Source organism: Spea bombifrons, chromosome 11 (genome assembly GCF_027358695.1).
Source record: "Spea bombifrons isolate aSpeBom1 chromosome 11, aSpeBom1.2.pri, whole genome shotgun sequence".
NCBI lineage: Eukaryota > Metazoa > Chordata > Amphibia > Anura > Pelobatidae > Spea > Spea bombifrons.
This window is the reverse complement of record NC_071097.1, coordinates 7,388,375-7,460,463: the sequence shown is the minus strand read 5'-3', so window position 1 is coordinate 7,460,463 and position 72,089 is coordinate 7,388,375. Positions and strand designations below refer to the sequence as shown.

The window sequence follows — 72,089 nt, the reverse complement described above, 5'->3', positions numbered from 1 at the left end:
TACCACCATATTAACCCCCTTCATACCTGGCAAGCTGCCGCCTAACACAGACTGTGACAAATACCCCAAACTCAATGCTAGAATACAAACAAGGGAAGGAAGGGTGGGACCACGTAATCAGTAAAAAGGGGGCCCCTGAGCCCACTTCCCCAAGAACAGAACCCCTTCTAATGTCAGGGCCCATTGTCAGCAGGCTAGCCAGAAGTCACCTCCAAAAGCTCCAGTGACAGAAGGTTCCGTCATACTGCTTCCTCGGGATCACCCCAAAATAGTGACTCTTTGTCGGTCGGGCATTGCTGGCCATAGAACCTGTACCAGGTTGTCTGGTAATCGATGGGATTTAACCCCTAATCCTACCATGTGTGCTTATTGAAGACAGCACTGATATTCTTACACCAGAGTTCTGTTTTACACCTACACTAAATCTCAGCTAGGGCTTGGGGGAATATGAAGGGTTAATCCCTTGAGCAATTGAGCTTTCAGCGGCAAGGAAGATCTCTAAGGCGGAACTACTCAGTCCGAGTACTTGTCTCCGTCACAAAGCTAATTTGGGAAACTTGTTTTTATTAGACTTGTGCATTCGTCTTGGGGCGAACATGAAAACGAACACGAAGAAGCAAAGATAGCAGCGGTAAAACGTACACGAAGACGAAGACACGCAACACAAATAATCTTCGTGTTTGTCTACTAATCTCCCTGGTCCCTTCCCCATCTGGCCTACCTTATCTCCACAGCATCGCAGGGGTCGATGGAAGCAGAAATCCGTAGGTTCCGCGTGAGGGGTTAACTTGGCCAGCAGAGACCACTGATCTCCCTGCTATAACTTTATTGGTCGTTCTTACAGACATTTAACTGTTGTAGCAGGGAGACTCGTGGTCTCTGCCGGCCAAGTTACTGGGCCAGGATTTTAAAAGTCTGTACTAGTGATGTCCGGATCATGAACGAATCGTTCTTTTGATCCGATTCTTTTCAGTGATCCGGATGAATTGGTTCAGTAGACTGAACGATTAATTTGTAACAGTTCAGTCTATAAATCATGCAGTTGTAACCTGATCCTAGAGTGAGTCTGTGACGGGACCGACCTGTATCTCGTCTGGGTATGCCCGCCAAACATTGCTTCCTCTGCCCCCATTGCCACCGGGACACCAGCGATTAACCCCTTCATATAGCAATACAGCACTCTACTGCCCTGATAAGGGCAGCACCGAGGCTTACCTCAATAACAAGACAGGACTCATAGTGAGGTAAAACAGGGACTCTGTTTATTTGGAAACACAGGGGTATTTAAACAGTACAAGGGGTTGAATTACATCCAATAGACAGTACAAGGGGTTGAATTACATTCAATAGTCACACACAGTTATTCATCCAGCCCTCCTTTGCACATGACTCAGTATTTGCACTCAGCCCACTTCAGCCCATTAGGGGGTCTCTATTGTAGTCTGTGGGGGGAGAGGATGGTAAATACGGGTGGCTCCAGGAAACCAGCTGGATATCAGATCCAGGTGCAAATACTGGTCATAGAGGTCTCTTATGATTGAGTTAATGTGGCACTCCTTACCAGGGCCCATAGTCTGTAGGGAGGAGGCTAGCACTCAGGCCCCTCCAGCAGCCCATGGCACACAGGCTTCCATGACAGTTCTCTCCCCAGACCACCCCTGGTCAGCACCCCCACCACCCGTGGGAAAATACTGGGAAATGCAGGTAGTCTAGTCGGTCCGTCACAGCCCCTTTGACCAATCACGTCGCTTTGTGGACTAGATGTTCCTGGACCCCGAGCGCCCCCTCGATTGCCGCCGCTCCTTCGGGACCACCCCAAGAATGACGACCAAAGTATACGGACATTGCGGGGCTCGGTGGCCTAAGCGTGGCGCCAGACTGTCTGGGCAGGGCGGGAAGATGTGTCCTGATTTATGACCTTTTTATCACCTAACCTGTATATAAGCCTGTGTGTTTCCCAATAAAGTGTGTTATTTCCCTGGACATTAGTCTTGTCTAATGCTTCAGGGGCTTGCTGGATCACTCACTGTCCTTCTCAGGACAGTAACAGCACCGGATCCGGCTACGCTTCGGCAAGCTATGGTGCTATTTCATCAAAGCATCCAAGCCAGATTCCTGGTTCCTTCCCCCCTTGTATAATCTAGCTCTAGAAGTGGTTAACCCTTTTGGTTCCGGGAGGAAGCAACAAAGAATCGACGGGTGTACCCAGCCGGGGTACCTGAGGCCCGTCACAGAGATCCAGCTTCTTTCTCATTTACAGGGATCTAAAAAGTTTTTTGCTCCCCGCGTGGGGGTTGTATAACTACCCATCTCATTCAAATGGAAGTGTAATGCATATTTCGGCTGGGCACTCGCATTCCTCATGGCCTCAATTCACAATATGAGGCCTCTTGCTCCGTGGATTAATTCCTACAGAGTAAAATAGTGTTATGTTTTTATTTTAAATGACATCTACTGCCACCTAGTGGTTGCATTGGTCCTTTTCTACCGGTAATTTTGCAGTGATTTGGAGACTGTCTCACTGGATGTGGTAGTGTTACATTCATCCCAACTCAAATGTTCTGTTTTGTGTAACATTTTGCTACAGATATGCTCCCTGTGTAATATTATTTATTTTTTCTCATGCTTCTATTCATATTACATCAGATTTGTGGTGTAGTTTCTCCATTTGTGTGTGTATAGACATATTAACACTTGAGTTGCTTCTGCATTGAGATAGTCTCTTTTCAAGTAGGCTATTTTAAGTAGGAGTTAAAAAGAAACAGGAGTTCCCTTGGAGGCGTACAACTGGTGGAAAAAGCTTTATTTGGTTGCATCTGTTTTGGGTGCTTTATTTTTGGTGTGTTTTTTTTTTCGTCTGTGTGCTGCAGCTCAGTTAATTGAGGGGAGTGGTTACCTAGTTTCACCTGTGTGGGTTTATCTATATAAAGCCCCAAGTAACTCACAGAGCTTGCTCACTTGAGTTGCTTCTGCATTGAGAAGTAGGTGTTAAAAAGAGAAAAAGGGGTTCCACAAGGTACTATACAAGGTACTATACATACATACATACATACATACATATACACACATACATATACACACATACATACATACACATATACATACACTGCTATATATTTATTGGACTGTTTTTTGTTGAACTATAGTTCTGTACTTTTAACTGTTTATTTTGGACAGGTGTTCTTGCTTAACTGTTATTTTGTAGATTCTCATGTATTTCTTTTTTTCTTATACTTGATTATGAGTATGGTTATGGGAGTTAGCAAGATTGATGATCTGACTCAATGCACATCTTGCTTTAGGTATTCATGCCTGGATGAATCCGTCCAGGGTCCATACCTCTGTGGCAGGTGTGAGCAAGTGGCTTCTCTGGAAGCTCGTATTAGAGATCTGGAAAAGCATGTTGCAACTTTGAGAGAGATAAACAATCTTGAAAGGAGTCTGCTGCTCACTGAGCAGAGTGTAGCGGGGGCAGGTAGTGAAGAGGGAGGGGATAAGTCAGCTGGGGAACAGGCATGTAGTTGGGTAACAGTTATGTGTGGTGGTAGAGGGGGAGGAAAGAGGAAAGGTTAAGCTAGTCCTGACCTTGTGCAGATTTGCCCGCTTGAGTGAAGATGTTGGGTGCATCAGCTCAGGAGTATCTGTACAGGAGGAAGCTGTTCCTTCTTACAGCCATGGGAACAGCCCCTCTAGTATGAGTGGGGTTGAGAGCGTAAGAAAGGCTAGACAGGATGTGGTGGTAGGGGACTCTATTATTAAGAGAGTAGATGGGGTAATCTGCCCCTCTGATAGGCTCAACCGGACAGTTTGCTGTCTCCCGGGTGCTCGGGTCTGGCATGTTGCTGACAGAGTGGATGGATTATTGGGAGGGGCTGGGGAAGACCCGGCTGTCATGGTCCATATTGGTACCAATGTGGAAAATGGAAAATTGAAGCTCCTAAAGAACAGTGGCGACTCTAGAAACAATATATAGGGGGGGCACACAAGATACCACAGTCAAACTGGGGGGGCATTAATAATTTCCACCATTAAATCATACCACTGAAAAAAACACACACACACACATATATATAGCCAAAAGTAATGTGCTATGGAATGATACTTTTGTTATTGGACAATACAATACTTGATCATTCAACATGGGAAGCCTGAAGCCACAATTTAGTATGACTAATCCTTGAAATCCTTTAAACACAATACCTTAACTTTTGCACTAAATGATTTCAGGGCCTAATATTAGATCCTACTGCTTATATATATATATTAGCCCCTGCTGCCCATATATATTAATATTAGCCCCAGTTGCCGATATAAAAATATATATATAAATATTAGACCCTGCTGCCGATAGCAGGTATAGATCAACACATTAACACACAAATCCAGCTTTGCATGTATAGATCAATTGAAATTCACTTGTGATCTCAGCACTGAAAGGATATATCAAATAAACAGAATCAGACATACAAATCCTGTATTTGCAGGTATACAATAATAATATATGAAACGTAGCATCGCAGGTATAGATCAAATAAATACATGGAAACAGCATTGCAGGTATTAATCAACTGAACAAGGCATATTAACCCTGTATTTGCAGGTATACATAAATAATGTATGGAAACATAGCATAGCAGATATGGATCTACAGAATAACACAGAAACCCAGCTTTGCAGGTACAGATCAATTGGAATTCACATAAAAACACAGGTATATTTTAAACCCCCTAAATTACAGGCATAGATCACAGGTTGTACACCCCAAAGCAAGCCCTGGCGTCCACACTGCCCACATAGAACCTGACCAGCACCCAGATAACACACATAAGATTTGCCATCTTTGTCCCATATACACCCGGCCTGTGCCATCTCGATCCCCAAGGCTCAAACATCCTGCTAGTGCCATATTTGCCCTTCCACAATTATACATCTATGATACACACAAACACATTAACTCATGCTCTCCCTCATTCAGACAATTCATCCACACATTAACTCATGCTCTCCCTCATTCAGACAATTCATCCATTTTAAGAAACTACGCCCCTTGGAGCTTCAAATGAGGGGCTACATGTATTTCTAGGACAAAAGTTGAGTGCACAAATAATGATGGAATATGTAACTTTGGCTAGAAAATATGTTTTTTCTATCCATAGCAACATGTTCATTTGCGTCTAGCGCACTCCAGGTTTGTACTAGAAACACATACAGGCCCTCATTTGATGCGCCAAGGGGTGTAGTTCTTGCAAATGTGTACTTTTTGTGCCATAATTTAACTTCCTACATGAGCAGTAATGTCACGTCAAGGCTTCAACCCTAATTACTGATCATTCACACGCCTTTCATATCTCCATTCACTCGCAGAAGCACACACCATACTTTCCATACATTCACTCACAGAAGCACACACACCATTCTTTCCCCTTACAATCCCAAAGAAATGATGGTAAAGGGAGAAAAAAAAATCACTTTTACAGCAAAAATAAGTTTTGCAGTAAAAATGCAAGGCGCTCCAGGGATGAGATGGTTACTCACATACCACACAGGCTAAATGGCTGATTTTAATAATATTTGCAGTTCATCAGGATTTCAAAAATTGCCTCCCTCTACCGTTGGCTAAATTTAACCCCATGATCAAAGGGATCATGGGATTAAAAATTAGTATCGGCCATTTTTTAAAAAGGGAATGTGACTTTTTATACCTATATGATCGCTGTGGTAACATTGGCTACCACAGTGATCATTTAGCTAGAATACTTTTTAAAAAAAAGTTTAACTACTTTGGGGGCGTGGCTTGCCTAGCTGGAAGATGGCTGCTTGATCCCTTAGCTCCGCAGCCTGCTCACTACAATCTGCACCCATCCGGCGATACGGACCAACATGGGCAAACCCAAACGTTCTTCCCAGCGCCAGGAACCACCTGAGCTGCGACCGAGCTCGTCGGGGCTCTCGCTCCGCAATTATTTCCAGACTCCTGCGGTCTTAGACACGCAGCCCCCGTCGCCCTACATGGCGTCCTCACCGGCCAGTACCACGTTGTCTGAGGAGCCTTCGCGTTCGCCGCCATCCGCCGGAGCGTCCCCATCGGCTGAGGCATTGCAGGAGTTGGTTCGGTCCCTACCTACTAAGGCCGATTTCAGCAACCTGATTGCGGAGGTCAAGCGCACCTTACATGAAGAGGTTGCGGCCCTCCGCGCGGATATGGCTGGCGTGGAGCGGCAAACTACTCACCTCGAGGATTCGCATACTCGTACCGCGCAACAGGTGTTGGAACTGCAGGAGACGACCTCTCATCTGACCGGCCTGGCGACAGAACTGCGGCGATCGGTAGAGGACCTCGAAAACAGAGGTAGGCGCAACAACGTGCGGGTGCGGGGCCTGCGTGAAGCTGACGGTCCTGAAGACCTCCGGGCGCTGCTGCAACGGCTCTTTAACACGGTGTTGGGCCGCGACCTGGACTCTCCCATACGCCTGGATAGAGCGCATCGCGCTTTGCGGCCCCGCGGTAGGCCCACAGATCCACCCAGAGACGTAATTTGTTGTTTTCAGGACTTTATTGTGAAAGAAGAAGTCATGAATACGGCGCGTAATTTGCGTTCACTTACATTCGAAGGCCAAGAATTGGCGCTGTTCCAGGATCTCTCCGCGATCACTTTGCGCAACCGACGACTGCTGCGGCCGCTTACGTTTTTGCTCCGGGACCGGGGCATTCGATACCGCTGGGGGTTCCCCTTCCAGCTCTCTATTCTACATGAGGGCTCCACTTTCCACGTGAAGACACACTGTGATGTAGCGGAGGTGACCCTCGCATTAGGAATACCTACTCCACACGTTGACGACTGGGCCCTTGCAGGGTTTTCCTCAGTTCCTGCTTCTCGTGATGTTCCGGCGCGGAGGCGATCCAGGCCGAGGCGGGGAGGAGACGTGGATGATGGGAGACGTTATCCCACGGCGCCTGAGGAGTAAACTGTGACGTAACTGTTCATACTCGTCTCTATGCAATTCCCTTGGGGGTGTGAGGTTTTTTTTTTTTTTTTTTTTTTGTGTTCGCTCCTGCTCTCACCAGAACTTGAAATGTGAGCCTCTGACTCTTGCACTGCCGGACTTAATTGTCTGATGCTGCGCTGCTTTGCCGCAATTCCGATTGCTGTTCTGCTCCCCTGTTATTGTTCAGCACGTCACTGACCAAATGTACTGCCTTAGTACGCCAGGGATCATTAGGTGCTCTGCGCCGTTATTGCAGGTTTACCTCTGGGGCTTTGGTCTGTAATTGGGGGATATATATATATATATATATATATATATATATATATATATATATATATATATATATATATATATATATATATATATATATATATATATATATTTTTTTTTTTTTTTTCTCCTGCACCATGTACTACACATCTGTTATACATTTTTACCTTCCGCTGCTCCCGTGCGCCGTCCTCTTCTACGCATCTGCCCTGCAGGCTCCCTGTAGCGGTGTTACTGGGGCCTCTCTCGCCCGCTTGGAGATACTGTGCAGCCGCTGACTATGCCTGATTATATTTGATACATGTCACTGTGCGTCTTATCCATTTGCTCTGCTGTTACTATAGCCTTTTTGCTTTATGCATGTCTGCGAATTGGTTGCAGTGCTGGGCGTCCTATGTGTACTCTGGCGCGCTGTACGGTCACACTCTCTGGTCATGGTGGTTTTTTGTTTTTTTTTTAATTTTTTTTTTATTTATTTTTTATTTTTTTTATCTATATATGTACGCCTTGCACTACATAAATGCACTACACTTGACCTTCTGCTGGGTGGCTACTGTATATACCTGATTATATTTGATAACCAGATGTTTTCTTCATTTGCTCTGTTGTTCCTATAACTAATATGATTTGTACACATTTTTTTTTGTTCTCTTTCCTCTACCTCCGAGGGGGCCTGACTCCGTCCGCACCTGGTCCCCATTTTGGGGTCCCTGCTAGTCTTGCTCCTTACGTTTCGACACCTGTTATCTGTACTACTCCCACATGCGCTTCGCCTCTGGGGAGTTTGGTCCGAATGTTCGATGATATGTTTTGGGCCTTTTTTTTTTTTTTTTTTTAGTTCTGTTCCGGATGGTTCTGGTTCCTTTCACTGTCTATGTGAGCTATGGCTGCGAAGTACTGCGGAGTTATTACTTCACGTTTTTCAGTTTTCTGCCTTGCTGCCACTTGCAGTAGTGCTTCCATTTACCCCTTGCAGATCGGTATCCCGTACTTTGAGAGATTGGCTGCAACGCCTTTGCTCTCACCGATTCCTGCTGTTGCGCACTACTAGCGCTTGCTTACGTTTTTGTGTTTAGTGTTCCCCCTCTCGTGTTGTGCTCCCCTCCTTCTCCTATTGTGCTCCCTTCCTACCTCCCCTCTTTTACCTTACCCTCCCCCCCTTTTTTTTTTTTTCTTCTCTTTCTCTCTCTTTCTTTCTCTTCTCCCCTCCTCCTCTTTTACCCCTGCTTCCCCCCTTGACTTTTCTCTCCTTTCCTTCTCTGACTCCTCGCTATGCCCTCCCCTGCCCCCGCCTTTCGCCAGTCAAACCTTGAGGTTTTGAGTCTCAACGTGAGAGGTCTCGGGTTTTCCTACAAGAGACCCATCTTCGTGGGGCGGATGCTCCTTCCCTCCGTCACCCGGCCTACCCGCAGGTATACTGCAGTAACTATTCTGGCTCTAAGTCACGTGGGACGGCGGTCCTTTTTTCCCGCCGGACCCCCTTCCTCCTGTCTGCTTCCCAGATTGACCCTGATGGTAGATACACATTTGTCAAGGGCACGATCCTGGACCAAGTATTCACGTTCGCTTCCGTGTACCTGCCCAACCAGAGACAATGCTCTACCCTGTCGCGCATACTCCGTAAGCTCATGGCCTTTAAGGAGGGCATCCTGTTGGTGGGGGGGGACTTTAATGTGACGCCTGACCCTCGCTTTGACTCTACTTCGCGTGCCGCTGGTGCCCCTCCGTCCCATATCAAACAGTTTAACTCACTCTTGGGGAAGTATCGCCTGGTTGATTGTTGGCAGGCGTTCCACTCAGGGGAGCGGGACTACACCTGCTATTCCACCCCTCATCGTACTTATTCTAGGATAGACCTTATCCTTATGGAATACTATCACTTGGGCCTTGCTGAGCAATGCTCTATTGCGGTGTCTACAATTTCGGATCACTCCCCGGTGACTCTGCGTCTCCGGGCTTGCCTTTATCGGCCCACTGTCACCTCTTGGCATCTGAATGATTCCCAACTTTCTGAAGCTGCCTTTGTTCAGGAGGTGCCCGACCAATTAGCGTTGTATTTCCGGGATCATGTTGACTCGGAGGTGGCTTTGCCCACGGTGTGGGAAGCTCACAAATGCACCGTTAGGGGCCTATTTATTGGTAAGGCTTCAGCCCGCAAGAAACTTCGAACCCGTGAGATCGCGGACCTCACTCAGAGGATTGCCGCCCTGGAGACGCTTCACAAGCGCTCTTGTGATGAACACACCTACCTGGAATTGAACGACCTGCGACGACGTTTAACCTCGCTGCTTAACCAGGATATTCAGCGGACGTTCCTTCGTACCCGTTCCCTTTTTTATGAGCACGGTAATAAGAGCAGGCTGCTACTGGCCCCGGCCATGCGTGCCAAACAGCAGTCGTTGTTCATTAGTAGGATTAAAACACCCGAGGGCCTTACGTCCTGCTTACCCTCTGACATCGCCGACTCCTTCTCCGTCGATGCGGAGGGTGCTAGTCGGATGCCTCTCATACGCGCTTACTTGGAGGAACACGTGCGCCGTAAATTAACGGCAGACCAGTCCGCAGCATTGGAGGAGGAGATTGGGGAGGAGGAGGTGTGGGCGGCGGTGAAGTCGATGGCAGCCGGGAAGGCTCCGGGTCCGGATGGCCTCCCCCTCCGCTACTACCGCACGTTTTGGGGGCAGTTGGGGGTTCCTTTCACGAAACTCCTTAACGCGTTGCGGCTGGGGGAGCTCCTGCACCCCCACTCTCTGATGGCCACAATCACTGTCTTGCCGAAGGAGGGTAAAGATCCGCTGCTCTGCCAAAGTTATAGGCCCATTTCCCTCTTGAACTCCGACTTGAAAATCTTCGCAAAAGTGCTGGCCACTAGGCTGCAAGGGGTGCTGGGCTCTCTGATCCATCCTGACCAGTCGGGATTCATGACGGGGAGGGAGGGACGAGATGGGACCTATCGAGCTCTTAACACGATTCACCTGGCTCGCTCGACCGGACAGAAAATTCTCCTCTTGTCTACTGACGCGGAGAAGGCGTTCGATAGGGTCGCTTGGGACTTTATGTTCCAGACCCTACGCGCCATGGGATTCGGGCAGGCCTGGCTCCACTGGATACTGGCGCTGTACTCATCCCCTTCGGCGTGTCTACGACTGAATGGGGCCCTCACGGCCTCTTTCCCCATCCACAATGGGACACGGCAGGGCTGCCCCCTGTCTCCGCTTCTCTTCGCTGTCTCTCTTGAACCTTTTTTGGAGGCAATCAGGAACAATCCTAGCATCCGCGGTCTGATCTGTTCTGGCCGCGAGTACAAGGTCTCTGCCTACGCGGATGATTTGTTATTCACGATCTCCCAGCCTGTCGTTTCCCTTCCCCACATACACGCTGCACTGCGGACCTATGGATCCCTCTCCCATTTTAAGATTAATACCGATAAATCGGAGGTTCTGGACGTGTCTCTGTCGGCGGCTGAATCACGCGCTGTATGCGCTTCATTTCCCTACAGGTGGTGTCCGGACCATCTTAAGTATCTAGGGGTGCAACTTCCCAGGGATCTTGCGTCAATCTACAGGGTGAACTTTCCCCGACTTCTCCAACAGTTACGCGCCGATCTTGCTCGATGGAACTTCCCTCATTTCTCTTGGCACGGGCGAGTCAGTGTGATCAAAATGAATGTCCTCCCGAGAGTCCTGTATCTTTTTCAGACCCTGCCGATTGTCGTCCCAAAGTCTTTTTTCTTGGACTTACGTGCGCTAGTGACGCAATATGTTTGGAGGGGCAGTCGTCCTAGGCTCAGTTACATGCTGCTAACATGCCTGAAAGATAGAGGGGGGTCTTTCTCTGCCCGACTTCATTGGCTACTATCGTGCTACCCATTTATTGCGTTTCCTTGAGTGGAGATTCCGTCCGGCCTCCAAGCTTTGGGTGGCAATGGAACAGTCTGATACGCGTATACCCCTCGGGGGCAGCTTGGGGATCCGCCCCGAGGCGCTTCAGTCCTCCCTCAGTCTGAACCCCTTTGTGCAGGCGACCTGGGGGGTGTGGCGGAGGCGGTGTGTTGGTGGCGCTCTCTCCTCCTTTCCGTCGCCGCTTACTCCACTTGCTGGCAACCCGGACTTTGCCCCGGGTCTGGAGGTCGGTTATCTTCAAACGTTGGGACTGCCCCCTGACGCCACAGTTTCGACCGTCTGGGATGCTGATGCCCCTGTGCCTTTTGACCACGTGAGTCCTACCATTCAGGGCACCCTGCTACAACGCTTTTGTTACGCCCAGATGGCGAGATATGTACGGTCTCTCCCGGGCAAACATCATGTTACTCGGCCCCTCACCCCGTTCGAACAGCTTGCTGGCCGGGATCGCCTCCTTAGAGGTGGGATCTCTGCAATTTACCGCCTTCTTCTGGACGTGGACTCTTTGGTTCCTCCGGTGTTTATGGGGAAGTGGGAGGCTGAGCTTGGTGCGGTGCTTACAGCTCAGGAGTGGGAGAAGATTTGCGTCTTGACGCACAAATGTTCTATTGCGTCGCGGTACCAAGAAACCGCTTATAAACTGATGTCTCGTTGGTATAGGACTCCGGATAATCAGTAGGGTTATCCCGGGGAGTGATCCACTTTGTTGGAGGTGTGGGGTGGAGAGGGGCACTTACCTGCACATCTGGTGGAGCTGCTCTCGACTTCAGCCCTACTGGACTGGGATATTTCGCTGTCTGGAGGAGGTGACGGGTGAGCCGCTTCGGCCTTCTCCGGGATTGGGCCTCCTTCTTCACTCGGAGCGCTCCTTGGGGCTGATGAAGCGTTCTGTCCTTCGCCACCTTCTCAATGCGGCTCGCAGCCTCATCCCCCTTTATTGGAAACGTTCTGAGGTTCCCTCGTTGCGCCAATGGGTCACTCGTGTGGAGGAGATTCGGGGCTTGGAGGAGATGGTGCTTCTGGCTTCGGACAGGATGGAGTCATATACTGCGGTGTGGGCTAGCTGGTTGTCTTTCCAATCTTCTCCCGTTTTGGCCTCCCTGCTTCGGGAGTGATCGCCCACTGGGCTTTTGGGTGTCTTTCCCTCCCCTCTGCCATGCTGCTCTCACTTCTTGCTATTGCACTTCTTCCCTCCCGGTGTTTACTGTTCCTTCTCCCCTTGCCGTTCCTTCCCCCCTTCCCCCCCCTCCTTCTTGTTCGTGTCGGTCTGTTCCTGTTCTTGTTTTCATGTGGGTCTCTCACGGAGGCACGCGGCACCTTGCCGACGCGGTCTGACTGACCTTGCCCTCACTCCGCATTGCTTCTCAACCGAGTGCTACTCAGACTTGTGTAAAAATGCTGTGATAGAATATTGCCGCTGCTCTTTAGATCTCGAATTTTTATCTGCCCCATTACCCCACCCTCATTATTATGTCTTTCCCCCTATTGTCTTGATGTATTATGTTTATCCATGTTTTCAAAAATTATCAATAAAACTTTAATTCACCTAAAAGTTTAACTACTTTATGTTTAAATCATTTTTTTTACATAATTTTTTTTAATTCTTTTTTTTACATAAAAATATACTATATACTATATTGTTGGAAAGGTGAGATAATTACCTTTCCAACGGTATATGTTGGAGGTCTGTAGCTGCTTAGACGCCTGAGATACAGGCATCTAAGCAGCATGCCCCCATACCGCTTTAACTGACAATTGTCAGTTATTAATAAAGGCAATTGCCCCCCCTTGCCCCCTGTAGCGACGCCACTGCTAAAGAATGATTTCAGGGAATTAGGAGATAAACTGAAGAAAAGGACCTCCAAGGTAGTATTTTCAGAAATATTACCTGTGCCATGCGCAACAGTATAAAGGCAGCGGGAGATCAGGGAGGTAAATGCGTGGCTAAAGTCATGATGTAGGAAGGAGGGTTTTGGCTTTCTAGAGCACTGGGCTGATTTTGAGCTTGGGTACAATCTTTATAGCGGTGATGGATTGCACCTAAAAGAAAGGGGGTCTGCTGTGTTAGGGGAGAGGATGGCTAGAAGGCTGGAGGGGATTTTAAACTAGTGGTAGGGGGGAGGGACACAGAGATCTTGAAAATGGAGATAGCACAGAAAGGAGAGGGGCTTCAGATCAGAAAAAGGGGGGTGGAGATGGGGGAGGGGCAAGATCAGAACAGAGGAGGTATGTATTAATAAAAATTCTCATGAAATTCAAGAGACTCAGGGTAATATTAAATGTATGCTTGCTAATGCAAGGAGCCTAAATAACAAAATGGGGGGGGGGACTAGAGGCAATAGCATACACTAAGCAATATGATATAATAGGCATAACAGAAGCATGGTGGGATGAGACCCATCACTAGGCAGTTATCTTAAAAGGTTACATGTTATATAGGAAGGACAGAAAAAGCAGGAAGGGAGGAGGAGTATGCTTGTATGTTAACAACGAGCTAAAGTCAAATATTAAGCATCTTGAAGGCAACAAGGGAAATGTGGAAGCTTTATGGGTAGAAATCAACTTGGGGCAAAAAAAGGAAATGAACTACTGGTTGGGATATGTTATAAACCACCTAATGTTAATAATGATGAGGAAGAGCAGCTGTTAGAGCAAATTGAGAAAGCTGCACATCTGGGTAACATGTTAATTATTGGAGTTAGCATTTTAATTACCCGGACATAAATTGGGATAGAGGGACTAGTAGTTCTGCAAGGGGATTGAGGTTTTTGAACCTGTTAAATTACACCTTCATGTCACAACTGGTACCAGCACCAACTAGAAAGGATACTTGTCTGGATCTGGTGATAACAATGTTGATCTTGTGTCTAACATTCAAGTGGGGGAGCACTTGGGTAATAGTGATCACAATATGGTCTCTTGAAATAAACTCAAAAAAGAAACTGCCCATGGGGAATACTAAAACATATAATTTTAAAAAGGCCAATTTCAATAAGATAAGGGCAGCTTTACAACTAATTGACTGGCATAAACTCTTCAGGAAAAATGGAGTATTTTCAAACAAATATTAGCAGGGTACACGTCTCAGTATGTACCACTAGGAAACAAATATAAAAGAAACAAATTGAAACCGATGTGGCTTAGTGGGGACGTTAAGCAGAAAATTAAAAATAAGAAACTGGCTTTTACAGCATTTAAATCAGACGAATCAGAGGCATCCTATATAAGATATAAGGAAGCCAATAAAGCATGCAAAAAGGTGATTAGATGGGCTAAACTAGAAAATGAGAGAGTGATAGCCAAAGAGAGCAAAACTCTGGCTGGGGGGTCTAGGAGGTCTTTCTTTTTTTTTTGTTCGTGACGTTCGCTATCACTGCTCATTTGCAACAGCTCCTTTGTTTGTGCCATGTCGTGTATCACATTATATAGCCTATGCATGTATATATTATGTATTTCTGCTCGTGTCATGCATCATATCGTATATACTACTGCTCACTTCCAGTGGATGCTTGCTTGTGTCATGTATCATACTGATTATTACCGCTCGTTTGCTGTGGATCCGTGCTCGTTTCCCGTACCATATTGTATATTACTGCTCATTTGCTTTGGATCCTTGCTCGTGTCACATCTCATATTATATATTACCGCTCCTCTGCGGTGGATCCTTCCTCGTGTCAGGTATCAGGTTGTCTGTTCCTGCTCCCTGGCTGTGGATCCTTGCCCGTGTCATGTATCATACTGTATGTTGCTGCTCATTAACGGTGGATCCCTGCTGGTGTCATGTATCATATTGTGTATTACCGCTCATCTGCGGTGGATCCTTACTCGTGTCAGGTATCATGTTGTCTGTTCCTGCTCCCTGGCTGTGGATCCTTGCCCGTGTCATGTATCACACTGTATGTTGCTGCTCATTAACGGTAGATCCCCGCTGGTGTCATGTATCATATTGTGTATCACTGTTCCTCAGATGTGGAACATTGCTTATGCCTTAGTATATTTTATTTATTTTTTTAATCATCTTGGATGGTTTCTGGTATGCTCCTGGGCTCCCCGGCGTGGGCTCTGGACCTATTCTGTCCGCCTTTGCGGCTATTTTCCGCTGTTTCATATGCCCTTTTTTGCGGAGTGTGGCGGCCCGCATTTGGTTCTCTCGTTTTCTTTTTCGTTCTTGGTGCCAGTTCTGGTTTGTTTCTCCTTTGGCCTCTCTGTCGCGGTTGACTCTTCCCCTACACGGTGACGCCTCAATATTGTCGGGTCTGTATTGCCCGTCTGGCGTAGTGTGTTTTCCCTACCCTATCCCCCCTCTTCTCATTGCTCTCCGCCCTTCCTGTTCCCCCTCTGTTCCTTCCTTCCTCCACCCCCTCAGTCCTTCGTCCTTTTCTCCATCCCCCCCTCCACTCCTTCCCCCTTTTTATCCCCCCGTTTTTTTTTTTTCTTCTCTCTCTTTCCCTCCTCTTGCTCTCCCCCCGGCGCTTTCTCTTACCCCCTTTGCTCCACTCTCCTCTACTTCATGTCTTCACCGGCGCAAAGTCAGTCCGCTCCTTCTGTTCTCCATCAATGCCCCCACGGCCTTAACACCCCCGAGAAGCGATCCTCCCTATTCCGAGACCTGAGGAGGGAACGTGTGGACGTTGCCTTCGTCCAGGAGACCCACTTTCACTGACCACGGGCCCCTAAGCTTTCGTGCCGCTCGTATCCCTCTGGCTTCTTCAGCAATAATCCGGCAGCCAAGACCAAGGGTATGGCGATTCTTTTTTCCGCCCGTGTTCCTTTCCAGGTTTTGGACACGAGGGCCGATCCGGAGGGTCGATTCTTGCTTGTCGAGGGAACGATTCTCGACCGCACTTACACGTTTGCTAATGTCTATCTCCCCAACCGGGGACAACATACTTTTTTGCGTGCCGCCTTCCGGGAGCTCTCTGGCTTTCAGTCTGGGATCTTTGTACTGGGTGGGGATTTTAATGTTGCTTTATATCCCTCATTTGATACTTCTACGGGCACCGCGCGGACTCCCCGCCACGTTTTGCGGAGGATCATCTCTCTCCTCACGGTACATAAGCTGGTGGACTGCTGGAGGGCTCTTCACCCCACCGACAGGGACTATAGCTTCTATTCCACTCCTCATGGTTCCTATTCCCGCATCAATTATTTTTTCCTTCCTTGCCATTTTACCCTTCTGCGACGCTCCTCTATTGGACCGGTGACCTGGTCGGATCATGCCCCTGTCTCTATCTCACTAGACTCCTCCCTTTCCCGGCCCCCTGCGTGCTCCTGGTGGTTAAATGAGTCCCTCCTGTCGGACGACTTGTCTCGTGCCGAGGCTTCCCAGGTCTTACAACGCCATTTTGAGGAAAACCTCCCAACGGAGACTCCTTTGCTGACTGTTTGGGAAGCCCACAAATGTGTCCTTCGGGGACATTTTATCAGTGTTTGCTCTCGGCGCCTTGAGACGGAGAGGATTGATCAGCTTTATGCCCAGATCACCGTGGCCGAACAGGCTCATAAAGCCTCCTTATCAGGAAGTGACCTGCAGCATCTCTTGACTCTCCGGGGAGAACTTGCCTCTATCCTCAACAGTAGGATACACCGTTCCCTTTTGAAAACCAGGGTGTTGTTTTACGAGCACGGGGATAAACCCGGCAAGTAATTAGCCAGGGCCCTACGCGCAGTCCGGAAGCCTACATATATCGCCAGGGTGTGCTCCTCCGATAACCGCACCCTCTTTCATCCTTCGGATATATCCCGCTGCTTCCAGAGCTATTATGAAGGCCTCTACAACCTTCGTCCAGGTCCCACTCACCCACCCTCCGCTACTGACTCGGCGGCCATTAAATCGTATCTGGATTCGACGTTGCGGAAGAAGATCACCGCAGACGAGGCAGCTCTTCTTGACTATCCAATCACTGTGTCTGAACTCGAGTTGGCACTCAAGTCCTCCCCCTCTGGCAAATGCCCTGGTCCCGATGGGCTTCCACTGCATTATTACTCTGTGTTCAGAGACATTTTAGGCCCCCGCTTTGTGGCTGCCTTTAACTCTATCTTACAGGGGGGTCGCGATCATGACCATACCCTATCTGCCTCAATCGCTCTGATCCCTAAAGAGGGCAAGGATCTCGAACTATGCAGCAGTTATCGTCCCATATCACTGCTGAACACGGATTTGAAACTGTTCGCTAAAATCCTTGCTAACAGGATCAAACCTTTCATGTCCTCGTTAGTGCATCCTGGCCAGACTGGTTTTACCCCTGGTCGTGAGGCCAGGGATAGCACTATCTGTGCTCTCACGCTTATACATTCTGCTAAACACGGCTCTACCCCAAGTATTCTGCTTTCCACTGATGCCGAGAAGGCCTTTGACAGGGTGCACTGGCCCGCATGGGTTTCGGCCCTGGTCTTCTGACATAGATTCGGTCTTTGTACTCCACTCCTACGGCTCGTGTCCGGGTCAACGGCTTTTTCTCTGACCCCTTTGCTATTCGCAATGGCACCCGTCAGGGTTGCCCATTGTCCCCGCTACTCTTCGTGCTCTCCCTTGAGCCCTTCCTCCAGGCCGTCAGGATGCATTCAGACATCTGTGGTCTCCGGCTGGGGTCCACACACCACAAGGTTTTGGGATACGCCGATGACCTTCTGTTTGTCATCACCCGTCCACGACTCACCCTCCCCGTTCTCCTTTGGGAGTTCTCGACATATGGCGCTCTCGCTAATTTCAAACTCAACGCCTCTAAATCGGAAATTCTAAATGTTAATCTGCCCCAGGAGGAGGCTCTCTCCTTGAGGGCTTCCTTCCCCTTTGCCTGGCGTAGCCCCAAAATAAATTATCTTGGGACCTGGATATCTCCTGCTTTCTCCCAGCTTTTTCATTACAACTTTTCGCCTTTACTGGTGACTCTCCAGGCTGATTTGCTCTCCTGGAAGAAATTGGCGATCTCCTGGACTGGCCGGATTAACACAATCAAAATGAACATTATGCCTCGTCTTCTGTATCTCTTCCAGACCCTTCCCAGTGCGATACCTCCCTCCTTTTTGATGCGCTACGGACTGTCTTCCTGCAATTTGTGTGGGGTTCGTGGAACCCCCGAGTTTGCTTTGCCACCCGGATCCTCCCTAAGGCTGTGGGGGGCCTAGCTCTGCCCTGCCCCCGCTCTTACTACACGGCTTGCCACTTGCTCCGGGTCTTGGAGTGGTCTCACAGCCCCGCCCAAAAGCAGTGGGCTTCTGCCGAGGTGACCTTGCTGGGCCTCCCCATGAAGGGCTTACCCTGGCTCTCGATTCCATCGGCTCGTAGGTTATCCCTGCCGCATCCTTTCATCCGAGCCACCCTCGACGTTTGACACCAGATCGTGCGGAAGACAAGGCTCTCTTCTGTCCCCTCTCCATTGACCCCAGTTCGGGACAACCCTGATTTTCCCCCCGGGATGGGCGTCGACCTCTTCCCGGCTCCCAGCTCTACTGAGGGCTCGATGATCCGCTCCTTCCTGTCCGTAGGCGGTCTTAAGCCCTTAATGCAATTTTCTGTCCGCTCGCCTCCTTCCCTAATGGATAGGTTCCGCTACGCTCAGCTGTGCAGTTTTTTCCGGTCTCAGCCTCGGAAGCATGCTATGTTGCGAAGCTACACACGATTTGAGGACCTCTGCCTGGCTTCTTCACTCCTGCCTGGCTTCTTCACTCCTTGAGGCCTTTCATACGCTTCCACCTTCATTCTAGGGAGCTGGGAATTGGAGCTTCAGACCGCCTTCTCAGCTGACCAATGGGAGAAAATGTGCCTCCTCACGCATGGGAAATGTCCTACAAACTGTTAGCCCGTTGGTATAGGCCCCCGAGCATCACTTCCACTTACCGTCCTGATGTTCCCGACAGGTGTTGGAGATGCGATGCCACCCCAGGCTCCCTCCTTCATTTGTGGTAGTACTGTCTGCGCATTATCCCGTACTGGACCTCTATCCATTCGCAGATACAGCACTTGACGGACAGGTCCATCCCGTTCACCCCGGAATTCTTTCTCCTTCTCCATATGCCTTACTCTGAGCGTTGGTTCCGGAAGTCTGTGATACGTCACCTCCTGACTGCAGCAAAGGCACTTGTCCCCCTGCATTGGGGTAGCCCTGCTCCACCTTCTTTCCAGGAATGGGTACTCTGCGTAGAGCGGATACAAATTTTTGAGGAATTGCATCTATTGGCAACTGGGGCGACTGAGCGCTACAGGTCCACCTGGTTCTATTGGCTGGAGTTCGTGTCTGGTCCTCTTATCCTACCCCTCTTGGCTTAGACTCCCCCCCCCCTGAGCGCTCCTATCTCTTCTCTTCTGTGTTTCTTTGCCCATCGCCCTTTTTTTTCCTCTTCTTCCTCCTTCTCTTTCCCTCCCCCCCCTGCTCCCTGTCACCTTCCCTCCGTCCTCTTCCCCTTAGCGTCCTTTGTCCTTTCCTTTTGTGTGTCTGGTGCCCCCTGTGCGCTAGGTCTCCACTCATGCCCGTGTTCTGAGGCGCATTCATATCGACACGCGTTCTCTGCTGCCCCTGCCCCGCCGCGTCCTCTCTGGCCGCTTCCTTGTTGCGCTGGGTCACTATTGTTAGTTTGGAATGCGCATTGTGTTGCGCGCTCAAGATATCAGCTGCTCGCCATTACTACTGCTGCTATCTGTTTTATGCATTGTATGGAGATGCCTCCTAGATATTGTGTATTTTTGCCTTGTCCCCCCCTCCCTCCTTTTTTTCTTCTGTTCCCCCTCTTTAAAATACCAAAAATAGGAATAAAAAACTGTGATTTACCCTAAAAACAGAGAGGGGAGTGTTGGTCAAAGAGGACCAGGAAAAAGCAGAAACTTTAAATAACTATTTTTCCTCAGTATATATAAAGGAGGAACCTATGGCAATGGATATACATAGGACTACTGAAAAAAATTGCAGTCAAACTGTGATTGGATGACTCAGGACAAGGTGCTGCAGCAACTAAAGAAAGTTAATGTTAACAAAGCTCCGGGGCCTGACGATATTCACCCACGAGTACTTAAGGAGCTGAGTCAGGAAATAAGTGAACCTCTGTTTCTAATCTTTTGGGATTCTTTTCTTTTAGGAATTGTACTAGAGGATTGGAGGAAGGCAGATGTGGTTCCTATTTTCAAAAAGGGTTCAAACTCTGTGCCCGGACATTAGACCTGTGAGCTTAACTTCTGTGGTTGGGAAAAGTATTTGAAGGGCTGTGTAGGCATAATACTCAAGAATTCATTCGGAAGAACAGTATTAGCAAAAATCAGCATGGTTTTATGAAACATAGGTCCTGTCAAACTAATTTAATTGCGTTCTATGAAGAAGTAAGTAGAAGTGTAGATCAAGGTGTTGCAGTGGATGTAATCTACTTGGATTTTGCCAAGTGTTTGACACGTTTCCACACCATAGGTTAGTATTAAAACTGAAGGAAATTGGGCTAGATGCAAATTCTTGTGCTTGGGTAGAACATTGGCTTAGGGATAGAGAACCGAGAGTTGTTATAAATGGTACATTTTCAAGCTGGTCAAAAGTGGTAAGTGGTGTCCCTCAGGGTTCTGTTCTGGGACCAATTTTATTCAACATATTTATGAATGACCTGGCAATAGGTGTTGAAAGTCATGTTTCTGTGTTTGCAGACACTAAACTAGGTAAAGTTATACAGGGCGAGCAGCATATTACTGTGCTGCAGAGGGATCTAGATAGACTGGGGGACTGGGCACACAAATGGCAGATGAAATTCAATGTAGATAAATGTAAAGTTATGCACTTCGGGGTACGGAACGCACAAGCAACCTACACCCTAAACTGTAGTGAATTAGGGGTAACGACAAATGAGAAGGATTTGGGAATAGTTATAGACAACAAACTAGGCAACAATGTGCAATGTCAGTAAGGCCAGTAAGGTGTTGTCGTGTATAAAAAGGGGCATCAAGTCGCGGGATAAAAATGTTGCCTCTGTATAAATCAATGGTAAGGCCGCACCTTGAATATGCTATGCAATTTTGGGCACCTATTCTAAAGAAGGATATCATAGCACTAGAAAGGGTGCAGAGGCAGGCTACAAAATTAATAAAAGGAATGGAGCACTATAGTTATAGTTAAATTAACTAATTTAAATCTGTTTAGTTTAGAAAAACGTCGCCTCAGAGGGGATATGATAGCATTATATAAATATATTCGGGGCCAATACAAAGCATAGGACACGTGGTCACGCGTTTAGAGTGGAAGAAAGGAGATTTAGTCTAAAGCAGAGGAAAGGTTTTTTTTTTTTTACAGTAAGGACAATAAGGATGTGGAATTCTCTGCCAGCAGAGGTAGTTTTATCGGAGTCTGTACAGACGTTTAAACAGCAACTGGATGGAAACGTGTGAAGCGGTTTAGCCTTTTTGTTCGTGTTTTTGTTCTGTTTCCCTCCTTGATTTTATTGGCAACAAATAATTTAATAATTTTATAAATTACTTTTATACATTCATGGATATCCTTGTGTGATGCTGGTGTCGGCTGGCGCAACTATTTCCCTAGAAATAATAAGAATCTGCTCAGATAACAAAACTGTGGTAGCATAGTGTATGTAAACAGGCAAGGGGTTAGCCAGAAATACTCAAAGGTCTTTGTCCTCATGCTGTCTATGATGTCTTTAATCTCACCTTTTCCTCTGCCTGTGCACCTAGGGCTTCTGGTCTAAGGCTGGCTGTTTTCATTCCAATCTACAGTGCCTTCTATCCCTGCATTGTTTGTTGAGATATTTAGGAATTTGGATACGGTTCTAGTCATGGTGTTCTTCAAGACAGATCACAATGAGTAGCCCATCTTTTGCTCAGCTAGGAAGTATAGAGGTAGATTTACATAAAGGGTATCAGCCTTGTCTGTATTTTTAAATAGGAGGATTGCTGTATCTCTATTTTATTAGGACCATCTATGCCAGGGGTGTCCAAGTTTTTTCTGCAGTGGGCCACGTCATCAGAATTGTATACGCGCGAGGGCCGCACTCATTTTTCACTGTGAGAAAATATGGCCTTTAATAAAATATGCAGATTAAAATAAAGTAAATTACACAAAACCTTTACCTTTCCTCTAACTGATTTCTGGGCCTAGAAAGTTAAAACGAAATAGTCCTATTTATTCTAGGGATGCACCAAAATGAAAATTCTGCACCAAAACCGAAAATTCAGGGTTCACTTATCCGAAACCGAAAATGACCCCAAGTGTGAGTACTTTCGTTTTTTTGGTGTTGGAGAGGAGGGCATGCTCCTAAGCGCTTGGGGTCAAGTAAATTGTACAGGGTCAAATCAATATTAAAGGTGCCCTCAACCTGCTCTTTCAATTAGCTCTAATTTTCCGTCACTATCTACATACTCTTTTCGATTGTCTCATCTTTTATAGTGTTACCTCCTGTTGCCATGGGCAATAAATTGCTTCCTACTTTCTACCTTAGTCACCACTAACAATCCGATTTGGAAAATTAGTCAAGTTCAGACCCAAATCATAGAAAATAACTCATGGCAGCAGTCAACTATAAATGCCTACGTTAGCTGCTCATGTGCTGCGCGCTCTGGGTGGGTTTTTGGTTTTGCTAAATGCCTCGATATTGAGGCATTTCAGCAACACAGATTGAGCGATTGTTGATCACTTATTTAGCTCTTTTAAGCAGGTGGTCACTGACATATTGAATATGGCGAATGAGACCGCTCCGGAGAGATAACACACAGCCCCTGCAACTGCACTGATATAAAGGCATTGCAGCATTGAGGGAAGAAACCGATCTTTGATCTCTTTCTAAGCTCATTTAATGCTATGATGTACCTTCATCTGTCATTTGAGCTGTTAGCTGAAATACTGTATAGCAAAATATAAAAAAACAGCCTGGCCTCCCTAGAGCAAAAAATTACCAGGACCTCTGGCACTAAAAGGGTTAAAATTGCCTTATGAGGTGAGGCAAGTTTTTGTTTAGCATTTTTTTTTTAATTTTCTGGAACTCATGTAAAAGATGTCTCTGCAGGTAACAGTTTGCTTTTGCCCCTGCAGTAGTAGGTTATATTTTAATGTAAAATAAGCCAGCCCCAAACCGAGTATTTTTGGGCTCCGTTGACTTTAAGTATGGTTTAACATGTGTCTTTCTTGACAATTTCGGGGCTGCATTACTTGTGGGTATTTTGTCTTTGCAGTTTACTTGCAGTAAGTGAAAAATAATCAGTAACAGTTTAAACACAAAGATGATATATACGTCTAACAATTCAAAAATATCTATTGTTTACAACATGAGGAACAGATCACAACAGAACATACAAAAATCGGAGAAAAAACTTTGCCCAACTCAAATTTGTGTGTACAAAATATACAAGATAATGAACAGCAACCTTAAAAAGACACACATACTCCTAGACCCGAACTGCTAGAACTGGATTCTTTTTTTTCCCTTTAGCCTCTATTGCCTCACTTCCAGGTTTATGAATAGTTGCCCGGCAGACTTTTTCTTGCTTTCCTCATCACTGCTAGAGTCTAAATAAAATGAAAACATATAAATCCATGGTGGTATAAGGGATAGTGGGTTCAGAAATGCCCTCTCCAAACCCATTCACCACAGAAAAAGAAAATATAAATAACTCATAAGATATCTTAATAGATGTATTTCATAAATTAAAAAATAGGCTGATCAGTTTTGTTCACTTCAAAATGATTCTCAGGCAAAATATCAATGACAGCAAGCGCTGTAGTCCTCCAAAGCAAAGGTGTTTGCATTTGTATTTTCTACTGGAGTATGTGTCTTTAGCATTACATTATTTAACCCCTTCGTTCCACTATGGACGTCCCGGTACGTCCAGCCCTTCGTGTAGCGTCAGGGACACATCCCTGTCGCTGCACGGGAGACCACGCTGTCGTTTGACAGCCTGGACTCCCCACTGACAGCAGAAGCCGGCTTTGCCGGCTTTCTGCTGTCCGCTCGCCTGTAACAGCTTCCGGCATGAAAGCCTGTAAGCTGTTACACTGTAAACTGCACGATCGCGCAGTTGCAAACGCGCGATCGGGCATTCCCTTCCGGGTTGCGTCACTGCTGACGTAACCCGGAAGGTCATCGGAGGACAGGATATCCCCTGCGGGGATATCCTGCGCTACGATCTCTATGCAGGTCTGTGAGGACCTGCATAGAGATCACAGTGTGATCGGTGCAGGGGGATCGCGGGGAGGGGAGTGAGAAACCGTATCTCTCACTCCCCCTCCTGTCCTGTAACAGAAAAGCTGGAAAAAAAAACGGTTAGTGATTTAAAAATAATAAAAAATAAATCATTAAAATAATAATATAAATAATACTAAAAAAAATTATAATGTGAGCTGTTATGTCACTGTGACATCACTGGCATGTTCAGGAGATCCCTAGGAGGACCTCTTACCATTACTGTGTAAAAAAAAAAAATGTATAAAAAATACAAAAAAATGTAAAAAAAAAATTAAATAAAAAAAATGAAAAAAAATATATAAAAAAAGATAATAAAAAAAATTCTTAAAAAAACCTTACATCCCATTGCCCTAACTCCCTTCTTATGTGCCTACCCAGTGCCATATTTGTTATTGTGACCTCCATGGACTGCCTGTTCAATTTACATACCTCTACTACTACAACTGGATAAAGGTTTAAGAAAATTCTGCTTCACCATTAGAATAAATAGGTTTCCCTAAACTGTGTATAGGATTGCCCCCCAAACCTGATCGTGCCCCGAAACCTGAAACCAAAGGGAATGTCCATTAAAAAAATGTTTTCGCTTTGAGCATGCAACACAGTGCATACAATATAGTAATGGATGACTTAAAATAATGGATATTCTCATTCTTTTCCAATTTACTTGCTTTATCTGCAGGCATGGAGTCTGCAAGTGTTGGCAATCATGATTTTTATGAGTTTCTGCATAATCAACTCATTGAGATGATTTTTTTAGGGCAATGCTAACAAAGCCTATTTATCCATAACGCCCTCCCATATTCCTTTAGCTCACCTTTCCTAGTCCCTCTCCTGCAATACTTTTAATAGTGTGGCTGGTCTATCCCTAAAACGTCACTTTTACCTATTGTGTAATACACCCTAAATCCCTCTAGATTGGAAATGCGTTTGAGCAGGGCCCTCCTCACCTGTTGTCTCGGTTAGTCAATTTGTTATGTTACATACTACTTGTTATGTCCTGTCTACAGCCCTACGGAATTTGATGGCGCTATATAAAAGTTGTCTACGCCTATCACGCAGATGTCCGCCGGCTACCGGAGAGTAGGATGCAGGTCCCCTGCAGCGCTGCGGGGGATATGAATCCTAACCCTGCCCGGTGCCTGGAACTGCATGTCCCTGGCGTCGGGCGATACGAATTGCACATTCTTGTGCTAAACCCAGATTATAGGCCGCAGCCTATATTCGGGCAAATAAGGTATCTTCAACATGGTAGTGACTCAAACATCCATATTCTAATGCAATGAGAAAACAAAATATACATATGCTGTACTGTGCAACAGTTTTAGGCAGGTATGAACAAATACTGATGTGGGAGATCAGGGTTCCATCACTTCAAGGACTCCTTGTTCTTTACACTGCGGATAGTTCTTAATGACTTCGGCTGTATGTTTCTGGTGGTTGTCATGCTGCAGAATACACTTGGAGTATACAGATGATGGTATTTCATGATGGATATGTATTTGTCAGAGTTGAGGAGACGATTAATGCTGGCCAAATCTCCAACTCCATTTGCAGAAATTGCTAGTTTGCAAGGAACCTCCAAAAATGCTTCATTGTTACCTGCAAACACTCATTCTTGTACCGCTCTTTAGTCCTTCAGCCAGCAAACTGCCTTCTGCTACCCCAATTTTTTTTTACTTTTTTTGACTCATCAGTCCAGAGCATCTGCTGCTTTTTTTTTCTGCAGTTCCTATTTTGGTTAACCCCTTAACATCCAATGTGAGGATGACCGTGGATCCGGGGAGGAAAGCCCTCCCCGGAAGAAAAATGGCCGCCGCCACACCGATCATCAAAGATCGCACCGGTGCCCGGCTAAAACAGCTTAGGAAGCGATCGGAATCGCTTCCTAAGCATAAACTGTGTTGCTGACGTGCCTCGATATCGAGGCATGTAGCAACACAACCCTCCTACCGATAGCCTTGTGATTGCTCCGAAGACTTTACTTCCTAAATGTGGCGTTTTTACCTCCCAAACAACCCGACAAACCCATGCATGGGGGGTATCACTGTACTTGGGAGATGCTGAACCCATATTGGGGTCTTGTTTGAAAGTGACGTATACCAGGAGCTGTAAATCCATACCTGAAGTACAATTTTTGTGATAAAAAAACTAAATAAATTACTAAGTTTGACAAAGGGTGGTATTTGAATTAGTGCATGGAATTGGTTAAAATACCTGCAATTGAAATACCTTAGGGTGTAAATTGCATTGGCTGGCTTTAAAGTCACCCAAAATAGCACATGGGGCAGAATGATTAGATTTGGAAAAAAATGTTTTTTAAATAGCAAAACGCTACTTGTTATTATTGCCCAATTACTTGAAGAAAAAAGCAAAATACATAAAAAACATTGGCTATTTCTAAACTCAGGACAAACAGCAGAATCTATTTAGCAGGGGTTTTTTATTGGCTTTTTTGGATAAGTAAAAGATTTTTCAAATAAAAGTTTTTTGTTTTTTTATTTTTCATCATATTTTATTTATAGGAAATTAGATGATATGATCAAAAACAGCTAAACACAAGCACTGCAAAAGTGTTAAAACAGCCTTGGTCCCAAAGGGTACAAAAAATTAAAAACAGCCTGGTCCTTAAGTGGTTAAAATTTAAGTTGCTTGGCCTTGTTTTCACATTGAAGGTATGTTTTTTTTGGCTGCAAGTCTCCCATGAAGACCACTTGTGGCAGTAGATAGGTGTACAAGGGTCCCGCTGTTTTCTTCCGATGCTGAGCTCATGGGTCTGCTGGACATCTTACGATTACGAAGGGAAGTGAGCATGATGTGTCTTTTATCTACTGCATTATGTTTCGTTGGCCGACCAGTGCATAATAAGGACCTCCGCATTGACTGTTAATTTGTGCTTCTGCAAAGAGCTTTTGTCTTCTTGCTGCGCTCAATCTTGTCATGGTGTCTCTAGCAACCTCAACTTTTTAGTGAGTTTGGCTATTCTTCAACTAGTTTTATTCCTCCTACACAGCTATTTCCTTTCAGTTAATGATTTTGTTTCAACCTACTTATCAAATCGATGATCATTAGGACCTGTTATAATTGTATAGTTATATCAACTATTTGCCTACAAAATACCTGATTTGTGCAAGAAAACCTAAATGCCGTTTTGAAGGCAAAGGGATGCCATACCGAATACTGATTTAGATTTTTCTTCTATTCACTCTGCTTTTGTGATGCAAAAAATGTTTAAAAAAATAAACAATAAATAAATAAAATAAAAATCTTATTTCTATTTTGCACTTTTACTTTACAGAATTTGTTCATACCTGCCTAAATCTTTTTGCACAGTACTGCATGTTGCTGAAACACATTTTCTTGCCTTATTTAAAAGTAAACGAGTCCTATGTAAGCTCTGTGTGATACTCACCAGAACTTGGGATAGTTTGGGAAGCAGGTGTTGTCGTGGTAGTTTTTGTGGCTTCATGGTTTCTGGAGTCTAAACCGAAGTAATCAGGAAATAAATCATCATCATGGAATACATCAACTACAAATATCTTGCTTATTTTTGGTCATGTTTCAAAGTAGAACCATGGGAAACCAACTGCACATGATGTTACTCAGTAATGTGACAGCTAACAGGGGAGTCTGTAGGAGAGTGGTGTTTCAACTCATTGTACATTATGAAGAGCCGACCCCATTAAGCTTCTGTTGCATGAAGAGCATGCCGGGTCTTTATTCAGGATTCCCACTCATTTAATGAATTTAATGAAAAGTGAAGTGGAGGAGTCAAACTCTCAAAACCACTTTATTGAACAGACACAACTGCTCTATGCAGTGCTATTCTGACAGATCACTGGTGTATGAAAAAGCTTTGACAGGGCAAGACAGAAGGACATTTTTGTCAACAGAGCAATTTTTTCATTAACTAAACATACCCATTCCTTTTTCTGAGCTGGACTCTCCTTCCTTAGATCGAAGCCATTCCGCAGAGACGGATAACTTTGCCGTTGTTTCTTTAGCTACATGGAAACCAAGGTGATACTGAGGTACAATGCATTTAATTATTATATACACACATACAGTCATTTACACACAAGAAACCATGCTTCAGTGACATACAAAACAGATTACATTTGCTAGAATAGAACATAAATTGATACAAGAAAACTGTATTTCTACAAAAATGCATAGATGCATATTTAATAAAACATTACTCTAAACTATTTAGTGTAAACATTTCCATATTATATTCCATATAAGTATCGTTACATTTTCTTGCAGACTGTTCCTGATTGTTTTAGGCCTCTTTTGTCTTAGTAACAGGCGGAGGTAATGCATTATAATCACCTGAAAATGAGAAATGAATACACAAATACAGAAAAATTTACCTGAACACTGCAGAGTCACGGAATTCCCATCAAAAGGTTGGTAGAAGCCGCCCCACGAGATGATGATAGGTCGATTGTGGCCTGAGCAAAAAAAGACATTGATGACATTAAACAGCGGGTTATCTGTGTTAAGATGGATCTACTCGACCATATTCATAATGTACTGAAGAACCTAAAGAAAGACATAGCAAATATTGGGACATAGACTTATGTACTGGAATGTAAGCAGACCTCTTCCCAAAACAATACACACAAAATGTGGCTTTCCCTCGACCCTCGCTCACAGGTACTCACTTGATCTTAGCCATAAGGCCGGGAAGTGGGTAAAGGTTATGGAAACAAGGTGGTCATTGTTAACCTAATTAGCACACACCAACCAAGAATCCTTTGCGGTGGTGGCAACACTACAAGATTTCTGTAGAAACGGCAAATCCCTCGGTGTGAGAGTTTCACCTTGCCTGCCTGGCCCTGTCTTTTTTATACATTGTCATGTCTACCTGAAGCCACTTCACCCTTCCCTCTCAGCAACACCTGTTTCTAATTACTTGGGACAGCTGAGCCACTTTACCTGGGTGTAGCCTTGCCCCTATATACCTGCTCTGCCCCTCAGTCTGGACCGTTGCATCATGTATTCAGCTTTGCTGCTTCTCTGCTTCCTGCACCTGTGCTGTTCCTGGGAGTTCTCTGTCAGATTCTACCCATTTTGACCCGGCTTGTCCTGAACTTGATCTAGGCTTCTGATTTGGCTCTTGTTCCTGCGATCTCCTGGTATTGACCTGGCTTCCCTGACTACGTGTGTCCTGTCTGAGGGCTCCCTGCCGTGAGTCCAGTGCCCCAATGCTGTGGGTCCAGTGCCCCGTGACACGGCCTCCAGCCGTGTGTCTTGTCTGAGGAGTTCCAGCCTGTGGTCCCCTGTCCAAAGTCCACAACCTATCAGTTCCCCCCAAGAGTCTGCCTATGCCATGTTTGCCCCCCCAACACTAATACACTCATGCTAACACACAAACAATTACACATCCATGCTCATACACAAATACTTACACAAGTACACATACACACACTGTATACATTAACATTTATATTATACACATACACATTCATGGTCACATACACATTCATGTTAACACACACTTATACATAATCATATACAGTATATTATATATATTTTTTTAAAGATTGAAAACATGTAAACAAATTTTAGCCCCTAGTGAACTGCCACTAAAATTGGTTATAAAGATAACAAACAATATCGCGTTGAAAGGTTAACCCCTTCAGTCCCCTATGGATGTACCGGTACATCCTGCCCTTCTTGTAGCCAGGACTCCCCCCTGACAGCAGAAGCCAGCGTGGAAAATCTATATAAATTAGGTATTTCTGAAATCAGGACACCTGAATAAACTAGGAGGGGATTTTCCATCTCTTTACCTAATTTTGTGAGGATTCAGAGGGAAAATTTATAAATAGGTGTTTTTTTCTAATTTTCACTAGTTTTTACTAAATTTTTCATCCTAAATGTTCAGCTAATCATCTAGCTATGGTATCAAAAGAAAGCGCCATCTCTCCATGAAAAAACAATATATATTTTACATGGGTACACTATTCACGGGAAAGGAGAATAGTCGCTGAACCGACATACCGCAAAAATGGCAAAATTGCTCCGGGACTTGAGATACAAAAAACCCCTGGGATTAAACTATTATTGTTTATTTTGGTTTTTTTTAGTGTACATGTATTTGTGCCCCTGCAATGCACCAGTACGTCTATCGGGTAACAAACAAGTTAAAAACATATTTTCCTTTATGGAGCAGTAGGTATTACTGTTTCTATTTTCTAGTGTTACTATGTTTTAGGGGGTTTTTTTTTAGTAGAAAATAAAATTTATTGTATTACAATTGTTGTGGTATATAAACTATTATAAATATGTGTGCAGTCTGTGCTTATATCAAGTTGTTCTTAATACCTTTTGCTGATTTGGTCTTTGATTTCTTAGAAGCATCCTCCTCAGAGCTGCTGAAGTCCGAGCTCGAGCTTTCTGCTTTCCTCTGCAGGGGTGTCTTGGTAGCTGTCTTGCCCTTAGGTGGTGTTTTTATCTATATAACATTGTACCAATGCTTGTATCACTTTAAAATAATGGTCATTAAAAACTATCTCATATTTGCTCGATTATAAGACGACCCCCCAAAGACGACCCCCCAAAAAGCCTGAATGTCTACCCTATAAGAAAAAAGTTTTACTAGTAAATATTAATTCACATGTAAACTATTTTTTATTTTATTTAATAAAAACTATGATTGAGAAAAAAAAAAAATGTTTATTTCCTTTTATTTGCCAACCTGCCCCCATATGCCACTCTTCCTCCCTGATATTTATTTTAACCCCCTATATGCCACTCTGCCTCCCTGATATTCCTTTTAACCCCTATATGCCACTTTGCCTCTCTTACCCCCCTCTGACTTACCAGTGCTTCCCTAGGCTTGTCCCTGTGCTTCAGATTCCTTGGTGTGTATTGGTGGCAGCTGGTGACAACCTCCGCTGCTGCTGCCAGCAGTTCCGCCGGGGCTTCTCTGATGAGCACCGGAAAGTCATGTGATGCCGGCGCGCTGTCATAGAAGCCCAGGCAGAAGTCCCGGTAGTAGCAGAGGTTGTCTGCGCACATTGCACAGACCTCCACTGGCTGCCGGAGAGAAGGATCCAGGTCCGTGCAGCACTGTGGCTGATCTGGATCTTGGTCTTGTAGACAGACAACAAGACTAAGATCCCGATCCCCGCAGCGCTGCAGGGGACCTGGATCCTCTTCTCCGGCAGAATGAGATATATATATATATAGATAGATAGATAGATAGATAGATAGATAGATATATATGTAGAGATATATATAGAGATATATATATATATATATATATATATATCTATAGATATATACCGTATTTGCTCGATTATAAGACGAGGTTTTTTCCAGAGCAAATGCTCTGAAAAATACCCCTCGTCTTATAATCGGGGTCGTCTTCTAATCAGACCCCAAAAAAATGGCTGGGGCCATGCTGCTTACCGGTCGCGAGCAGCGTCTCTTCCGTTAGAAGCAGGAGGACAGGAAGCTTGTAGCTTCCTCACAGAACTCTATCTCCCCCTCCCTCCTCTGGGGGCGGGGCCAGAGCAGTTGCTCGTACAGCCGGTCCCTTGCAGAAGTCTTCGAGTGAGAGATCTGCAGTTCAGGTAAGGGGGTGGGGGAGGGTTTTTGGGTAAGTATGTGTGATTAATGTGTGAAGTATGTGTGATTAATGGAATGAATGAGTATTTAAATGTTTGTGAATGTGTGTTTGTGTGTGATAGCATGGATGTGTAAGGGGGGTGGGGGTTGTAGCATGGCATAGGGAGGCTGTAATCCCACTACTATCATCCCCAGGTTCCAGCATGTACTGGCTGCCTTGGCTTGATAGGAGTGTGATTGCTGTTAGCAGCAATCACACTCCTATCAAGCCAAGGCAGCCAGTACATGCTGGTTTAAAAGGCATATCATGGGGCTGAGTGGCATATAGGGGGTTAAAATGCATTTCTGGACCTCCAGAAATGCATTTTAACCCCCTATATGCCACTCAGCCCCATGATATGCATATATACCTCCAGAAATGCATTTTAACCCCCTATATGCCACTCAGCCCCATGATATGCCTTTTAACCCCCTATATGCCAGAGTGGCATATAGGGGTATAAGGCATATCATGGGGCAGAGTGGCATAACTGGGGGGGGCAGGTTGGCAAATAAAAGGAAATTTAAAAAATATATTTACATGAATTAATATTTACTGGTAAAACTTTTTTTCCTATAGGGTCATCTTATATTCAGGCTTTTTGTTTTTTTCCTAAATTAATATTTTGATTTTGGGGGGTCGTCTTATAATCGAGCAAAAACGGTATATATATATATATATATATATATATAGAGAGAGAGAGAGAGAGAGAGAGAGAGAGATAGAGATAGATATATCTCTATCGTATTTGCTTTTACATGTTTGCCTTATATACTTTGGTAAAAAATTATTCCCCAACATTCAACGAGGTACATTCATCATAGCTCAACCAGGAAAATGTGTGAAAACCAGACAACAGAACAGAGTTCCTCATAATAGTTTAGCTATTACTGCAATGGAATAAATCCTAGTCGGAATATAAAAGGACTGGTAATGCAATGCAACATCTCACAGATGGAGGATTCTTGTCATCCTCTTCATCAGTGGAGCCATCACTGCTGCTTCCTGCTTTTTCAGGTTGGGCAAATTTGGCTGCACATCTTTTCTCTCCAGAAGGTCCAATAGCTAAGATTAATCAAATAAACTGGTCAAGCGAAAACAGAATCTCATAAATTACCACTAACCAATTTAAGTTTTGCACAAAACAATCTAAAATCACTGGTACATATGGATTAAATATGTGTGCCCTAGTGCTAAAGTTAAACAGTACCATAAGATCAAGGACATAGAACAAACACTAAAGGCAATTTGGTGTTACAATGAAAATTTGTTACAAAATACTAGATGAGACACGATATCTACTACACTATCAGACATTTCCTTTCAAGTCTTGGTAAAAAGTAGAATTGTAGGCTCTTTCAATTCCCTTGACAGTAGGATCATTATTATTATTTTATTGATTAAGCGCCAACAAATTACACAGCAATGTACAATGTAAGTGGGGAAGTTAAAACACATGACAAATTTACATTAATACATACAGACACATCAGGAGAACCCTGTCCATGAACTTGCTATCTAGCCTTATGGTACTTTTATACAAAGTTCCAGTCAGGAATGGTGGGCTTTTGAGGGCCCTCCTCGAGAGCTTACAATCTAATGAAATAGTATGAGTAATTGAAACAAACAATAGTCTATAAGCTTAAAGAGTATCACACACTACTGTCTGTTTCTAAATCCAAGCCACTAACTAAGTAATTGTTTACCAGGGCTTTTAGCAGGCGGCTCTTTAACTTCACAGGAGCTGTCCTCACTGCTGCAATAGTCTTTCACAGGCCTCTTAGCAGGGGCACCACTGGCAGATGGATGTATCTCGTTTGCATTTGCTGACCTTTAAAATAAACAAAAACAACTTACTTCCAATATATAGTATAGATAAATTAACCCATTAGACTTGAGTAAACAGTTAGGTTGTTCTCACTATATTTATAGCTACTACAGACTCCAGTCTTACTTGCTTAGAAAACGGAATCCTGTTACTGACTTGTTAATTCCATCTGATAACTGTCCTTTTACTAATAGTCAGTAAAATGACTTAACAACAAAGCCCGTACATGTACAGGGTAACGATGCACCGCATTGGTGACAAAGCCCGTACATGTATGGGCTGCCGTTTAATTGCTGCAATGCCGAGATCTCTGCGTTTTCGCCACGATCGGTGGCTTTGCAGGATCCAAGGAAGGGGGGGCGTCACCCGGAAGTTCATGAGAAGACAGGATATCTCCTGCAGGGTCCGATGAGGTACTGATCACAGACACTGTGATCTCTATGCAAGTCTATGGGGATTTGCATAGAGATCACAGTGTGATCAGTGCAGGGGGGTCGCAGGGAGGAGAGTGAGAAACCATGTTAACAATAAAAAAAAAATAAAATAAAAAAATCACTAAAATACAATAAATAATAAAAAGTAAACAATAAAGTGAGCTAAGTCATTGTAACATCACTGGCAATAATAACATGTTCATAAGAGGACCTCAAAACCAAACTGCACTGATAAAAGTGCAAATAGTTACATAGTTACATAGTTCAGAAGGTTTAAAAAAAGACCTAAGTCCATCGAGTTCAACCCTTCTACCTTACCTTTCTATTCTATGTATTTAAAAAAAAAAATACAACAAATAAAATAAAAAAAATTAAAACAGTTTATTAAAAAAAAGATAATAATTAAAAAAAATAAATATAACCCTTACATCCCATTGCCCTAACACAACATCTAAAAGGTATAAACATCCTGCCCCTGTTCACAACCCCCAAACCCGTTAAGCCATAAGTATAAAAGATACTATCCTATTGTGTACTATATGTAAGGGATGGATATGGCCCTTAGGAATGTAACAAAAATTGTTAACTCTCTATACGCCACTCTGCCTCCTGAAATGCCTTAAACCTCCCTATATGCCACTCTGCCCCATAATATGCCTTTTAACCCCCTTAATGCCAGAGTGGCATATAGGGGTATAATGCATTTCTGGAGGCAGAGTGGCACATAGGGGGTCAAAAGGCATATCATGGTGCACAGTGGCATATAGGGTTAAAAGGCATATCATGGGGCACAGTGGCATATGGGGGGTATAAGGCATTTCTGGGGCAGATGTGCATCACTGGGGGGGCAGGTTGGAAAATAGAAGGAAATAAAACCAAAATATTTTTTCTCAATCATAGCTTTTATTAAAAAAAATTGTTTACATGAATTAACATTTACTGGTAAAACTTTTTTCCTATAGGGTCGTCTTATTTTCTTTTTTTTCCTAAATTAATATTCAGATTTGGGGGGTCGTCTTATAATCAAGCAAATACGGTACAATAGGCTACCAAAACCAAGCTCCGCACCGCTCAAAGCTACGAGAGACGTTATAATCAGCTGCCATTCAAAAGCCTCCAAATTAAAAGAAGGTCCATACCGGGATATTAAGATTTTTCAAGATCTATCGTTCCAAACCAGAAAAGATAGAAAAGCCTTTTCTGCGGCTACTTTAATATTAAGAAAACACAATATAAAATATAAATGGGGTTTTGCAGCTAAAATTGTTGTTATATTAGATCAGGGCTTGACAAATTTGTTGTGAATCTAGGCGCCAGGTAAAAAAGTTAGGAGCCAGGATTTTTTTAAACTAACAGTTGGTCAGGAGTGATCTGATCATCATCAGCCCACTTACTAAAATCACAGCGTTTGACAGCTGTTTTATTTTTTTTTAATTAATTTTTTTTTATTTTTTTTTTAACTCTTTCGATGGTGATGTTCCATTGGAGCACAGCATTGACTGATATTTAGTCCCCACAAGCTTGTGGGAACAAATGTTAACCCCTGCAATGCCACAAATGTGTCATACACAATTGTGGCATTGAAGAGGTTAACGCTGCACTGTCGCTCTCATGGAGCGATCAGGCAGCAGGGGGGTGTTGTGTCAGGTCCCCACACTCATGGGGAGACCAAAGAACCCTCTCCCCCTGTCCCTGAAGCTGCCTCTGGCAGCTGGGACTTAATTGCTGGTCTATAGACCAGTCATTGCAGGGGGAGTCTCTGATGACTGCTGTAGGCTTCCATGCCTACAGGAATCGTCAAAGGGCTTGTGGGGGCTAGTTTTTGCTGTTGCTGGTCTGCCTGGGCTTCCAGGCAGACCACCAGCAGCAGAGCCCCGTACAAAACGGGAATTAACCCCTAAATGACACGATCGCGGCATTGAAGGGGTTAACGCTGCACTGTCGCTCTCATGGAGCGATCAGACAGCAGGGGGGTGTTGGGTCAGGTCCCCACACTTGTGTGGGGGCCCAATCAACACACAACCCCCTTCCCTGAAGCTGCCTGTGGCAGCTGAAAACACGATTGCTGGTTTTCCAGCAACCGTGTTTTCAGCCTACAGGATCACTCCGTGGGCTCGGGGGTGGGCTCTGTGTGGCTGTGCTGTCTGCCCAGACTCCTGGGCAGACAGCAGCGCCCCCGTGTGGTGACTCAGCCTCTTACATCCACAATTTTTTCTGGATGTAAGAGGCTGACAAAACCTAGGCGCCAAGACAAAATTCTCTGTCGCCATGGCGACCTGGGATTTGTCGAGTCCTGTATTAGATGACAAAACTGAGTGTGTTAGCTTCCCCTGAAGCCGCTAGGAAATGGCTGGAACAACAAGCATATATCTGATGTAATAGTTATTAAATATGAGCGGCAAAAAAAGGAAGGGGAAGGGGTGAAAGGGAAAAGAGACGAATTCGAAAGTTTTTGTTTTTTTTTTCTTTTCAGAATAGCTGACACTTTATAAAAAGGAGAATAGGATTCTCCCACATTAGATAAAGAAGGAAATTGGGTATATAATAGTCAGTGAGTATGGAATATATATATATATAAAACTATTAGGGCTGAAACAACTAATCGATAAAATCGTTAATAATCGATTATGAAAATCGTTGGCAACAAATTTCATCATCGATTAATCGAACCGATTTTTATCGATTATAAAAAGAGGTTTTTTTCCGAGCAAATGCTCTGAAAAACTCCTCTCCTTATAATAATCCGATCTCAAACAGAAATCGGATTATAACACCGGAATCCAGATCCCCCGCAACGCTGCAGGAGACCTGGATTCCCCTCACTGTCGGCCGGTCTCTCACTTCCGTCTCTCTCCCCCCTCCCATACACCTCTCTGACTCCTCCCCCTCCCATACGTCACTCTGCCTCTCTCCCGGCTCCGTTACTGACAAGAACTTTCACTGCAGCTTCATAGAAGCCACAGTGTAAGTGAAGTGCAGTAACGGAGGCTGTCTGTGCGATGCAGACACTCACAGGCTGACAGAGAATCATCCTCTCTGTCAGCTGGTGGGGGTCTGCATCGCACAGACAGCCTCCGTTACTGCATTTCACTTACACTGTGGCTTCTATGAAGCTGCAGTGTAAGTGAACTGTCAGTAACGGAGCCGGGTAGAGAGGCAGAGCGGTGTATGGGAGGGGGGAGGAGTCAGAAGGGTGTATGGGAGCCACCCTCCCATACACCACTGTGGCTCCTCCCCCTCCCATACGCCACTCTGCCTCTCTACCCGGCTCCGTTACTGACAGTAACGGAGGCTGTCTGTGCGATGCAGACCCCCACCAGCTGACAGAGAGGATGATTCTCTGTCAGCCTGTGAGTGTCTGCATCGCACAGACAGCCTCCGTTACTCCACTTCACTTACACTGTGGCTTCGATGAAGCTGCAGTGAAAGTCCTTGTCTAGTGAAGATCCGTTGCCTCCTCCCCCTCCCATACTCCACTCTGCCTCCTCCTCCCTCCCATACTCCACTCGGAGTATGGGAGGGGGGAGGAGGCAGAGTGGAGTATGGGAGGGGGAGGAGGCAGAGTGGAGTATAGGAGGGGGAGGAGCCAGAGTGGAGAATGGGAGGGGGAGGAGCCAGAGTGGTGTATGGGAGGGGGAGGAGCCAAAGTTGTGTATGGGTGAGTTATAGTGGTGTATGGGGGTATTATGAATTTCAGGGCATATAGGGGGTATAAGGCATATCGATATTAGGCATATCAGGGGGTCATAAAACATCTGGGGGTAAAAGGTATATCAGGGGGCTCAGTTGCATATCACTGGCATATAAGGAGTATAAGGCATATCAGGGGCACAGTGGCATATCAGGGGGCACAGTGGAATCTGGTATATAAGAGGTATAAGGCATATATGGGGGCAGAGTGGCAAGCTGGGGGTCTGATGTGCATAACCGGGGGCAGTTTGGTAAATCAAAAAAATGATGTCGATGTCGAGGCATTCAGCAAGGCCGAGATCGGCATCGGGGGCCATGTCTGGCCCCTCCCCGGACCGCGAACAGCCGCCATACATTGTATGGCGGCGGACGCCCGTTTTAAAAGCGTTTAGGAGGCGATCAACGATGGCCTCCTAAACTTAAATGGTGTCGCTGGAATGCCTCGATCAGGAGGCATCCAGCGACACCAAACACTTACCTCTGGGTGGGCTGTGACCGCTCCAGAGAGCGGTCACAGCCGCAGCTGCCGGTGTTCTTCGCTATCAGCAAGATGGGGCCGGCCCGGGAAAATAAACAATAAAGATGAAAGAGTTAGCTAGATGGTCTCCAGACCCTCTAGAGAACTCTGGCTCCACTTGCTGGTTGAATACAGGTGCTGCATTCAACCATGCAAGTCAATGGAGCCCAGCTTTCTAATCACTATGTGATTAGTAAAATATTCAAAAAAAAAAAAAAAAATGGAAACATTTTTTTTAAAAAAATGTGCTAACATTTAAAAATAATTATGCAATGATGTCACTAGATGAACCATCCAGTACCAGCAAAAAAAAAAAAAAATAAAAAAAGTATTAAAAAAAAAAAATAAAATAAAAAAATAAAGTTTATAATTTTGAGCAAGTGCTAAAATTTCTCAAAAATCTCAACAAAGAGTTAAAATAAAAGCACTTCAAATACCCAAGGGGTGTCTAATATAAAAAAAATGGCTGATGGGGTAAATTGGAGTGGCCTAGCTCAAAGATAGGGCATAGGTACAGACTGACCAAAATGGAGAAAAAAAGCGCACTTCCCAAATGTGGCATTTTAAATCTGAAACAACCCGACAAACCCATGCATGTGGGGTATCACTGCACTCAGGAGATGTTCCTGAACACACATTGGGGTGTTGTTTGACAGTGACATATACCAGGACCTGTATATCTATAACTAAAGTACAATTTGTGTGAAAAAAATAAAAAAAAATTACTATTACAAAGTTTGACAAAGTGTAGTTCTATATTTGGTGCATGGAAAGGGTTAAAATAACAGCATTTGGAATACCCTGGGGTGTCTAGTTTTCAAACATATATGGTTTGAATGGGTTAAATTGAGTTAACCAGCTTCAAAGATGTTCCAAAGAGGAGATGGAGGCAGAATGACCAAGTGACCACCTGAATTACGCATGCCCCAAAAGTAGCCTTTTACCAGCCAAACAATCTGACAAACCCATGCATGTGGGGTATCGCTGTACTCAGGAGATGTTCCTGAACACATATTGGGGTGTTGTTTGATAGTGACATATACCAGAACCTGTATATATATAACTAAAGTACAATTTGTGTGGAAAAAAAAATAAAAAAAATTAGTATTACAAAGTTTGACAAAGTGTAGTTCTATAATTGGTGCATGGAAAGGGTTAAAATAACATCATTTGGAATACCCTGGGGTGTCTAGTTTTCAAAAATATATGGTTTGAATGGGTTAAATTGAGTTAACAAGCTTCAAAGATGTTCCAAAGAGGAGATGGAGGCAGACTGACCAGATTTGTTAAAAACGATTTGGAAATCATAAAACGCTGCTTGTACTTATTGCCCTATAACTTACAAAAAACAGCAAAAAAACATAAAAACATTGGGTATCTCTAAACTCAGGACAAGTAGTAGAATCTATTTAGCTAGTTTTTTTATTTGCTTTTTTAGGTGAGTAAAAGATTGTTCAAATAAAAGTCATAAAATGTGTTTTTTCAATTTTTCACCATGTTTTTTTTTATTTTTTTTATAGTAAATAAGATGATACGATCAAAATAATGGTATCTGAAGAAAGCCCATCTTGTCCTGAAAAAAACAATATATAATTTATGTGGGTTCACTAAATGGGTGAGGAGAAAATTATAGCTGAACACAAGCACCACAAAAGTGTCAAAACAGCCTCGGTCCCACAGGGTACAAAACGAAAAATGAGCCCGGTCCTTAAGGGGTTAAAACCTAGTTTGAGAAACACCGTGTTTGGGTTCTTGTAGCTTTTATTATTATGTCAGTAAAATAAGAAGGTGAATAGAGAGAGGCCATTGCAATAAAGAGATGAAAGTGTAAATTGTACGTTTTTTATTACATTATTTTAAATTTAAAAAAATTGCATTTTTTATCCGATTAATCGAAAAAATAATCGGCCAACTAATCGATTATTAAAATAATCGTTAGTTGCAGCCCTAAAAACTATACATAGGCACATGCAAAAGTATATCTCAAACTGGAAAATCCGTCTAAGAGACATTACACGGTTAAATTTAGATAAAGCTCACAAATAAATAATATAATATGGGGAAATTTGATGTTCCATACTAAATAAAGAAGGGACTCAGGTACATAATACTCAGTAAGTATGACGTATTTATATGTAAAGTTACACACAGGTATACATAATTATATTCTTTATTGGGAAATATTAAGATATAGTTGATATAAATAATACTTATAAGGGATACTGCACTGTTAAAATTTATTCATAGTATATAAATTTTTTGCTGACACTTTATAAGAAGGTGATATATGGATTGGAAGGGCATAAAAGTATGAGATATACATATGTAAGGGTAACTAATATAAGCACACATAAATTATATATATATATATATATATATATATATATATATATATATATATATATATATTAGGCTGGAAAATACATCTTAAGGGCTATTAAAGGTTTTTTTTTTTTTTTTTTTTTTTTTTTGGAATAGCTGACACTTTATAAAAAGGAAAATAGGATTCTCCCACATTAGATAAAGAAGAAAATCGGGTATATAATAGTTAGTAAGTATGGAATATATATATATATAAAACTACACATAGGCACATACAAAAGTATATATCAAACTGGGAAATACGTCTAAGAGACATTACACGGTTAAATTTAGATAAAGCTCACAAATCTCACAAAAGTTGACACTTTCTAAAAAGGGGGAATGGATGGGTACAAAATAGCTAGTAAGTATGAGATATATATATATATATGTAATGGTAAATTAATAAGCACACACAATATATACAATAAACTGGAAAACACTTTTAAGAGCTATTTGTCACAGCGTAAGGTAGAACCTGTAATCAGGTAGAACAGCGTGTGCAAGTCCAATAGACAGAACACCAGAGTCCAGTATAGAATAGCCAATGAGCAAGCCAGGGTCAGGAAGCCAGAAGTCAGGATCGTTGCAGGGTAAGCCGAGGTCAGGAAGCCAGAAGTCAGGATAGTCGTAATGAAAGCCGGAGTCAGATGCCAGGAATCGGTAACAGGAACAAGCCGGGTCGGTAACGGGAAATCAACAGGAACGCGTACTGAGATGACACTATACAAGATAGGTACAACCATCAGAAGGCAAGGCTGGAAGGTTTCTGAGGCTCTTAAATAGAAAGAGGAAGTGCAGACTTCAATTAGCATTTTCCCGCCACAAATTCAAAATGCCGTTCCGTCACTTCCGGTCCGCGGCCATCTTGGGGTTGGCGAGATCTCAAATTTCTAAAAGGACCGGTAGTACCGGCTGGCGCCACTAGGTGGCGTGCGGAAGAGCGTGTACGCGCGGCAGGACCGGACCAGGTTCCAGAAGGCAGCGGCTGCCGTGTGGAGTTGCGGGGTCTTCCCCGTCCTCGCGGCGGCAGAAGCTGTCTTGCGGAGGAGGGGGGTCTTCCTCTCCTCCGCGGCGGTTGAAGCTGCTGTGGTAGGGCGGGGGGTCTCCCCCTTCTCCGCGGCGGCTGTGGCTGTTGCGGTAAGGTGGGGGGTCTCCCCCTCTTCCGTGGTGGCTGAGGCTGCTGCGGCAAGGTGGGGGGTCTCCCCCTCTTCCGTGGCGGCTGATGCTGCTGAGATGAAGCCGGCGGTCTCCCTCTTCTCCGCGGCGGCTGAAGATCCGCGGACCCGGAGGAACCGGCAGCCAGGTACGTTACACTATTAGACTTTTTTTTTCTTTTGTTGTGCGGATACCGGCCTCGCGGCTAAACCACATCCTTAAATTTTCGGGAATATGGTATGCTTTAACCGTGGTAGGGGGTTGATACCACGGAGTATAGAAGTAAATCTTATAAATTATATAGAAAACCGGGAAAATGTTTTATTTTTAAAATACCGTATTTGCTCGATAATAAGACGACCCTGATTATAAGACAACCCCCCAAATCTTAATATTAATTTAGGAAAAAAAGAAAAAGCCTGAATATAAGACGACCCTATAGGAAAAAAGTTTTACCAGTAAATGTTAATTCATTTAACCACTTTTTTTAATAAAAGCTATGCTTGAGAAAAATATTTTGGTTTTATTTCCTTCTATTTTCCAACCTGCCCCCCGGTTATACACATCTGCCCCAGAAGTGCCTTATACCCCCTATATGCCACTGTGCCCCATGATATGCCTTTTAACCCTCTAAATGCCACAGTGCCCCATAAAATGCCTTTTAACCCTATATGCCACTGTGCCCCATGATATGCCTTTTAACCCTATATGCCACTCTGGCATAGGGTTAAAAGGCATATTATGGGGAAGAGTGGCATATAGGGAGGTTTAAGGCATTTCAGGAGGCAGAGTGGCATTAAAGGGGTTAAAAGGCATTTCACAGAGCACTCTGCCTCCAGAAATGCCTTACACCCCCCCATTTAACACTCCCTCCCTCCTCCAAACTTACCGGTGCTTCTGAGTTGGGGGGGCGCATAACACAGGAGGGTCCAGGTCCCCTGCATCTGAGCCCCAGGTGCTTAGTCCGGGCAGCATGTAGAGCTCCACGCTGCCCGGACTAAGCACCGGGGACTCAGAAGCACCGGTAAGTTGGAGGGGGCATAACACAGGAGGATGCAGGTCCCCAGCATCCTCCTGTGTTATGCCCCCCCCCCTCCATATCGCGTAGAGCTCTACACGCAGCCCGGACTAAGCACCGGGGACTCAGATGCACCGGTAAGTTGGGTCGGGGGTTAACACAGGAGGATCCAGGTCCCCTGCATCTGGGTCCCCAGTGCTTGGTCCGGGAAGCGTGTAGAGCTCTACGCGATTGTATCGCGTAGAGCTCTACACGCAGCCCGGACTAAGCACCGGGGACTCAGAAGCACCGGTAAATTGGGGGGGGGGTTAACACAGGAGGATCCAGGTCCTCTGCATCGCTGCGGGGGATCTGGATCTTAGTCTCATAATCAGACCTATTTGAGGTCTGATTATAAGACGACCCTGATTATAAGACGAGGGGTATTTTTCAGAGCATGTTTAAATGTTTATTATTTGTTATCTGAGATGTGTAAAGAAGGAAACCCTAAGAATCAAAGAAATAAGAATTATGGTTAAGATTATTTCAATAAATACCCAGGGCCTAAATTCCCCTAATAAGCGCTCAATATTATTTGACTATATTAGAAAGGAAAGGGCACATATTGTTTTCCTACAAGAGACTCATTGGAAAAAAATCAGACAGTAAGAGATTTATTCCCAAGAAGTTTAGCCATGTGTTTTGCTCTTTGTTAGAAAATAACAGGAAAAGAGGAGTGGCACTCCTTATTAGTGATGAATTAGATATAAAAATAATTTATCAAGAGGCTGATGAGGAAGCTAGAGTATTAATCCTGATAGCCGAGATCCAAGGCGAGATTTATACCAATTTTTCAATAATCTATTTGGGAAAATACATAGATTAAAAAACTTTTAGAACTTCCGGATAGAAATATAAAAACGCAAGCGCTCCAATTTAAGAAAATTCTTAGAAGTTATGGACTCTCAGACTTATGGCGAATCTATCCTCTTGAGGAGATGGACTTTACTTGTTTTTCAAAAACATTTTTATCCTACTCCAGAATTGATCTATTCTTAGGAGATGATGCAATGGTTAGGAAAATTAAAAAGGAGCTGATACAAGACATAACTTGGTCAGACCATAACGTAATAGTGCTTGATATTCTACCTCAAAATATAAAGAAAAGAACAAACTGGCGCCTAAATGAAAATATATTACTTAAAAAGGAGAATAGAGATTATATAAAGGACATAACAGAGAAATACTTTCTTGAAAACGAGAGTGAGGAAGTCACTTCTTCTAACGTAATTAGAGGTCACTTCATTAAACTTGGTACTATGCTGAAGAAAGCTAGAGGAGAATCCTTAGCAGAGTTATATCTGAAGTTCTATAGACTTTCACAAGAAAATAAGTATTCGCCAACTGCATTTAAAACTAAACAACTAGGTGAGATCCAAAATAAAATAAATGAGTTTCTTATCAAAGAAAAGAATAAAAACTTACATTACTTAAGAATTAACTGGTATTACAATAGCAATCGAGCAGACATTGCTGTCAAATAAATTAAAAGGTAAAAAAACAATCCAAAAGAATCAGTAGGATTAGATCAAAGGGGGAGTTATCTTACACCCAAGAGAATTGGCGCAGCCTTTAACGACTACTATAAAACTCTGTATAATTTAACGAGAAAAGAACAAAATCAGCCTCAAGAATATTTCTCTAATAGGAAATTGCCTAAAACTTCAGAAGAACAATTAAAGGATATTAATAAACCAATAGATATAGAGGAAGTAAAAAAAGTAATAAATGGAATCCAAATTTATAAGGCGCCCGGACCTGACGGGTTTAGTAACAAATTCTACAAAATATTTAAGGACCTGCTGGCAGGAAAACTCACTAAGATTTTCAATGAAGTAACAGCAAAGGGGACTTTCCCCCCGGCTAAGTTGAGAACTAATATAGTACCTATCCTAAAGCCTAATAAAGATCCGGAGATTCTCTCAAATTACAGGCCAATTTCGCTTCTGAATGGGGATATGAAAGTATATGCAGCAATATTAGCAAAAAGACTGAAAGGAATAATCGCGGATTTAATTTTGCGAGATCAATCAGGTTTTGTCCCAGGTAGATCATCTAAAAATAATATTAGAAGAGTCATCGACATTTTGGATGTATCACAGCGGCTAAATACTCCTATTCTGGCCCTGTCTTTAGATGCCGAGAAGGCTTTTGACAGGGTCAGATGGGATTTCCTGGAGCACACACTACAGTCATTTGGAATATGTGGGAATATATATAAGGCTATTATGGCCTTATACACCTGTCCCTCTGCGAGGACGATTGGCCCAGGAATAGAAGCAGAATGGTTTGAAATTAAGAATGGCACGAGACAGGGATGCCCTTTATTACCGTTGCTTTATATACTGACGATTGAGCCCCTTGCTTATGACATTTGAGAAAATCAGAATATACATGGCTTTAGACTAAAGACACTGGAAAGTAAAATTAGTTTATACGCGGATGACATCTTGGTGTTTCTAGAAGAACCTAAGATATCACTGCCGGAGTTAATGAAAGTACCGTATTGGCTCGGATATAGGCTGCCCCCGTATATAGGCCGCACCCTAAAAGTTTGGTGCTTTTTTAAAGAAAAAGTTTTTTTCTTTAAAAAAGCACCAAAAAACATGCTGCCACTCTGTCCTCCCCCCCCCCGAGATATGCTGCCACTCTGTCCTCTCCCCCCCCCGAGATATGCTGCCACTCTGTCCTCTCCCCCTCCCCGAGATATGCTGCCACTCTGTCCTCTCCCCCCCCTCGAGATATGCTGCCACTCTGTCCTCCCCCCCTCCCCGAGATATGCTGCCACTCTGTCAACCCCCCCCCGACTTACCAGAGCTGACTCCCGGGTGTCTTACGGGGCCGGAGGGGGACATCTATGCACATCGTGTATACAACTCCCGGTGCCGGCACCGGAAGTTGTATACGCGTATTGCGTAGATGTCTTCCGCCGGCCCTGCAAGACACCCGGGAGTCTGCCCTGGTAAGTCGGGGGGTTAGAATGCATCGTGCGCACGTTCACCGGCAACGGCGCATCGCCGCTGCCGGTGAACGTCCGTGCGATGCGCTTAGACAACCTCCCGTACCGGTACTCCCCCCGTGGAAAGTGCCGGCAGGGGAGGCTGTCTGAGCGTATCAGACAGTAGGATGCAGGTCCCCTGCACCGCTGCGGGGGATCTGTATCCTAACCCCGCTGCCTGCCCGGCGCTAGACCCCGAATATAGGCCGCACCCCCACTTTAAAGACTTAAAGTGGGGGGAAAAAGTGCGGCCTATATTCGGGCCAATACGGTAATAGAAGCCTACTCAAACTATGCAGATTATAAATTGAATACCAAAAAAACTATCCTGCTTGCATGCATGATATGGGACAAATTATACAAGTTATATATTTTATAAACTATAAGGATGTGTCTTGTAAATATAATCTATTATACTCATTTTACTGTATTTATATTTTGTAAGGAAAATGTAAAATAAATAAATTAAAAAAAAACACATTTGGAATGAACTGGAATAGAGATTGCCACCCAAGCCTTCTTGTCCAGCATCAGTGCCTGACCTCAAAAATGCCTGGATAAATGGCCAAAAATTCCCACAGAAACACATAATGTTGTGGAAAGTCTCCTCAGAACAGTGAAAGCTGTTATAGCTACAGCAGGGGGGAACAACTACATATTGTACATCCATAATATATTTAGAATTCAGAGTCACAAAAGTCCCTGTTGAAGTGATGGTCAGGTGTTTATTTTGATCATATCTAATTTCCTATGATCTGCAGGAGACCTGGATCCTCCTCTCTGGCAGCCGGTGAACGTCTGTGCGATGTGCGCAGACAACCTCCACTGCTACCCGACCCTTCCATTGGGGCTACGGAGCGCCGGCGTGACATGACTTTCTGGTGCTCAGTCATAGAAGCCTCAGCGGAAGTGCCGGGTAGCAGCAGAGACTGTCTACGAGCATCACGCAGATATCTACTGGCTGCCCCGCTAGATACCAGGAAGTCTGGAACACGGGTGGCAAGTCTAGGGATGCATCGGCCAGTTGGGGGCGAAGGGGGCAGAGTGGCATATAGGGGGTAGTAAGGCATATCAGGGAGGCAGAGTGGCAAATAGGGTGGTGTCACGGAAGCCTCCATGCCATGAGGATATAAGGCATATCTGGGGGTTGTGGCATATCTTGGGGATCAAAAGGCATATCTGGGGGAAATAGAGTGACATATAGGGGGTCAGAGTGGCATATAGGAGTATAGGGCATACTGGTGTCAGAATGGCATATAGGGGGGTACAGGGCATATTGGGGGTCATAAGGCATATCTGAGGGCAGATTGGCATGTAGGGGGTATAAGGCATATCTGGTGGACAGAGTGGCATATGTGGGGGTATAATGCATATCTTGGGGGCAGAGTGGCATATAGGGGGATATAAGGCATATTTAACTGCAGACTAGGGGCAATATATGAAAACAAAAACCTGATTGGGAAGGTAAAAAACGGGCTCCTACATTTTTGCCTGGCTCCTATATCTAAACCAAACTTGTTGACCCCTGATATATATCCGTTTCAATATACAATATATCCTTTTTTACTTGATGGTCTATGCGTTTCACTATATGATATATGCAAAAAGTCTCTAAAGGGAAAATATTAAAATTACTTACTTCACCCAGTAACTGTATATATCCAACAGAGAAGCTGGACAGGGATCATTGTCTTTCTGAAAGTGAAAGTGAAAATTTACCTTTGCTGAATACCTCAAGAGATTTACTTTAGATGAAAGTAAAAGGAGAATTGTTATAACTGCTGAATTGCAGAAGCACTTCATAATTATCAGCCAATTTCATATCCTATTTTAAGAAAGCATCTAGTAACCTGCTAATCACTCGCAATCTATTACCACTTTGTGGTCATTTTTGTCAGAATAAAATTTGATGTTCTAAGATGCTGAAATCGTTAAGATATGTTTTTGTGTTTCTTAGTATGAGAACGTATTATACTACAAACTGTTTAAAAATGGTCTACAATGTTAAGTTTAAAACACTATTTCAATGTTATGACACGCTTGCTCTAGTAAACCTGTCCATGAGAACAGTGGCGACCAATATCATCCTGTTATCGTCGACATGATACTTCATCTCACATTGTATAACTCACTCACCACGCCTGTAGCTCTAGTGAACTCTTTAGCTGCATCTGTGAACTGGTTGTCCAGAAGAAAGTGCAGCACAGGGGGGAAGAGGTCACAAGGTACAACAACCTGTTTTGACATATTTCCACCTCAGGTCTTACTACAAAAAAAAGTTACATTTGCATTACATCATGATCAAACAAGATCCTGCTTGTGTAGGCAACAGCAATGCGTGGTTGCTACAGTAGCATAACAAAAATGCCGGAGTCCCCCTGTGAATGTTTTAGGGGGGCCCAAGCTCCTCAAAAACACACATACTAATACACCTGCACACAGTAACATTTATGCACACATAGTAACATACTAACATACACACTAATGGATACACACACTAACATACCTCCAACATGCAGATATTTTTTAACCGCATGGCTAGCCAGCAACATCTGATCGCTTATGATGTTCTAACTGGCAGAAGGGCAGCACTATATTTGAAAGGCATGCTGCCTCTCACTATGATAAATATAATCACTCTGGGGAGTCCTTAACCCCTTAACGTCCGGTGATGTACCAGGTACGTCATGTCCAAGTGTGCTCATTGGTCCTGTGACACACCTGGTACATCATGCAAAAAAAAATGTTGCCACAATCGTGACATTTTAGGTCACTGATTATTGATCGGTCTCCCTAATCGATGTCAGTACCCTTTACATATAAAAAAATACTATATATATATATATATAATATATATATTTAACATAATAAAATGCTATTTGACCACTGGTTAATAACCTTTTTGGTCGCTAATCATTGATCCATCTAACTTCAATAGCCTAAGGCTGCAACAACTAATCCAAAATCAATGATTTTCATAACCGATTAGTTGAATCGATTTTATTGAATATAAGATGAGGGTTTTTTCTGAAAAATACCCCTCCTCTTGTAATCCGAACTCAAATAGCGGTTTGACCCCGGAGCGCTGCAGGGGACCTGGTTCCTCCTCTCTGGCAGCCGGTGAACGTCTGCGCAGATATCTTCCACTGCTGCTAGCACTTCCGCCGGGGCTTCTGCTGCTCAGTCATAGAAGTTCCAGCAAAAGTGCCGGAAACCAGTAGAGGTTTGTCTATGCGCATCATGCAGACATCTACTGGCGGCACCCACTCGACACCAAGCATATCAGGAGGGCATGTGACATATCTGGGGGGTATAAGGCATATCTGATATCTGGGGGGGTGTAATGCATATCTGATATCTGGGGGTATAAGGCATATCTGGGGGGAAGAGTGGCATATCAGGGGGTATAAGCCAGGGCTTGACAAATTTGTTGTTAATCTAGGCGCCAGCTAAAAAAAGTTAGGAGGCAGGATTTTTTTTTTTAAACTAACAGTTGGTTAGGAGTGATCTGATCATCATCAGCCCACTTACTAAACTCACAGCATTTGACCTGGAAGCACCCTGGACTTTCAAGTCAGTGCTGTTTTTTGTTGTTTTTTTTTATAATGTTTAAATGTTAACCCCTGCAATGCCACGAATGTGTTATACACAATTGTGGAATTGAAGGGGTTAACGCTGCACCGTCGCTCTCATGGAGCGATCAGACAGCAGGGAGGTGTTGTGCCAGGTCCCCACACTCATGTGGAGACCGAAGAGCCCTCTCCCCCCTGTCCCTGCAGGTCTCCTGCAGAGGATCATCCTCTCTGTCAGCCGGTGGGGGTCTGTATCGCACAGACAGCCTCCGTTACTGCCCTTCACTTACGCTGAGGCTTCTATGAAGCTGCAGTGAAAGTGCCTGTCAGCAACGGAGGTTCACAAAATACCAGGGAGTCGGGAGAGAGGCAGAGTGGTGTATGGGAAGGGGGGAGGAGTCAGAGGGGTGTATGGGAGCCACCCTCCCATACATCACTCTGGCTCCTCCCCCTCCCATACACCACTATGCCTCTCTACCCGGCTCCCTGGTGTCTTGTGAACCTCCGTTGCTGACAGGAGGCAGAGTGGAGTATGGGAGGGGGGAGGAGGCAGAGTGGAGTATGGGAGGGGGGGAGGAGGCAAAGTGGTGTATGGGAGGGGGGGAGGAGGCAAAGTGGTGTATGGGAGGGGGGGGCAAAGTGGTGTATGGGAGGGGGGAGGAGGCAAAGTGGTGTATGGGAGGGGGCAAAGTGGTGGATGGGAGGGGCCAGAGTGGTGTATGGGAGGGGGGAGGAGGCAGAGTGGTATATGGGTTAGTTATAGTGGTGTATAATTAATTTCAGGGTAGCAGAGTGGTGTATGGGGGTGTAATGAATTTCAGGGAGGCAGAATGGCATATCTGGGGAGGTAGAGTGGTGTATGGGGGGTATAATGAATTTCAGAGTGGCATATCTGGGGGAGGCAGAGTGGTGAATCAGGGAGTATAATGAATTTCAGGGTGGTGCAGGGCATTTATGGGGGGTGGAGTGGCATATCAGGGTGCACAGTGGCATATAGGGAGGTATAAGGCATAAATGGGGGGCGAGTGGCATATTGATATTAGGCATATCAGGGGGGCATAAGACATATCTGGGGGTAAAAGGTATATCAGGGGGCTCAGTTGCATATCACTGGCATATAAGGAGTATAAGGCATATCAGGGGCACAGTGGCATATCAGGGGCACAGTGGAATCTCTGGCATATAGGAGGTATAAGACATATATGGGGAAGAGTGGCAAGCTGGGGGTCAGATGTGCATAACTGGGGGCAGTTTGGTAAATAAGAGAAAATATAAACAAGGCTTTTTAAAAATAGTTAACATATGAATTAATATTTACTAATAACTTTGTATTAAAACCTAGTTTGAGAAACACTGTGTTTGGGTTCTTGTAGCTTTTATTATTATGTCAGTAAAATAAGAAGGTGACTAGAGAGAGGCCCTTACAATAAAGAGATGAAAGTGTAAATTGTACGTTTTTTTTATTACATTATTTTAAATTTAAAAAAATTGCATTTTTTATCCGATTAATCGAAAAAATAATCGGCCAACTACAGCCCTACATCCAATGTGTGTCTAATTGCTGTTATCATCTTTGATGTTTTACTGTGGTTATCTCTCTACCTCTCTGCATTTCTCACCTCCAGCCCTATTATTTACGACACCCCACTCACCCCCCACCCTTTTCTAATTTAAGTTGTAACCTCTATCATGTTGATCAGTATTGCTTCGGACCTGATGAAGGGAGGATAACTCTTGAAAGCTTGTCTTTTAAATATTATGTTAGTCCAATAAAAAAAGGTATCACCGTATACTCTGCAATACTCTGTTTTTTGACATTGTGTATACTGGACTAATACGGCTTCACCCATTTACATTATATATATATATATATATATATATATATATATATATACAGTATCTCACAAAAGTGAGTAAACCCTCACATTGTTGTAAATATTTTATTATATCTTTTCATGTGACAACACTGAATAAATGACACTCTGCTACGATGTAAAGTGGTGAGTGTACAGCCTGTAAATTTGGTTTCCCCATCAAATTAGCTTAGCACACAGCCATTAATGTCTAAACCTTGGCAACAAAAGTGAGTACACCCCTAAGTGGAAATGTCCAAATTGGGACAAAAGTGTCAATACTTTGTGTGGCCACCATTATTTCCCAGCACCGCCTTAACCCTCTTGGGCATGGAGTTCACCAGAGCTTCACAGGTTGTCACTGGAGTCCTCTTCCAGTCCTCCATGACTGCATTACGGAGCTGGTGCATGAGACCTTGCGCTCCCCCACCTTCCGTTTGAGGATGCCCCACAGATGCTCAATAGGGTTTCGGCCAGTCCATCACCTTTACCCTCAGCTTCTTTAGCAAGGCAGTGGTCGTCTTGGAGGTGTGTTTGGGTTCGTTATCATGTTAGAATACTGCCCTGCGACCCAGTCTATGAATGGACTTCAGTATTTCACAGTACATGTTGTCATTCGTGCTTCCCTCAATGAACTGTAGCCGGCAGCCCTCATGCAGGCCCAGACCATGACATTCCCACCACCATGCTTGACTGTAGGCAAGAAACACTTGTCTTTGTACTCCTCACCTGGTTGCCGCCACACACTCTTGACACCATCTGAACCAAATAAGTTTATCTAGGCCTCATTGGACCACAGGATATGGTACCAGTAATCCATGTCCTAAGTCTGCTTGTCTTCAGCAAACTGTTTGCGGGCTTTCTTGTGCAACATCTTTAGAAAAGGCTTCCATGCAGACCAATTTGATGCAGTGTGCGGCGTATGGTCTGAGCATTGACAGGCTGACCCCCCCCCCAACCTCTGCAGCAATGATGGCAGCAGTCATATGTCTATTTCCCAAAGACAACCTCTGGATATGACGCTGAGCATGTGAATTCAACTTCTTTGGTCGACCATGGCGAGGTCTGTTCTGAGTGGAACCTATCTTGTGAAACCGCTGTATGGTCTTGCCCACCGTGCTGCAGCTCAGTTTCAGGGTCTTCGCAATCTTCTTATAGCCTAGGCCATCTTTCTGTAGAGCAACAATTCTTTTTTCAGATCCTCAGAGAGTTCATTGCCGTGGGGTGCCATGTTGAACTTCCAGTGACCAGTATGAGAGAGTGTGAGAACGATAACACCAAATTTAACACACCTGCTCCCCATTCACACCTCAGATCTTATAACACTAATGAGTCACATGACACTGGGGAGGGGAAATGGCTAATTGGGCCCAATTTGGACATTTCCACTTAGGGGAGTACTCGCTTTTGTTGCCAAGGTTTAGACATTAATGGCTGAGTTATTTTCATCGGAAAACCAAATTTACACTGTTATACAGGCTGTGCACTCACTACTTTACATTGTAGCAGAGTGTCATTTCTTCAATGTTGTCACATGAAAAGTGGGTGTACTCACTTTTGTGAGATACTGTATGTATGTGTATATGTATATGTATATATATATATATATATATATATATATATATATATATCGTATTGGCTCAACTATAGGCCGCACCCTAAAAGTTAGGTGCTTTTTTAAAGAAAAATTGTAATTTAAAGTAGGGCTGCAACAACGAATTGATAAAATCGATAATATTCAATTATGAAAATCGTTGTCAACGATTTTCATAATCGATAAGTTGAATTGATTAATAAAATGAGTTTTTTCAGAGCAAATGCTCTGAAAAACTCCCCTCCTTCTATAATCCGGCCTCAAATAGAGATCGGATTATAACACTAGAATCCAGATCCCCCGCAAAGCTGCAGGAGACCTGGATCCTCTCTGCCACCCAGTGAGGGTCTGTGCAAAACGCGCAGGCATCCTCCGTTTCACCCCTTCCGCTTCTCCCCTCCTCTTCCGCTGGGGCTTCTTTTACTGAACCCGGCGTCACGTGACCTTCCGGTGCGGCTTCCATCACGGAAGCCCCAACGGAAGCGGAGGGGAGAGGTGGCTGTCTGAGCGCATCGCACAGACCCCTACCGGCGGCCAGAGAGGATCCAGGTCCCGTGCAGCGCTGCAGGGGATTTGGATTTTAGTGCGCGATGTGCGCAGCCTCCACTACTTCACCTCACTGCCACTTCCACCTGCCCCACCAGGGGTTAATATATCAACAGAAGAAAAACAGGACAAGTAAGCAGCAGTGGGTAAGGTACGCCTGGACTATTATCTTTATTTTTATGCTCATTTGCCCTGTGTTTCTTCTGTTGATATATTGACCCCTGGTGGGGCAGGTATAATTTTTTCGGGATCTATTAATTATGTGCATTCTTTAATTTGTGTATTTTATTTTTTGATGTCTGTAATATTTGATTTATTGTTTATATTGTCCATATATTTATATATATATTTATATTGTACTGTGTATTTATTTTTTTGTCTATTTATTAAAGCATATATTTTTATACCTATTTTAGCAATGTCAGTTTTTCTTATATCGGGGGGGGCATAAGACATATCAGGGGGCATAGTGGCATAAAGGGGCTATAAGGTGTATGAGGGGGCACAGTGGCATAAAGAGGCTATAAGGCGTATCAGCGGGCACAGTGGCATAAATGGGCTATAAGGCGTATCAGGGGGCACAGTTGCATGAAGGAGCTATAAGGCATATCAGGGGGCACAGTGGCATCTCAGTGGCATATAGGGGTAAAAGGCATATCAGGGGCATGGTGGCATATCAAGGGTAAAATGCATATCAGGGGCATGGTGGCATATCAAGGGTAAAAGGCATATAGGGGGCTATAAGGCATATCAGGGGGGCACAGTGGCATATTGGGGGTTTAAGGATAGGTTTCCACTTGGTTTTTTTTTGCTAAAAATACCCATAAAAACGCCAATTCAGCCACACGGCGTTTTTTTGGTGAAAAAACGCTGCAGCCAGATGTTAGCTGTAATTCAATAGGAAATCGCACAATGCCATATCCACTTGGGGTTTTTCTGTTTGGCGTTTTTTCAGTCCACTTTGGCGTTTTTCTGCTTTCTTGGGCTCTGTGGCAGTTTTTCAAAATCGCAGCATGTTGACAGGAAATCTTGGCGTTTTTCTCCAATAGAAGTCTATGGGAGAGAAAAAAAGCCATGAAAAAGCCATGTGGGTTTTTTGCCTTGGCGTTTTTTATGGCGTTTTTTCCACAGTTACAATGCAGAGGATGGACCCAGTATCTGTGTGTCCTACGAGAAATAGGCTGGAAACAAACAGTTTCACACAAAACAAAGTTCATATTGAATTTTCCTCTGGGGAGGATGGAGTGGGGTATCAGGGGATATAAGGCGTATCAGGCACAGTGGCAGATGTGGGAGGCAGCGTGGAGTGGCAGATGTGGGAGGCAGCGTGGCATATGTGGGAGGCATTGTGGAGTGGCAGATGTGGGAGGCAGCATGGCGTGGCATATGTGGGGAGGGCAGGGTGGCATGTCTGGGGAGGATGGAGTGGTGTTTCAGGGGGTATAAGGCGTATCAGGCACAGTGGCATGTGGGGGGTAGAGTGGAGTGGCAGATGTGGGAGGCAGCGTGGCGTGGGAGATGTGGGAGGCAGCGTGGAGTGGCAGATGTGGGAGGCAGCGTGGTGTGGTATATGTGGGAGGCAGCGTGGAGTGCTGTGGTAGGCAGCGTGGCATATGTGGGAGGCAGCGTGGCATGTCTGGGAGGCAGCGTAGCAAGCCTGGGCTCAAATGTGCATATATTGGGGGGCTGGTTGGGAAATAAAGACAAGAAATGTATTATCAAAGTTTTTTTATTCTGCTGTTTGTATTTAACATCATTTGTTTAGTAAATTATTTTAAATAACTGAAAAATTTACATTCATTTTTTTTATCCGATTAATCGATTAATCGAAAAAATAATTTTCAACTTTTTTGCAGCCCTACGGCCAACTAATCGATTATGAAAATTAGGGCTGCAACTAACGATTATTCTCATAATCGATTAGTTGGCCGATTATTTTTTCGATTAATCGGATAAAAAAATTAAATTTTTAATTTATTTAAAATAAAGTAACGTAGGATGTTAAAAACAAATGGCAGAATAATTTTTTTAAAAAAAAAAATGCATTTCTTGTTTTTATTTCCCAACCTGACCCCCAGTTATGCACATTTGAGCCCAGGCTTGCCACACTGCCCACCCAGACATGCCACACTGCCCTCCCCACATATGTCTTACATACCCCAGTATGCCTTATACCCCCTGATATGTCACTCCGTCCTCCCCAGGTAGGCCCTATACCCCCCTGATATGCCATAGTGCACTAATAGATTTGCAGACTCGTTCACAGACACAATACTTTTATAAATAAATACAGGGTTAATATTCACTGCCCCCAGGATTTAGATTCCCCTTAGTTTGCTCCCCTTTACCTCTAACTGCACCTTAAGTTAACCTTATTAATTAAATTAAGCTGAAGAGAAGACCCCATTAACCATAACTGCTCCTAAATTCACCCTGGAGATCCCATCAACCACAACTGCCCCTAAATTAACCCTGAAGACCCCATCAACTGCCCCTAAATTAACCTATTAACTATAACTGCCCCTAAATTAACCCTAAACACCCCATTAACTATAACTGCCCCTAAATTAACCCTGAAGACCCCATCAACCACAACTGCCCCTAAATTAACCCTGAAGACCCCATCAACTGCCCCTAAATTAACCTATTAACCATAACTGCCCCTAAATTAACCTTAAACACCCCATTAACTATAACTGCCCCTAAATTAACCCTGAAGACTCCATCAACCGCTGAGATCGGCATCAGGGGCCATGTCTGGCCCCTCCCCGGGGCGTCAACATCCGCCATACATACATACATATGGCGGCGGACGTCCGTTTTAAAAGAGTTTAGGAGACGATCAACGATCGCCTCCTAAACTTCAATGGTGTCGCTGATATGCCTCTATTGCGAGGCATTCTCCGACACCAAACACCAACCCCAGGACGTCCTTTAAAAAAACAATGAAGTTGAAAAAGTTAACCAGAAGATCTCTCCAGACCCTCTTGAGAACTCTGGCTCCACTTGCAGGTTGAATACAGGTACTGCATTCAATCGTGCAAGTCAACGGAGCCCAGCTTTCTAATAAAAATATGATTAGTAAAATATTTAAAAAATAATTAAATATGGAAAAAATTAAAATTGCGAAAAAAATAAAATGTGCTAACATTTAAAAATAATGCAGTGATGTCACCAGAGGAACCATCCAGTATCAGCAAAATAATAATTAAAAATAAAAAAAGTCCAAAAAAGAATAAAATTACTAAAATAAAAAATAAAGTTCATTATCATGAGCAAGTGCTAAAATTAGCGCTGTATCTTCTCAAAACTCTCGACATGGAAAGAGTTAAAATAAAAGCATTGAAAATACCCAAGGGGTGTCTAATTTAATAAAAAAAATGAATGGTTTGATGGGATAAATTGGAGTGGCTGGGTTGAAACATAAGGCAAAGGCCCGGACTGACCAAAATGCTGAAAAAAGTGCATTTCCCATATGTGGCATTTTAAATTGCAAACAACCCGACAAACCCATGCATATTGTTTGATAGTGATGCATATCAGGAGCTATGAATATATTCCTGAAGTACAATTTGTGTGAAAAAAATACTACCACAAACTTGGCAAAGTTGATGACAGAACATCAGGCATGAAAAGGGTTAAAATACCTTATTTGCTCGATTATAATACCACCCTGATTTATAAGACGACCCCCCAAAATCTGAATATTAATTTAGGAAAAAAAGAAAAAGCCGGAATATAAGACGACCAGTAAATGTTAATTCATGTAAACTATTATTTTTTAATAAAAGCTATGATTGAGAAAAATATTTTGTTTTTATTTCCTTTTATTTTCCAACCTGCTTGCCCATTTATGCACATCTGCCCCCAGGCTTGCCACTCTGCCCCAGAAATGCCTTATACCCCCTATATGCCATTGTGCCCCATGATTTGCCTTTTAACCCTCTAAATGCCACTGCGTCCCGTGATATGCCTTTTAACCCTCTATATGCCACTGTGCCCCATGATATGCCTTTTGACCCCCTATGTGCCATCCTGCATCCAGAAATGCCTTATACCCCTATATCCCACTCTGGCATTTAGGGGGTTAAAAGGCATATTATGGGGCAGAGTGGCATATAGGGAGGTATAAGGCATTTCAGGAGGCAGATGGCGTATATAGGCAGAGTGGTATATAGGCAGAGTGGCATATAGGGAGGTATAAGGCATTTCAGGAGGCAGATAGCGTATATAGGGTTAAAAGGCATTTCTGGAGGCAGAGTGGCATTAAGGGGGTTAAAAGGCATTTCATAGAGCACTCTGCCTACAGAAATGCCTTATGCCCCCCATTTAACCCCCCCCAAAAAACGTAGACAACTTCCGCTGCAGCCGGAAGGAGGTGCGGTTAGCAGCGGTGGTTGTCTACGTCCATCGCGCATGCACCCCCGATTGTCAAAGAGAATTCCTTGCGCCGGTGCGTGGAGCTCTGATCTCTGACAGCCAGGGAAGGTCCGTGCGATGGACGTAGACAACCACCGCTGCTAACCGCACCTCCTTCCGGCTGCAGCGGAAGTTGTCTACACGAATCGCATAGACGTCTACACGCTGCCCCGGCTGCACACCAGGGACTCAGAAGCACCGGTAAGTGGTGGGGGAAAGTCAGGAGGATCCAGGTCCCCTGCAGCACTGTGGGGGATCTGGATCTTAGTCTCATAGTCAGACCTATTTGAGGTCTGATTATAAGACGACTCCGATTATAAGACACGGTGTATTTTTCCGAGCATTTGCTCTGGAAAAAACCTCGTCTTATAATCGAGCAAATATGGTACCAGTATTTGAAATACCTTGGGGTGTCTAGTTTTCAAAAATATATGGTTTGATGGGGATTAATTGAGTTAACCGGCTTCAAAGATGTTCCAAAGAGGAGATGGAGGCAGAACGACCAGATTTGGAAAACAAGGTTTGGAAATCATAAAACGCTACTTGTACTTATTGCCGTATAACTTACAAAAAACAGCAAAAAAACATAAAAACATTGGGTATTTCTAAACTCAAGACAAATAGTAGAAACTATTTAGCTAGGTTTTTTTACTTGCTTTTGTAGGTGAGTAATTTTTTTTCAAATAAAAGTCACAAAAGGTGTTAGTTATTTTCAAATTTTCACCATTTTTTTTTTTTTTTTTGGAGTAAGATCAAAATAATGGTATCTGCAGAAAGTCCATCTTGTCCTGAAAAAACAATATATAACCCTCCTGCCCCCGTTCACAACCCCCCAAACCCGTTAAGCCATAAGCATAAAAATTCTACAAAAAATGTACACCTTATAGTATGTATAGTATAGTATGAGGATTCAGAGGGAAAATTGAAAAAAAATTGGTTTTTTTTTTAAATTTTCGCTAGTTTTTACAAAATTTCTCATTCGAAATTAGTTGGTCGATTATTTTTTCGATTACTCACATAAAAAAAGGTACATTTTTCATTTATTTAAAACCTATTGAAAACAATCCATTTTGAGCCCGTACATGTAAGGGCTTTGTCATTAAGGGGTTAAAATAATTTATTAAACAGGATGTTAAAAACAGGCTTCCATGCCTACAGGAGTCAAAGGGCTTGCGGTGGCTCGTTTTTGCTGTTGCTGGTCTGCCTGGGCTTCCAGGCAGACCACCAGCAGCAGAGCCCTGTACAAAACGGGAATTAACCCCTAAAATGTTGCAGCATTGAAGGGGTTAACGCTGCACTTTTGCTCTCCTGGAGCAATCAGGCAGCAGGGGGGTGTTGTGTCAGGTCCCCACACTTGTGTGGGGACCCAATCAACACTCAACCCTTTCCTGATTGCTGGTTTTCCAGCAACCGCGTTTTCAGCCTACAGAATCACTCCGTGGGAGTGATCTCAGGCTCGGGGGCGGGCTCTGAGTGGCTGTGCTGTCTGCCCAGACTCCTGGGCAGACAGCAGCAGCGCCCCCCGCGATCACAGGCTGACCTAGGCGCCTGGGATTTGTCGAGCCCTGATATATATAATATATTAATAAAATCATAAACATTATTTACTTAGGTCTTGCCAATGACTTGAAGATACAACTTACAGAGTGGACTAAAATTTAACTTTTATGGTTAGGAAGAATAAATGTGTTGAAGGCATATATATGACCAAAACTGATATACCTATTTAGAACAATCCCTTTGCAAGTTCCAATTTCCATAATGCGCACATTCGATAAATTGTTTTCAGAATTTGTATGGCACAACAAGAAACCTAGAATTTCTTTAATACATATAGAAAAAAAAAGTTGAAATATGATGGAATAAACTACCCCAATTTGATAGAACGTTATGAATCATGTATGTTCGCTCATATGTATGTCTGGGAAACAAAGAAAGATATAGACCTAGATTGGTATAAATACGAAAAGTGGTCTTGTAAAAATTAAGAACCTCTGATGCTATACTGGTTAACCCCAGAAAAATAAAAAAATCTGAATACTGCAAACCATGACAGGGACAAGTATCTTTTAAACTTAGAAGATTTTTTTCAGATAATTCCATTTCATCCTTTACCCTGCTGGGAGTTTTACAATTAACAATTAAAAACTTAAATCTGAAGCCTTGGTTGGATTTGGGAATAAAAAGACTGATGGATATGTTGATTTCTGACCGCCTGATGAGATTTGAGGATCTCCAATGTAAATATGGTCTAGCGAATAAAGAAAAGTTTACCTATTTAAGACTAAAGAACTACCTAAATCAAGTTGTTCCACCTACACCAGTGACAGATTAATAGAAGCAAATCATAAGACCAAACTTATTTCAAAAATTATATGTACTTGATAAAAAAAAGAACCTTAGAGAAATCGAGCTCCGTAGTAAAATGGGAACATGATTTGGCAACTACTATTGATTTAAGAGATTTGGTACGCTGCATGGTCCTCCACGAGAAAAGCAATACACTGCTTTAGTCTTCAGGAATTATATTTTAACATTTTACGCAACTTACCGGTACTTCTGAGTACCCGGTGCTTAGTCCGGGCAGCGTGTAGAGCTCTACACAATTCGCGTACACAACTTCCACTGCAGCCGGGAGGACGTGCGGTTAGCAGCGGGGGTTGTCTGAGTCCATCGCGCAGACCTTCCCCGGCTGTCAGAGATCAGAGTTCCCTGTGATCTTTGACAGCCGGGGAAAGTCTGCGCGATGGACACAGACAACCCCCCGCTGCTAACCGCACCTCCTCCCGGGTGCAGCGGAAATTGTCTACGCGAATCACGTAGAGCTCTACACGCTGCCCGGACTACACACCGGGGACTCAGAAGCGCCAGTAAGTTTGGAGGAGGGAGGGAGTGTTAAATGGGGGGCATAAGGCATTTCTAGAGGCAGAGTGCTCTATGAAATGCCTTTTAACCCCCTTAATGCCACTCTGCCTCCAGAAATGCCTTTTAATCCTCTATACGCCACTCTGCCTCCCAAAATGCCTTATACCTCCCTATATGCCACTCTGCCCCATAATATGCCTTTTAACCCCCTAAATGCCAGAGTGGCATATAGGGGTATAAGGCATTTCTGGAGGCAGAGTGGCACATAGGGAGTCAAAAGGCATATGATGGAGCATAGTGGCATATAGAGGGTTAAAAGGCATATCATGGGGCACAGTGGCATTTAGAGGGTTAAAAGGCATATCATGGGGCACAGTGGCATATAGTGGGTATAAGGCATTTCTGAGGCAGATGTGCATAACTGGGGGGGGAGCAAGTTGAAAAATAAAAGGAAATAAAAACAAAATATTTTTCTCATAGCTTTTATTACAAAAAATAGTTTACATGAATTAACATTTACTGGTAAAACTTTTTTCCTATAGAGTCGTCTTATATTCAGGTATTTTCTTTTTTTCCTAAATTAATAATCAGATTTTGGGGTGTCGTCTTATAATCAGGGTCATTTTATGGTAATTGCATCAGTCCCCCACCTCCACTACATACCCTCCACATAAGTATAATGTTAAAATATATAATTGCGTCAGCCTCACTTCTCTACTTAATTCCCTCCACATAAATATAACATTGTCTTGTCCCCCCACCTCCACTTTATACCCTCAAAGTAAATATAATACTAAAATATATAATTGTGTCAGCTCCCACCTCCACTTCATACGCTCCACATAAATATAATATTAAAATATATAATTACATCACCCCCCACCTCCACTTCATACTATCCAGTTAAAATATGGAGCTAACATGCAAGAATGAGCCGGCTGGAATTTTTATGAGTAAGGATGACGAGTCTAGTATAACTACATGCACTGTGCGCAGTAGGGACATAGTGGCCGGATATGACTTCATATCCAGCGACAAGGTGGCTTCTGCTGACGACACAGATTTCTGATCTCTTGCAGCAATATTTCGCAGAATGCCCCAGGGCAGCCCAGACCAGACAGCCTACTAGGAATTTTCCCGGTATCCAGTCAGGGGGTAACTAGAAACAACAGGACCCCGGCGTGAAAACTGCCCTGGAGTCCCCAACCTCACCAAGCAACATGTCCCACATCTCCACCTTTGCCCCCAAACTGCTTATCTGTGGCATATTTGCCCTCAAACCGCTGATCTTTGCTATCATTGCCTTCAAAGAGATTGCCTGTGCTATCATTGCCCCCAGTATGCCTGTGCCTTCTTTTCTCCTTGCCCCCACCAACATACACTCTGGCACAAATATGTAAACACACTCACAAAAATGCACACATGCTAACACATAACACTTATTCATACTTACTAACACACATGTACACATTCCCACACCACTCATGCTAACATATTCTCTATCTCACACCACTTGCACATACATGCTCACACACACTTATACATACACATCTATGCCCACACACTTATACATATATATTCATGCTCACACACACTTATACATACGCATTCATGTTCACACTCTTACACATGCACATTCATTCTCACACACACGCTTACACATAAACACTCATGCTCACACAATGATATGCATAAACATCCATGCTCACGCATAGTTATATATAGACATCCATGCTCAAATACATTAAAACACAGATATCCAGGCCCACACACACTTCTACATGCATACCCCTGTCCGCCCCAGTTCACCTCCTCACCACCTGTAGGCCGTGTGCTCGCAGCCATATTGTAAAGTGACCCCCCCGGTTTCTGACTCCCTGTGAAGGTTTAAGACCGGCACTAGGAGACAGAAACAAGTGGTCGCCGGGGTCTAGTTGTAGTTGCAACCCCTGTATTTACGAAACTGTTTCCAGGTAAGGGCCTTACTTACCCACCAGCACCTCACACAACGCGCACTCGTCCTACAGCAGCGTTCCGCGCCTTCTTGATTCCACAGACTCCGCCCACCTGCCTAGGACCACGTGCTGTGGAAATAGCTACGGTTTTTCAAGGTACAGCAAAAAGTTTTCCTGCGCATGTGCAATTCGTAGTACGCGCAAAGTGAGCGTAGTGGGCAAGGGCGGATTTTTTAATGGGCAATGTTATCCTGCTTTAGCAAAGCAGTATATGTAGAGTTGCAGAAGGCTGGTGGGCACCAGGATTCAGGAGACTAGTATTTGGGGCAGTCGTACAAAACCCACATTGCTACACTTAAGGGCCATGAAGGACTTATTGTTGGTGTCCTGAACTTTCTTTGAAACCTTTAGCAATCCTTCTTTCCAATAAATTAACATAACATTTTCGTTTTATTTTATAATTATCTAATTTTAATAAAAAACAATTTGTCAATAACTGGTACAGAGTTCAGTCGGCCATTCTATACAGCCCCCTGTCTGTATAGTGACACTGTGCCCGGCCATTCTGTACAGTGCCCTGTCTGTCTAGTCACACTGTGCCCGGCCATTCTGTACAGTGCCCTGTCTGTCTAGTCACACTGTGCCCGGCAATTCTGTACAGTGCCCTGTCTGTATAGTCACACTGTGCCCCGGCCATTCTGTACAGTGCCCTGTCTGTCTAGTCACACGGTGCCCGGCCATTCTGTACAGTGCCCTGTCTCTCTAGTCACACTGTGCACGGCCATTCTGTACAGTGCGCTGTCTGTATAGTCACACTGTGCCCGGCCATTCTGTACATTGCCGGTCTGTATAGTCACACTGTGCCCGACCATTCTGTACATTGCCCCGTCTGTATAGTCACACTGTGCCCGGCCATTCTGTACATTGCCCTGTCTGTATGATCATACTGTGCCCGGCTATTCTGCATAGCACCCTGTCTGTATGGTCACATTGTGTCCAGCCATTGTGTGCAGTGCAGTGTCTGTATATTTACACTATGCTCGGCCATTCTTTACAGCCCCAGCCATTCTGTACAGCGCTCTGTCTATATAGTAACACTGTGCCCAGCCATTCTGTACAGCTCCCTGTCTGTAAAGTAACACTGTGCCCGGCCACAGGGCCGTAGGGAGGGTGAGGTGAGAGAGGCACTCGCCTCGGGCGCAGCTGCGAGGGAGCGCACAGACCTTGCGCTCTCACCGCAGGATGTAAGATAGAAGATAAGAAAAGTAAGAGATGGGAGGAAATGGGTGTAAGGGCTGTGAATATGTGTGTGTTTATAAACTAGTGTGTGTGTGTGTAAGGGCAGTGTGTGTTCATGGGCAGTGTATGTGTAAGAGCAGTGTAGGTATTTGTGTGTTTGTAAGCTGGTGTGTGTATATGTGTGTGTAAAGGCAGGGGAGTGTGAGGACAGTGTATGTGTATACATGTGTGTATGGACAGGCTTGTGTAAGGGCAGTGTATGTGTATATGTGTGTTTATGGGCATGTGTGTGTGTAAAGGCAGTGTGTATGGGCAGGTGTGTGTAAAGGCAGTGTATGTGTATATGCGTGTTAATGGGCAGGTGTATGTAAAGGCAGTGTGTAAGGGTAGTCATGTGTAACGGCAGTGTATGTGTGTGTAAGCTGGCTTCTGCTGTCAGGGGGGGAGTCCAAGCTGTCAAACAGACAGCCTGATCTCCCGTGTAGCGGCAGGGATATGCAAGAAGGGCAGGACGTACCGGTACGTCCATAGGGGATTCTTGGAATGCGTTTTTTGGACGTACCGGTACGTCCATAGGGGGCTGAAGGGGTTAAAGACACAACGGGTTTAAAAACATTTCGAATCAGGTCCTTCATAAATTGGCGTAGTGTAGGTGTTATATACATGATCAATTGCGCTTGTGGGAAAAAATACATTGGGCAAAACTTTTAGAGAACTCAGGATAAGAGTTCTTGAACACATTAATTTGGTTAGATGTACGAGGGACACCCCAGTCTCCCGTCATGTAAGGCAATATCATAACAGTAATGCATCGTGTTTGAGCTTCATAGCTATTGAAAAGATCAATCACCAAGAAAAGGCGATATTAATGTGAAATTAAAGGAGAGAGTGTTTTTGTATGTTATAGACCCTCTCCCCCAAAGGGCTGAATGAGGGGTTTTCCTTTTCTCCATTCATTAAATAATATAAATATACACATCACATTTTTTGGTAATATGTGATCAGGGGTGTAACTAGACGCCTCAGGGCCCGGGTGCGAGAATCTGTTAAGGGCCCCCCCACCCCCTCACCCCCCCAAAAAACATGATTTTTACCCAACAATTTTTTTTCAACAAATTCAACAAATTCAATTTACATATTGAATCATATCTGTAAAAAAATCAAAAAAAGGGGCGCATGTACAAAGGGCATAATCCAGGGGTGTCCAAGTTTTTTCTGCAGTGGGCCACTTCATCAGAATTGTATACGTGCGCGAGCCGCACTCATTTTTCACTGTGACAAAAAATATGGCCTTTAAAAAAATATGCAGATTAAAATAAAGTAAAATGACACAAAACCTTTACTCTTCCTCTCACTGGTTTCTGGGCCTAGAAAGTTTTGCGACTACAAATTCAGGATTCCCTAGATTTATTCTAGGGATGAACTAAAATGAAAATTCTGGACCAAAACATTCAGGGTTCACTTAGCCAAAACCGAAAATGACCCCCACCTTTAAAAATAATAATAAAAACTCACATTTTTAATAAAAGTAGGTAACACACAATTGGACAAAATTAGCAATATGACGTGGCATGATAGGAGTGTGATTGCTAACAGCAATCACACTCCTATCATACCCAGGCAACCAGTAAATGCTGGTACCTAGGCATGATGGGACTGTGCTCCCTGTGATTGCTGTTAGCAATCACACTCCTATCATGCCAAGTCAGCCAGTACATGCTGGTACAGGGTGACTGTAAGTGATGTGCAGACCTCATACTGCTGGCAGCATCACTACACAAGGGGGGCAGCTAGCTAGGTTTCAGCATGTACTGGCTGACTTGGCATGATAGGAGTGTGATTGCTAACAGTAGTCACAGTCCCATCATGCCTAGGTTCCAGCACTTACACATCCATCCAGTAAATGCTGGAACCTAGGCATGATGGGACTGTGATTGCTGTTAGCAATCACACTCCTATCATGCCAAGTCAGCCAGTACATGCTGGTACAGGGTGGCTGTAAGTGATGCGCAGACCCCATCCTGCTGGCAGCCTCAATACACAAGGGGGGCAGCTAGCCAGGTTTCAGCATGTACTGGCTGACTTGGCATGATAGGAGTGTGATTGCTAACAGCAATCACAGTCCCATCATGCCTAGGTTCCAGCACTTACACATCCATGCTATCACACACACACACACACTCATTTATTCATATAATCATTCATTCACAGATTCACTCCCTCAATCACGCATACTCATTCAAACACCCTCCCCACCCCCTTACCTGCACTGCAGCTCCTCGATGCCGCTCACAGACTTCAGCAGGGGGCGTGGCCTCCCTCTGCCTTCTCTGCTAAAGCACAGAGGAAGTAGGATGTCACGTGAACTCCGCTTCCTCTGTGCAGTCCAGAAGACCCTCCCACAAGTAAGTAGCAGGGCTTGAGGTGCGGCTCGCGTAAGATCGGTTGCCCTGGCTGCCGATCTTACGCGGGCCGCACCTCGAGGTCTCGCGGGCCGCATGTTGGACGCCCCTGCCTTATTTAAAAAAAACAGACGGAAAAAAGATTTCGGGCGGCCCCTTGGCTTGGGCCCCCCTGCCACCGGGGCCCGATTTCGGGTGGCTCCTTGGCTTGGGCCCCCCTGCCGCCGGGGCCCGGTCGCAGTCGCGACCCCTGCGACCCCAGTAGTTCCGCCACTGTATGTGATAAAAATTATTTGTATGTATTTATTTTCTCATCCTTTTCCCTGTATTTATAATCATGGCAATACAAATTTGACTTCTGTCTAGGGGCGCTTGAAAACACACGATCACGAATAACTCGTACAAAAATGTAAAAAAGAAAAAAGAAAAGAAAAAAATCTGGAACTTTGGCACAAAGCTTCAATGAATGCACTCACAATGTGGATGAATCTTTAGCGCATATATCAAACCACAAGGATATCAAGCTCATCTGGTTTGTTGTCCTGGAGCGGAGCCGATCCCTTGATGCAGTTCCTGAGGTGGCTTTGCTGGGTTCCACAAGAAAGTTTCTTCAATGTTCCAGTGTGGATGTTGGTAAAGTGCAAGTGCTTATGTGTATGGTATAATAAAAATGTATGTTCAATAGTTCATGAACTGGTTGTATGTGCCATATAGTGATCAAAAAATACCAGATAAGTAGATAAATAAATAAATAATTTAATCTGGGACTCAGCCCTTACCAAACACTAGTCGGCAACTACACCATATAAGTGTTTACAAAGTTGTCCGAACGCGATAAAAAGTAATTAAAAAGTATTAAAAAATGTATGTAAGTTAAGATCAAATAATAAAAAGACGAATAAAGTCCAAGGTAAACAATCCTCAACGCATTTCGCCGATCAAAGGCATAAGCACTTGCACTTTACCAACATCCACACTGGAACATTGAAGAAACTTTCTTGTGGAACCCAGCAAAGCCACCTCAGGAACTGCATCAAGGGATCGGCTCCAGGACAACAAACCAGATGAGCTTGATATCCTTCAACTAAATGTGAGTGCATTACTTTATAGCACACATACTGATTGTAAAGGTATTACCCTATCAGATATTTCTTGTCTTCCATACACGTGGAGCCAAGGAATCAACACACATACCGAGGAGTGGTTTGATATATGCGCTAAAGATTCATCCACATTGTGAGTGCATTCATTGAAGCTTTGTGCCAAAGTTCCAGATTTTTTTATTATATCACACTATTTTTTCTTTTCTTTTTTACATTTTTGTACGAGTTATTCGTGATCGTGTGTTTTCAAGCGCCCCTAGACAGAAGTCAAATTTGTATTCCCTTTTTAAACATTCCGTGGAGAGTGTTCATAGGGTTGCGGCTATAAACCCGATCTCAAAAAAGGAAAGTCATTCTTTTTTTCTCTTTATTCTCACTTTTTTGACACTTGGTTTCACATTCTTCACGTTTTACACTTTTATAATCATGGCTCCTGGTTTCCTTTTGGGGGGTCTCTGTGGTGTGGTGTGATTTTACCTGGAACTATACACAAAGATCTAGTGTATAATTATTATGAAATTGGTACATACTGACTCTGTGAGGAAGTTGAATACTTGAGTTGGGGAAGAACATATACTATCTTGGTTTCCTGATTGATCTGTAATTTAAAATATCATCATGTATGGACTATTGATGCTCTGTTTAGGGCACTTTTGATATGTGATGCAGAAGTGAATGGAATTCTGCAATATGCTGTGGAATAATGTTGCTTGGTGTGTATGAAACGATAAGACAGGGGATGGTCCTCCATATGGAGTCATTGGTCCGTTTAAAATGTTTAAACTTGTGGGCTCTCCCTTTCTGCTGTGCACCAATGAGGAGATTCCATCTGCTGTGAGCCATTGAACATGTGTGGGTGTGATGACTGCAGCAGCCTCGACGTGCTAGGCTTTCCCAGAAACACATAGCCCCCTATAAACACACAACAACCATGTTTGGGTTAGAAAAGGCCACAGACGATTTTATTTTAACACTAGCCATTGCCACGCAGACCTAAAAGTGAAAAATAGGTGCGTTAACAGGACAATGACCAACACACGGAAAACCAATAAATAACGTAAATAATTAACATGAATAATTACCATTAACCATTTAATGTAACAAATACCACCCCAAGCTTACCAGGCTATCCAGGTACCACACAGGGAAGGACATACAGGGATGCCCAAACCCAGACCTGAGGTTCCCAGCTCCACCTGCCAGGAAACCTCCCACCACGAGTACCACCAAATGCTCTCCCAGCAGCATTAACCCCCTAGATACCTGATAAGCTTCTGCCACAAGCCCATCCCTTGACACCTTAAGCGCGATAGGCTCCCCCACCAAGAAGAAACAAGGCCTTTTCAACATCCTCAACCACCCCTAAATTAAAGAAGTCATACCCAAGATCCGACAAATGCACCCCATCACCACGAAATAGACCTGTGCCTAAACCCTCCAGGGCCACATGCCTAGCCACTACCCCATATGCCCCCGAATGAAGCTCGCCATGAGCTTATTCACCTTCTTCCGACTACGCTCCATGGGGCCAGTACAAACTCGGGATAAACTCAGACCACACCACCTTAACACCGGGGGCTAGCGCCAACATGCGCTCAACATCCTACCTCATCCTACTGACCAGCTCCCGCTGAGGAGTGACCCCTAAATCGTTTCCCCCAGCATGACAGACTAGAACAGCTGGCCTAATCCCCAAACGCAAATACCGCAAAAACAAAGACAAAACCCCATCCCACAACATACCCGCCCCCCGAACCACCTCATGTTGACCCCGGGAAAGCCCAGCTGCAGACCGTTATCCCTAACTGCGGCTCGCCTCCGGTGAGAATGACCGATGTGAGAATGACCACACAATGAAGCGGGACCCTAAAATGCAAACAAAACAAGCAAAAAAGGAGGGTAGGCAAACAAACCACCCCCCACCAACAACCCCCCCAAACACCAATCACTCCCCCAGCCATAACCTACACAGCCTGACATATCTATTAAAACAACCTCATCCCCCTAACTAAGCCTTGCCGCCTCCGACACCTATAGCGGCACATATACGAAACGAGTGTGTGTCGAAATCCGCCACCCCAACAACAAGCCTCTCCAAACCTAACCGCATCACACAGGAAAACTGAAATCTGGACACAGGCGACAAATCCGCGTGAACCAGGAAGGACAACCCCCCTGCCAGCCTAACCCGCAAAAAAACGGTGCACACACCTCACAGGGCAAATCTAATCCCCTGGAAGGGCGTTAAGCAGGACTTACCTACCCTTCCCAAACACATCCGTCTTAGACGATCTCAACCACACCGACACCTGCCCATCGCCGCACACCACATCCTTCAACGCCAACCACCCTGAAGCGATTTCCGCGGACTGACCAACTCAGACACCCGAAATGCCCCAAAAAAGCCAACGCGAAAGCCACTTGAAAAAACACCTCCTCGTAACTATACCTGCAAACCCCCCCCAACACCCCTAGTAACTTCCTCAGGAGCCCAGCCGACAATGGACGCCTGGTATCCGGGCGCTGGCAGCCCTTCCTCATGCCCCTCAACATCCGCCGTATCAAAAAAGATTTACTCAAATCCCCCCAACCACGCAACTTAAACATAAAAGCCAGTGCCGCTATGCACTCATCAACTCGTGAAGGGGACGCCCCACACAAAGCCAAATTCGTCAAGAACCATAACAAAACATTTAACCGGGCCCCTTCGCTGTCAACCAAGCCCATTACACGTGACAACCCCTCCCACTCCTGCCAAACCCTGTCATATGCCGCCCAGGTGGCCGGAGCCAGCGAAGACCTCACCCATCCCGCAAGCATTCGGTCCCGAGATTCCACATCACTTCCGGGCAAGCCAAGCCCTCCACCTCCGCTGTAGGTGCCTCCGGCCAAAACCGCTCCCACTAAAAAGCGAGAGAGGGAATCCGCAATCACGTTCAAATAACCTGGCACATGTTTTGCCTTGAAAGACACATTCAACTCCATGCACAAAAGCACGAACCACCTAAGCAACCGCACCACAGGGGGAGAAGATGCCGACAAGTTAATCGAATGGACAACCGCCATGTTATCAGTAAAGAAGACCACGAGGCAATTGCGCATCTGCCACCCCCACAACGTGAGAGCCACCACAACCAGTGATGGGTTCACACCTTTCCTCCCATGTAATGTCTTAAAAAGATTTTATTCTCCACCTTAAGTGATAAGTTACCAAATCTCAATTTTATACATGTGGATAGGTCTCACATTCAATAAATGAAATCGTGAGCAGAATTATAAGAAAGGACTGAAAATTCAATATAGTAATTACTTATTTATTAAAAATAATAAAAATTACAGAAATCCAAAATTAAACAGTATAACATAATGCCTATTAACCCCTTCAGGACTGGGACGTACCTGGTACCTCATCCCCAAAAAACCGCCCCCACATCGCCACAATCGTGGTGATCGCGGGGGCGCTGCTGCTGCTGTCTGCCCAGGAGTCTGGGCAGACGAGCACAGAGTGATTCTGTAGGCTTAAAACGCGATTGCAGAAAAACCTGCAATCGCGGTTTCAGTTGCCACAGGCAGCTTCAGGAATGGGGGTTGAGTGTTGATTGCTGTTTTACCAGCTCGAAGTATGTTAGCTGTCCCGCCCTCATATGACATACAAGTCAAGCACACTGAAACAGTTTTGTGGTAAAACGTATTCTTTATCTTGTTTATTCAATTAAAGCATGCACACATGGTAAATTAACCAATAAAGAGTAACCATCAATACATCACCGGATATTGTAGCATCACTCCTCAATCGGGGGACTTTCACAAGCGATTGTCTTCAGGAGGAATTCGGGAAATCACTGCAAGGTCGACCGATAACGCAGGCTCGAAGCCTCAGTAAGTCCCGGATTCTCCTGCAAATCCCCGTTCGTTTATACACTAGCTTGTTGACAAGAATGTTTCCGATCTGGCGCAGTGAATGAATAAAAACACCTGTATCCTATGAGTATCACGCGCATACATGCGTAGTATAACATTCTAGAAGATTTGAGTGCATGATCAACGTATGCTGATCATGCGCATTTAAGTTGTTTTCTACATAGGAAATCATGAGATTATGAGTCAGAATTCTGGTTCTGCACAACAAGTTCTGAACTATATTAACCTCTATATTTCTGACTATAACAGCGGGGAATCATATTAGTTACTATCCTTTTAGCTAACTGAATATACTAACTTCTTCAATCGCACCCCATACTCGTCACATTCGTATCACAATTGGGTCCCCACACAAGTGTGGGGACCTGACACAACATCCCCCTGCTGCCTGATCGCTCCACGAGAGCGACAGTGCAGTGTTAACCCCTTCAATGATCGTGGCATTGAAGGGGTTAATTCCCGTTTTGTACAGGGCTCTGCTGCTGGTCTGGTGGTCAGGCAGACCAGCAACAGCAAAAACGAGCCCCCACAAGCCCTTTGATGACTCCTGTAGGCATGGAAGCCTACAGGAGTCATCAAAGAGACTCCTCCCTGCAATGGCTGTTCAATAGACCAGCAATTGCATCCCAGAGGCAGCTT

At 44.3% G+C, this 72,089-nt stretch overlaps 1 protein-coding gene across 1 annotated transcript; it reads right to left on the bottom strand.

Annotated features, from left to right (window-relative positions):
* Positions 1–33,565: 33,565 nt before the first annotated feature.
* Positions 33,566–48,423, bottom strand: LOC128469002 (nucleolar and coiled-body phosphoprotein 1-like). Its single transcript, XM_053450804.1, has 3 exons — positions 48,118–48,423; positions 47,621–47,676; positions 33,566–33,769 (listed from the first exon to the last, which is right to left on the bottom strand). The coding sequence occupies exons 1-3, from the start codon at positions 48,226–48,228 to the stop codon at positions 33,625–33,627; spliced, it is 312 nt and encodes a 103-aa protein (XP_053306779.1). The 5' UTR covers positions 48,229–48,423; the 3' UTR covers positions 33,566–33,624.
* Between the last annotated feature and the right edge of the window lie 23,666 nt (positions 48,424–72,089).

Excerpts from the sequence above, each read along its gene's own strand:
- LOC128469002 (XM_053450804.1), bottom strand. The coding sequence starts at position 48,228 with ATGTCAAAACAGGTTGTTGTACCTTGTGACCTCTTCCCCCCTGTGCTG. Across the intron at positions 47,677-48,117 it reads TCACTAGAGCTACAGGCGTG|AAAGACAATGATCCCTGTCC; the intron begins GTGAGTGAGTTA and ends TTTCACTTTCAG. Across the intron at positions 33,770-47,620 it reads ATATACAGTTACTGGGTGAA|GTCAGCAAATGCAAACGAGA; the intron begins GTAAGTAATTTT and ends TTTATTTTAAAG.